Below are 72,089 nucleotides of genomic sequence, written 5' to 3'. Positions count from 1 at the left end.
CAGCATTTTTTAGAGTGTACCTTCAATTCAAGGATTTATCCACTAATGAAGTCATTTAAGAGTGTGCTATTGAAGTGTATATGTTGATTCAGACATTCAGATGCTGTGTAAACCTTTTTTTTTTTTTGATTGTCCATCCCAGAACTAGTAAAAACCTTTACTGACGTAACTTTACGGCTACTGTAAAAAAGCTTAATGCTATAACTGCTTACTACAATAATCTCTTAGGACAAAGTACATACTTTTTAAGCTGTATGGTTTATAGCAATATTTTTCACAAAAAATAAATAAATCTAAATTCTTGATAATCATTGTAATCTTAAGAAACATACATTCAAATACCTAAATATCAGATAGCGAATGTAAGACCTCCAAAGTAAACAAATGTTTCAATCTAATTTAATTTACCGAAAAGCTTCCCTTATTTACCCCTTCCGTCTGTGTTCATTACCCAGATTCATGTTTAATACTCTAAGGACTACTACAGCTTTTAATCACAGGTTTACTGAGCCTGGCAGACCTTTCCTAATCTACCAGAGTAGGTTTTCACTGCTCAAAAACATCAATACTGTCTTTTTGGTGTGGGTGTTCATGACATTAGTTGCGTTTCAATGAGCCATTTCCCCTGAGCATCACCCCTAAACAAATTCTGGGCCAGTTTTCCCCAAATAAATTCCATACATTTACATAAAAATAAAAAAAATACTTCCACAATGTCCCCAGATCAGTTCTACAGAGGCACTCCCATTAAATCTTTTTGATTTCATGTCAGTTTTATTTATAATCATGACATACAGAAGCTATATATTTAAAAGCCAATGAGTGTTCAGCAAAGAGCTTAATTTGCATTCATAAAAAAATACAGACAGATGATTTCAGCATAACTATAGTGATGATTTGTGCTCAATTTGAGGTATATTGTGGTTGCCACCCAGAGCAAAGACAGTATTCAAATAGTTTCAATGGATCTTGAGGACTGACCTTCATCTGAATCAAAGCGCATTCAACCCTGCCAGTTATCATTGACCTCCTGACATTGATCAATATCTGTGCAAGAAAGTTGTATTTAATTCTCCAAGTGCAGATGTGCAATGAAATTGATTTCTTTCTTTATCAAGTACAAACACATAAGATGTTTCTCTCATCGCCTTGAACAATGTGCCAAACAATTATTTATATAGGCTATGTCTCTATGAAGCATTTCTCAGAACGTTCACAGAACCTTCAGAACAGATTTTGTTATTGTGTGTCTTTTTTGTTGCGTGAAGACAAGGATAATGAAATGATCTAAAATAATATTAAAAATAAATAAATAAAAAGCATTCACCTGGGCTCTGCTGAAACGACACTCAGGTCTCATTTATTTCCAAACAGATTTCTTTTATTCTTTAAAATGTGGGAATAACAACTTGCACCATCAAAGATCGATGTGACAATAATGTATCCGGTTTTATAAGAATCTACAAAAAAAGTAGAAGGACAAACATTTAGCCTTTTCAAATGCTGGTAGGTATCATTTAACAGGATTAGCAATGAACTTGAAATGTGTTGAGAGAGATTCAAACAAAGATCATAATGTTTTTTTTACAATATTTAATTTAGTCCGTCTTGCCTGATTTGATTTCTCTGTGATTCCTATACTAAATATTTTTTTATTAACCTTTATACTATCATTTGACTTTAACTTTTATCAAAAGTTTGATGTTGGTAAGAAATTGTAATGTTTTTCTCATTATAACTAATGTAAAAAAAGAACTCTCTTTTTCTTTCTAACGCCGCATTCATTTGATCAGAAATACAGTAAAAAATAATGTGAATTAAAGCTGCGAGCAGCGATGGCGGGCCCAAGCCGGTGGCACCGCCACCCCGGTGGCATCAGCTTAACTGTGCACAGCAGGCAATAGGCATTTAATATGGGAAAAAATAAATAATGGGACTATGTCAAAGTCATTTGAATTCACCTCATTAACTGCAGCAACTGGTGCTGCTATGACCAGGAACCACAACACTCACATCTCTGAGATCAATTACATTTTATTCATTAATTTTATGTTAGATGATGTCAAATGTCAATTTCAAAATGAGTGCAGAATACTGTCCAAATGCTGAAGTTGTATTATCCTTACACTTCTCTTAAAAATAAATTAAGCCAAATCACAGAGACCGCAACAATGATTTTAATATCAGTGTCAGGTAAGAGTAATATGCGTGCATATCATTTATAGAAGTTTATTATAAACAGCCACTTTTATAAGATCATGTGAAATTATTTTTTTAATCCATTTGAATTATATCAATAAATTATTAGTGTAAAGAGGTGACATACGTGATCTTTGCAAACACAGCACATGACCTTCTTTAAAGCCCATGTTATAGAAAACAATTAAAAGTATTAGGATATAATAGGTAGGGTTGGGCATCGTTTTGATTTGAACGATTCTGATTCCGATTCCGATTCTTACTTTCGATTCCGGTTCTTTTCGATTCTCGATTCCGATTCTTTGAGGGGTGGAGTCAAAACATGTCACATCCATATTCAATGCTATTTTCAATACAACGGGGGGAAAACGCTGCATATACTGTTAATTAGATATTTTTTATATAATTTTTTTTTGTCTGTCTTTTGAAAGTCTAGGCAATCAAAAATTTCTTCTGAAGAGATCACTTTATATGATAAAGCTTTTAAGCTTTTTCTCATATATAAACATTGATCAATGACTATTCAAATTATCTCACAAATATTTGTTAACTCAATGTATTTTTTACATCGGGGTAATTGTGTTGCAATAGTTTACACACAGCACAAGTAAGCTTGATTTTGAATGTTAAATTGAATAAACAAAGATACATATTACACAAAATAGCACAAATAAATACAATAGAATAAAAGATATAAATGAAATGGACAGCTTTATTTTTTCAGGTAGGTCTAACATTCAGGTAAGAAACTGAATAAAAAAACGCAAAGTGGCTAAATAAATTTAAAATAACATTGGATAATGTTTTTTGCAAAAAATTTAATAGTTTCATATAAAACCATTAAAGTTACACAAGTTGATCAGTCAAGAGCAGTGTGATCGTTTGTCTTTTTGTAGTTTGACTTTGAATAACAAATGACTGCGGTCCCTTTAAGAACTGGCGCACTCATGGATCCTGAACACTGTTCCTGTTACTCATTCTTCATTACTACCTGAATTGTTTAAGACTGTGTTTACATACTCTTCAAAATGTGCACTGAGAATTTGTTTGAGTGTATTTGACCAATAATAAGCAGGAAAAAGAAGCACATATTTGCACTTGTATGTCAGAGGGGGCTTTATTACGGTGTGTGTGTGTGTGCGCGCTTCAGATGTGAGCCTGAAATCTGCGGGGATTCGTAGAATTATGTGCAATCCCGCGCGAAATTCAGACCGATCACACACACTAACACTAACACGCTGTCGTAAGGAAAAGTCCAGCAGAACGCGCGTCCGTCGTGTTCAGAGGTTAACCGGCTGAATGAGAATATGCGGCTGCGCGTCAACTCGCTGTCGGTCAGAGAGGAGAGGAGAGGAGAGGAGAGGAGAGGAGAGCAGCTGGAATCGATTGTGTAGGCTGAGCAGGCTATCGTATCTTTACAGATATTTCAGTATCGATATTTTTGACAACACTAGTTGCACTGTGCCGACCCAGGCTTTTAAAAGTGAAATAAATCCACACTTCAGAGCCGCTTACCGGGCTTCCATGACTAAAAGAACAAGCGGGCGCGCAAGCTCCGGAAATCACGTGGCCATGGAAACCAAAACTTGCGCGCTTGGAACCGAAGATCGGAACCGAAAATAAATTTTCTAAACGATTCCAATGGAATCGTTATTTTTTAAACGGTTCCAAGTTAGAACCGGTTCTCGATGCCCAACCCTAATAATAGGTCACTTTCAATTATGTGCAAATGCATTTTTTGCAGCTCAAAATATTGTAAGTTCAGAAGACCAGTGTTATATATATATATATATATATATATATATATATATATATATATATATATATATATATATATATATATATATATATATATAATACATTTTTTAAACTTATTTTTCACAATAAAGTGATAGAAATTGCTGATATAGCCTATGATATGAAAGGGTTAAATTATGAAAAAAAAACAAAAAACAAGGCGACACACACAGAGTGAGAGAGACCCCCTCCACACACACACACACACACACATAGAGTGATCCTGAGAGAGGGAGAGTGAGGGGGGAGGGGAATGACAGACACAAAATCTAAACAGTGAGCGAACATTGTTTTTATTTCACTGTCTGAAAACACTGTGTTGCAATAACAACAATAGTTTAATCTTCAAAACAGTGTTCCCTTGGACATATCCAACCTGGTTACTAAATAAGGCTACACTTCCACCTTCTGGTTATTCTATATGCCGGTAGCTCATTGGTTCTCATTTTTGTCCTTAAACAAAAGGCATTAATCTTCTCATTTTTTAAGTTACACACACTACTTTTTTTTTTTTTTTTTTAAAGACAATTAAATGGGTTTTTTCTTTTGTTAGTAATGTTTTTTTATATTTATATTTTTTATTAATAATTATTTGTATTAACACAATTATTTAACTAATTATATAAAACAATATTGTCAATGCCCTACAAATAAACTGGTTTTATACATTCATTTTTTTATTCAAACCCAGAATAAATTTTTTTATCCTTGAATGCAGGCCAGAGCACAGCATTGAGAGGTAATCTTTTTAGACAGAAGAGTGGCTCACACACACACACACACACACACACACACACACACACACACACACACACACACACACACACACACTGTAGAAATCAGTGACACGTGTCCCCATGAGTCTGTGTGCATTCAGGTTGAAGTCCCCACCAGGCTAGAAAAAAGAACACACACACACGCACGCACGCACGCACACACGAACACTTTCAAAGCTTTCAGCATTTTCAAAGTAACTCATTCTGTGTGATTTATAAGCTTTTGTACCCATTGGGAAGTCCCAATGAGTCTGTGTGCATTCAGGTTTAAGTCCCCACCAGGTTAGAAAACCATTCACACACCCAGAGAGGCAAGGTTTTTTGCTTGAAAACTTATACAATATTGCCCTCTACTGGTCATTTAAGGGAGAGCATAAGTGTTGAAAAAACAGAAAAAAAAAACAGAAAAACAGCCAGTGTGATATATAGAATAACCAGCAGGTGGGAGTATAGCCTTATTTATGAACCAGGCACGTGTGTCCCTATTTTGTGTTTTTTAGGCTTTTGCTACGGGAAAACCGTTTGAGATATCCAATAACCGTTCGCATTTTAGCATCTTCTGTATATTTACTTCATGTTGTCCGAGTTTGGAGGAGATTGAATGAATCGCTTTTGAGGAGAAGGTAAAAACTCAGAGCTCGCTTTCCACTTTGTGTTATCTTCCAACCAAATTATCTGACTTCATGTTGGTCAGAGCTAATGACAGTAAATTAGAAAGTTGTCCGGCTCGAAAAGTACTATATATATACCGAGTTTGGTGAATGTAGATAAAACTAACCCTCCTCTTTGGACAAAAGTGACACTTCCTGCTGCCAGTTGGTGGCGCTATAACTTTGACTCACAAAAGTCATATCCATGTGATCGGCCTCTTACAACGAACACACAGCTGAAGTTTCATCAAAATGAATTAATGTATGCAGAAGTTATTACACACTTCCTGTTTCCCTTTTCTCGCCATAAATTCGTCTCTTCGCCACGGCCAAACCGTTTGAGATATCAAAAAGTTGCTCGCAATTTAGCATCCTCAGTGTCTTGACTTCCTGCTGACCGAGTTTGGTGCTGATCGGGTGAATCGTCTAGGAGGAGTATCGCAAATTCCACAGCATGCGTTTTCCGAACAACCCATAATAGCTCACTTCCTGTTGTGCTGACGCATGACTTAGAGCACGAAAGTTGTTCGGACCGATGAGCTCTATATGTGTACCGAGTTTCATATATGTACGTGCAAGTGTGTTTGATTTATAGACCCCGTTTTCAGACCCCACTTTAGGGGGCGCTGTCGAGCCCCCCTGCCACGCCCGGGTCCCAGCCTCAGCCCGGCCCTGATGGCCGCGCATTCTGATGCGTGTGCAAAGTTTCAAGAGTTTTCGAGCATGGGAAGGGCCCCAAAAATGCCCAAATAGTCGCGTAAAAAAATAATAAATAATAATAATAACAAAAAATTAAAGCTGCGAGCAGCGATGACGGGCCCAAGCCGGTGGCACCGCCACCCCGGTGGCATCAGCTTAACTGTGCACAGCAGGCCAATAGGCATTTAATATGGGAAAAAATAAATAAAGGGACTTTGTCAAAGTCATTTGAATTCACCTCATTAACTGCAGCAACTGGTGCTGCTATGACCAGGAATCACAACACTCACATGTCTGAGATCAATTACATTTTATTCTTTAATTTAATGTCAGGTGATGTCAAATGTCAATTTCAAAATGAGTGCAGAATACTGTCCAAATGCTGAAGTTGTATTATCCTTACACTTCTCTTAAAAATAAATTAAGCCAAATCACAGAGACCGCAACAATGATTTTAATATCAGTGTCAGGGAAGAGTAATATGCGTGCATATAATTTATGGAAGTTTATTATAAACAGCCACTTTTATAAAATCATGTGAAATTTAATTTTTTAATTCATTTGAATTCTATTAATAAATAATTAGTTTAAAGAGGTGTCATACATGATCTTTGCAAACACAGCACATGACCTTCTTTAAAGCCCATGTTATAGAAAACAATTAAAAGTATTGGGATATCACTTTCAATTATGAGCAAATGTATTTTTTGCAGCTCAAAATTTTGTAAGTTCAGAAGACCAGTATTTAATTAAAGATATAATATATGTTTTTGTTTTACTTATTTTTCACAATAAAGTGATAGATATTGCTGATAGCCTTTGATATGAAAGGGTTAAATTATGAAAAACAAGAAACAAGGCGACATACACAGAGTGAGAGAGACCCCCTCCACACACACACACACACACACACACACACACACACACACACACACACACACACACACACACACACAGAGTGATCCTGAGAGAGGGAGAGGGGGGGTAATTTTTTTATATTTATATTTTTTTAATTATAATTATTTGTATTAACACAATTATTTAACTAATTATATAAAACAATATTGTCAATGCCCTACAAATAAACTGGTTTTATACATTTATTTTTTTATTCAAACCCAGAATAATATGTTTAATCCTTTAATGCAGGCCAAAGCATTGAGAGGTAATCTTTTTAGACAGAAAAGTCTCTCTCTCTCTCTCTCTCTCTCTCTCTCTCTCTCTCTCTCTCTCTCTCTCTCTCTCTCTCACACACACACACACACACACACACACACACACACACACACACACACACACACACACACACACACACACACACACACACTTTCACTCATGTCTGGTTGACTATCTTTTTGGGGACTCAACATAGACATAATGGTTTTATGCTGTACAAACCATATATTCTGTCCTCCTACACTGCCCATGCCCATCACACAACTTTCTGCATTTTCACCTTTTCAAAAGAACTCATTCTGTCTGATTTATAAGCTTTTCTACCCATTGGGAAGTCCCCATGAGTCTGTGTGCATTCAGGTTGAAGTCCCCACCAGGCTAGAACAACACACACACACACACACACACACACACACACACACACACACACACACACACACACACACACACACACACACACACACACACACACACACACACACACACACACACTTATCTGGTTCACTATCTTTTTGGGGACTCATAGACGTAATGGTTTTTATGCTGTACAAACCATATATTCTGTCCTCCTACACTGCTCCTACCCCTAAACCTACCCATCACACAACTTTCTGCATTTTCACATTTTCAAAAGAACTCATTCTGTCTGATTTATAAGCTTTTGTACCCATTGGGACGTCCCCATGAGTCTGTGTGCATTCAGGTTGAAGTCCCCACCAGGCTAGAAAACCATTCACACACACAAACACACACAGAGGCAGGGTTTTTTGCTTGAAAACTTATACAATATTGCCCTCTTCTGGACATTTAAGGGAGAGCATGTGTTGAAAAAAAAAAAAAAAAAAAACACAGTGTGATATAAAGAATAACCAGCAGGTGGGAGTATAGCCTTATTTATGAACCAGGCACTTGTGTGCTTATTTTGTGTTTTTTAGGCTTTTGCTACGGGACCACCGTTTGAGATATCCAATAACCGTTCGCATTTTAGCATCTTCTGTATATTTACTTCATGTTGTCCGAGTTTGGAGGAGATTGAATGAATCGCTTTTGAGGAGAGGGTAAAAATTCAGAGATCATTTTGCCACTTCTTGTTATCTTCCAACCAAATTATCTGACTTCCTGTTGGTCAGAGCTAATGACTGTAAATTAGAAAGTTGTCCGGCTCGAAATGTACAATATATATACCGAGTTTGGTGAATGCAGATAAAACTAACCCCCCACTTTGGACAAAAGTGACACTTCCTGCTGCCAGTTGGTGGCGCTATAACTTTGACTCACAAAAGTCATATCCATGTGATCGGCCTCTTACAACGAACACACAGCTGAAGTTTCATCAAAATGAATTAATGTATGCAAAAGTTATTACACACTTCCTGTTTCCCTTTTCTCGCCATAAATTCGTCTCTTCGCCACGGCCAAACCGTTTGAGATATCAAAAAGTTGCTCGCAATTTAGCATCCTCAGTGTCTTGACTTCATGCTGACCGAGTTTGGTGCTGATCGGGTGAATCGTCTAGGAGGAGTATCGCAAATTCCAGAGCATGCGTTTTCCGAACAACCCATTATAGCTCACTTCCTGTTGGGCGAAGCTTATGACTATGAGTGCGGAAGTTGTTCGGCCCGATGAGATCTATAAGTGTACTGAGTTTCATACATGTACGTGCAAGTGTGTTTAATATATAGACCCTGTTTTTCAAGGGGGCGCTGTTGAGCACCCCTGCCACGCCCGGGTCAAAGGCCTCTGCCAGACCCTGTTGGCCGCGCATTCCGATGTGTGTGCAAAGTTTCAAGAGTTTTCGAGCACGTTAAGTGCCCCAAAAATGCCCAAAAGGCGAAAAGATAATAATAATAATTAAAGCTGCGAGCAGCGATGACGGGCCCAAGCCGGTGGCACCGCCACCCCGGTGGCATCAGCTTAACTGTGCACAGCAGGCAATAGGCATTTAATATGGGAAAAAATAAATAAAAGGACTATGTCAAAGTCATTTGAATTCACCTCATTTACTGCAGCAACTGGTGCTGCTATGACCAGGAACCACAACACTCACATCTATGAGATCAATTACATTTTATTCTTTAATTTTATGTCAGATGATGCCAAATGTAAATTTAAAAATGAGTGCAGAATACTTTCCAAATGCTGAAGTTGTATTATCCTTACACTTCTCTTAAAAATAAATTGAGCCAAATCACAGAGACCGCAACAATGATTTTAATATCATATAATATCATTTAATATCATTGATATTTTAATATCAGTGTCAGGTAAGAGTAATATGCGTGCATATAATTTATGGAAGTTTATTATAAACAGCCACTTTTATAAAATCATGTGAAATTTAATTTTTTTATCCATTTGAATTCTATCAATAAATAATTAGTTTAAAGAGGTGTCATACGTGATCTTTGCAAACACAGCACATGACCTTCTTTAAAGCCCATGTAATAGAAAACAATTAAAAGTATTAGGATATCACTTTCAATTATGTGCAAATGTATTTTTTGCAGCTCAAAATTTTGTAAGTTCAGAAGACCAGTATTTAATTGAAGATATAATATATGTTTTAGTTTTTTACTTATTTTTCACAATAAAGTGATAGATATTTGTGATAGCCTATGATATGAAAGGGTTAAATTATGAAAACACAAGAGACAAGGTGACACACACACACAGAGTGAGAGAGACTCCCCCCCCCCTCCCCCCCCCCCCCCACACACACACTCACTCACAGAGTGACCTGCCCCTAAACCTACCCATCACATAACTTTCTGCATTTTTACATTTTCAAAAGAACTCCTTCTGTCTGATTTATAAGCTTCTGTACCCATTGGGAAGTCCCCATGAGTCTGTGTGCATTCAGGTTGAAGTCCCCACCAGGCTAGAACAACACACACACACACACACACACACACACACACACACACACACACACACACACACACAGTAGTAAGCTGAAGGTAGAAATCAGGCCCCCCCTCCACCCTCTCCACACACACACACACACACACACACACAAACACACACACACACACACACACACACAGACACACTGTAGTAAGCTGAAGGTAGAAATCAGCCCCCCTCCCTCTCTCCACACACACACACACACACACACACACACACACACACACACACACACACGTCTAGTTCACAATCTTTTTGGGGACTCATAGATGTAATGTTTTTATGCTGTACAAACCATATATTCTGTCCTCCTACACTGCTCCTGCCTCTAAACCTGCCCATCACACAAAACTTTAAGCATTTTTACATGTTCCAAAGAACTCATTCTGTCTGATTTATAAGCTTTTGTACCCATTGGGAAGTCCCCATGAGTCTGTGTGCATTCAGGTTTAAGTCTCCAGCAGGCTAGAAAACCATTCACACACACACACACACACACAGAGGCAAGGTTTTTTGCTTGAAAACTTATACAATATTGCCCTCTACTGGTCATTTAAGGGAGAGCATAAGTGTTGAAAAAACAGAAAAAAAAAACAGAAAAACAGCCAGTGTGATATATAGAATAACCAGCAGGTGGGAGTATAGCCTTATTTATGAACCAGGCACGTGTGTCCCTATTTTGTGTTTTTTAGGCTTTTGCTACGGGAACACCGTTTGAGATATCCAATAACCGTTCGCATTTTAGCATCTTCTGTATATTTACTTCATGTTGTCCGAGTTTGGAGGAGATTGAATGAATCGCTTTTGAGGAGAAGGTAAAAACTCAGAGCTCGCTTTCCACTTTGTGTTATCTTCCAACCAAATTATCTGACTTCCTGTTGGTCAGAGCTAATGACAGTAAATTAGAAAGTTGTCCGGCTCGAAAAGTACTATATATATACCGAGTTTGGTGAATGTAGATAAAACTAACCCCCCACTTTGGACAAAAGTGACACTTCCTGCTGCCAGTTGGTGGCGCTATAACTTTGACTCACAAAAGTCATATCCATGTGATCGGCCACTTACAACGAACACACAGCTGAAGTTTCATCAAAATGAATTAATGTATGCAAAAGTTATAACACACTTCCTGTTTCCCTTTTCTCGCCATAAATTCGTCTCTTCGCCACGGCCTAACCGTTTGAGATATCAAAAAGTTGCTCGCAATTTAGCATCCTCAGTGTCTTGACTTCATGCTGACCGAGTTTGGTGCTGATCGGGTGAATTGTCTAGGAGGAGTATCGCAAATTCCAGAGCGTGCGTTTTCCGAACAACCCATAATAGCTCACTTCCTGTTGGGCTGACACATAACTTAGAGCACGAAAGTTGTTTGGCCCGATGAGCTCTATATGTGTACCGAGTTTCATATATGTACGTGAAAGTGTGTTTGATTTATAGACCACGTTTTCAGACCCCACTTTAGGGGGCGCTGTCGAGCCCCCCTGCCACGCCCGGGTCCCAGCCTTAGCCCGGCCCTGATGGCCGCGCATTCTGATGCGTGTGCAAAGTTTCAAGAGTTTTCGAGCATGGGAAGGGCCCCAAAAATGCCCAAATAGTCGCGTAAAAAAATAATAATAACAAATTAAAGCTGCGAGCAGCGATGACGGGCCCAAGCCGGGGGCACCGCCACCCCGGTGGCATCAGCTTAACTGTGCACAGCAGGCCAATAGGCATTTAATATGGGAAAAAATAAATAAAGGGACTATGTCAAAGTCATTTGAATTCACCTCATTAACTGCAGCAACTGGTGCTGCTATGACCAGGAACCATAAGTCACATCTATGAGATCAATTACATTTTATTCATTAATTTTATGTCAGATGATGTCAAATGTCAATTTCAAAATGAGTGCAGAATACTTTCCAAATGCTGAAGTTGTAATATCCTTACACTTCTCTTTATGTGTTTTTGACCTACCGTAGCTTGTGATTGTTCACCAATTTTATGCAGCAAAAAGCATGCTTGTTTTTATTTCAATATGTGTGGCATTCAATATTTTTTTTTAAATAAAAAATAATAAAAAATAAAGCCAAATCACAGAAACCGCAAAAATTATTTTAATATCAGTGTCAGGTAAGAGGAATATGCCTGCATACATTTTATGGAAGTGTGTTATAAACAGCCACTTTTAAATTTTTAAATGTAATTAAATTTAAAATAACGATATCAAAGTCATCTGAATATGCCATATTTACTGGTCAAAGTCGACCTCTCTAAAACATGCAGCATGTTTTTATACCGCTGAGAATGTGCACGACAGGCAATATGCATTTAAACAGGAGAATATTTGAAAATTGCTCTAATATGCCACATGTATCACAGCAGCTGGTACCCCTATGACCACAAGCCACACCTATTATGAAATTTAAATATAGATTTTTTTTTTTTTATGTATTAGGATATAATGGGTCACTTTCAATTATGTGCAAATGTATATTTTGCAGCTCAAAATGTTGTAAGTTCAGAAGGCCAGTATTTAATTAAAGATATAGTATATTTTTTGTTTTTTTTTAAACTTATTTTTCACACTAAAGTGATAGTTATTTGTGATATGAAGGTTTAAATTATGACAATCAAGAGACAAGGTGATACACACAAAGAGTGAGACCCCTCCACACACACACACACACACACACACACACACACACACACACACACACACAAACAACCCAAACAGAGTGAAACTCAAAGAGGGAGAGTGAGGGGGAGGGGAACGACAGACAGAGAGGCAGAGTCTAATTCCGAAAGAAACAAGATTTGAAACAAACAAAAAAATAATAATCTAAACAGTGGGAGAAAGTTTTTTTTTTTTTCTTCACTGTCTGGAAACACTGTTTTGCAATAACAATAGTTTTATCTTCAAAACGGTGTTCTCAAGGACATATCCAACCTGGTTCATAACTAAGGCTATACTCCCACCTTCTTGTTATTCTATATCATTTGCTCTCATTTTCGTCCAAAAATAAAAGGCATTAATCTGCTTATTTTTAGTTTACACAAACGTCATTGTTTGAAAAGGAAACTCAAATGTGTTTTTTCTATTGTTACAAATTAACTGGTTCTATAATTTTATTGTAACCCAGAATAATATATATTTTTATCCTTTAATGCTTGCCAAAGCACACAGCAATGAGCTAATCTTTTCACAATCAAAATGAAGCTGGCACCATCCCCCTCCAAACACACACACACACACACACACACACACACACACACACACTGAGAGAGAGAGAGAGAGAGAGAGAGAGAGAGAGAGAGAGAAGAGAGAGAGAGAGAGAGAGAGAGAGAGAGAGAGAGAGAGAGAGAGAGAGAGAGAGAGAGGCAAAGTGAGATTTAGATTAAACATATTTTCAGCAAAACAATCATAGTAAAGTCTAAACTGGTGGGGAAAAGTTTCAAGCCACACCTATGATGTAATTTAATTATAGATGAATTCTAATGTAATAGGATATAATAGGTCATTTTCAAATATGTGCAAAGTTATCTTTTGCAGGGCAATATTTTGTAAGTCCAGGAAACCTGTATTTAATTCAAAAGTATTTTTTTTATTTTTTTAACTTATTTTTTACATTTGTATTAGCCTATGTTTTGTAACGGTTCAATTACTATCATCGAGAGAAAGTGACTGACACACACACACACACACACACACACACACACACACACACACACACTAAGCTGCAGGTATAAGCTGCAGCCCATCCCCCCTCCACACACACACACACACACACACACACACACACACACACACACACACTCATGTCTGGTTCACTATCTTGCTGGGGACTCATAGACGTAATGGTTTTTATGCTGTACAAACCATATATTCTGTCCTCCTACACTGCTCCTACCCCTAAACCTACCCATCACACAAAACTTTCTGCATTTTTACATTTTCAAAAGAACTCATTCTGTTTGATTTATAAGCTTTTGTACCCATTGGGACCTCAGTTTAGGTCCCTACAGTGACACGAGTCCTCATGAGTCTGTGTGCATTCAGGTTGAAGTCCCGAACAGGCTAGAAAAACACACACACACACAGGCAAGGTTTTTTTGCTTGAAAACTTATACAATATTGCCCTCTACTGGTCATTTAAGGGAGAGTGTCAAAAACACATAAAAAGATTATAAGACTTTGACACATTGCCATGACAACAGTATTTCAAGAATCAGGAATCCATTCATATATCTATATCTGCTATGTTTTGACATTATACTGATGAAGTTTGAAGTAATCGGGTGAAAATAAGATGGGGATTTAAAGCAAATTTGAAAGTGACACCACTTCCTGCTGCCAGTTGGTGGCGCTATAACTTTGACTCACAAAAGTCATATCCATGTGATCGGCCTCTTACAACGAACACACAGCTGAAGTTTCATCAAAATGAATTAATGTATGCAGAAGTTATAACACACTTCCTGTTTGCCTTTTCTCGCCATAAATTCGTCTCTTCGCCACGGCCAAACCGTTTGAGATATCAAAAAGTTGCTCACAATTTAGCATCCTCAGTGTCTTGACTTCATGATGACCGAGTTTGGTGCTGATCGGATCAATCGTCTAGGAGGAGTATCGCAAATTCCACAGCATGCGTTTTCAAACAAGCCATAATAGCTCACTTCCTGTTTGGCTGACGTACAACTATGAGCACTATCGTTGTTTGGCCCAATGAGCTCTATATGTGTACCGAGTTTCATATATATACGTGCAAGCGTTTTTTATTAATGGACCAAGTTAAATCTCGCATTCAAGGGGGCGCTGTCGAGCCCCCCTGCCACGCCCGGGTCCCAGCCTCAGCCCGGCCCTGATGGCCGCGCATTCTGATGCGTGTGCAAAGTTTCAAGAGTTTTCGAGCATGGGAAAGGCCCCAAAAATGCCCAAATAGTCGGTAAAAAAAATAATAATAAATAATAATAATAATAATAATAATCCTTAGAAGAACAATAGGCTCTGCGCCCTTTCAGGGCTTGGGCCCTAATAATAATTAAAGCTGCGAGCAGCGATGACGGGCCCAAGCCGGGGGCACCGCCACCCCGGTGGCATCAGCTTAACTGTGCACAGCAGGCAATAGGCATTTAATATGGGAAAAAATAAATAAAGGGACTATGTCAAAGTCATTTGAATTCACCTCATTAACTGCAGCAACTGGTGCTGGCTATGACCAGGAACCACAACACTCACATCTCTGAGATCAATTACATTTATTCTTTAATTTTATGTCAGGTGATGTCAAATGTCAATTTCAAATGAGTGCAGAACACTGTCCAAATGCTGAAGTTGTATTATCCTTACACTTCTCTTAAAAATAAATTAAGCCAAATCACAGAGACCGCAACAATGATTTTAATATCAGTGTCAGGAAGAGTAATATGCGTGCATATAATTTATGGAAGTTTATTATAAACAGCCACTTTTATACGATCATGTGAAATTATATTTTTTTATCCATTTGAATTTTATCAATAAATAATTAGTTTAAAGAGGTGTCATACGTGATCTTTGCAAACACAGCACATGACCTTCTTTAAAGCCCATGTTATAGAAAACAATTAAAAGTATTAGGATATCACTTTCAATTATGTGCAAATGTATTTTTTGCAGCTCAAAATATTGAAAGTTCAGAAGACCAGTGTTATATATATATATATATATATATATTATAATACATTTTTTTAACTTATTTTTCACAATAAAGTGATAGATATTGCTGATAGCCTATGATATGAAAGGGTTAAATTATGAAAAACAAGAAACAAGGCGACATACACAGAGTGAGAGAGACCCCTCCACACACACACACACACACACACACACACACACACACACACACACACACACACACACACACACACACAGAGTGATCCTGAGAGAGGGAGAGTGAGGGGGAAGGGGAATGACAGACACAAAATCTAAACAGTGAGAGATCATTGTTTTTATTTCACTGTCTGAAAACACTGTTTTGCAATAACAACAATAGTTTTATCTTCAAAACAGTGTTCCTAGGACATATCCAACCTGGTTACTGAATAAGGCTACACTTCCAGCTTCTGGTTATTCTATATACCGGTAGCTCATTGGTTCTCATTTTTGTCCTTAAACAAAAGGCATTAATCTTCTCATTTTTTTAAGTTACACACACTACTTTTTTTTCCTTTTCTTTTAAAGACAATTAAATGTGTTTTTTCTTTTGTTAGTAATGTTTTTTTAAATATTATATATTTTTATTAATAATTATTTGTATTAACACAATTATTTAACTAATTATATAAAACAATATTGCCAATGCCCTACAAATAAACTGGTTTTATACATTAATTTTTTTATTCAAACCCAGAATAATAAGTTTAATCCTTTAATGCAGGCCAAAGCACAGCATTGAGAGGTAATCTTTTTAGACAGAAGAGTGGCTCTCTCTCACACACACACACACACACACACACACACACACACACACACACACACACACACACACACACACACACACACACACACACACTAGAATCAGTGACACGTGTCCCAATGAGTCTGTGTGCATTCAGGTTGAAGTCCCCACCAGGCTAGAAAAAAGAACACGCACACACACACACACAGTAGTAATGCTGAAGTATGCTGCAGGCAACTCTTATCAGTTAAGCCCATCCACCATCCCCCATCCACAACAACCCCCCCCCCCCCCCCCCACACACACACACACACACACACACTGTAGAAATCAATGACACATGTCCCCATGAGTCTGTGTGCATTCCGGTTGAAGTCCCCACCAGGCTAGAAAAAAGAACACACACACACACACACACACACACACACACACACACACACACACACACACACACACTCATGTCTGGTTCACTATCTATTTGGGGACTCACCATAGACATAATGGTTTTTATGCTGTACAAACCATATTCTGTCCTCCTACCCCAAAACCTACCCATCACACAAAACTTTCTGCATTTTCACCGTTTCAAAAGAACTCATTCTGTTTGATTTATAAGCTTTTGTACCCATTGGGAAGTCCCCATGAGTCTGTGTGCATTCAGGTTTAAGTCCCCACCAGCCTAGAAAACCATTCTCACACACACACAGAGGCAAGTTTTTTGCTTGAAAACTTATACAATATTGCCCTCTACTGGTCATTTAAGTGAGAGCATAAGTGTTGAAAAAAAAAAAAAAAAACAGCCAGTGTGATATATAGAATAACCAGCAGGTGGGAGTATAGCCTTATTTATGAACCAGGCACTTGTGTGCTTATTTTGTCTTTTTTAGGCTTTTGCTACGGGAAGACCGTTTGAGATATTCAATAACCGTTCGCATTTTAGCATCTTCTGTATATTTACTTCATGTTGTCCGAGTTTGGAGGAGATTGAATGAATCGCTTTTGAGGAGAAGGTAAAAACTCAGAGCTTGTTTTTATGATTTTTCAAGATTGAAACCAAATTATCTGACTTTCTGTTGGTCACAGTTAATGACTGTAAATTAGAAAGTTGTCCGGCTCGAAAAGTACAATATACATACAGAGTTTGGTGAATGTAGATAAAACTAACCCCCCACTTTGGACAAAAGTGACACTTCCTGCTGCCAGTTGGTGGCGCTATAACTTTGACTCACAAAAGTCATATCCATGTGATCGGCCACTTACAACGAACACACAGCTGAAGTTTCATCAAAATGAATTAATGTATGCAAAAGTTATAACACACTTCCTGTTTCCCTTTTCTCGCCATAAATTCGTCTCTTCGCCACGGCCAAACCGTTTGAGATATCAAAAAGTTGCTCGCAATTTAGCATCCTCAGTGTCTTGACTACATGCTGACTGAGTTTGGTGCTGATCAGGTTAATCGTCTAGGAGGAGTATCGCAAATTCCAGAGCGTGCGTTTTCCGAACAACCCATAATAGCTCACTTCCTGTTGGGCTGACGCATAACTTAGAGCACGAAAGTTGTTCGGCCCGATGAGCTCTATATGTGTACCGAGTTTCATATATGTACGTGCAAGTGTGTTTGATTTATAGACCACGTTTTCAGAGCCCACTTTAGGGGGCGCTGTCGAGCCCCCCTGCCACGCCCGGGTCCCAGCCTCAGCCCGGCCCTGATGGCCGCGCATTCTGATGCGTGTGCAAAGTTTCAAGAGTTTTCGAGCATGGGAAAGGCCCCAAAAATGCCCAAATAGTCGGTAAAAAAAATAATAATATATAATAATTAAAGCTGCGAGCAGCGATGACGGGCCCAAGCCGGGGCACCGCCACCCCGGTGGCATCAGCTTAACTGTGCACAGCAGGCCAATAGGCATTTAATATGGGAAAAAATAAATAATGGGACTATGTCAAAGTCATTTGAATTCACCTCATTAACTGCAGCAACTGGTGCTGCTATGACCAGGAACCACAACACTCACATCTATGAGATCAATTACATTTTATTCATTAATTTTATGTCAGATGATGTCAAATGTTAATTTCAAAATGAGTGCAGAATACTGTCCAAATGCTGAAGTTGTATTATCCTTACACTTCTCTTTATGTGTTTTTGACCTACCGTAAATTGTGATTGTTCACCAGTCTTATGCTACAAAAAGCATGCTTGTTTTTATTTCAATATGTGTGGCATTCAATATTTTTTTTAAATATAAATAAATAAATTAATTAATTAAGCCAAATCACAGAGACCGCAACTATGATTTTAATATCAGTGTCAGGGAAGAGTAATATGCGTGCATATAATTTAAGGAAGTTTATTATAAACAGCCACTTTTATAAGATCATGTGAAATTTAATTTTTTTTATCCATTTGAATTCTATCAATAAATAATTAGTTTAAAGAGGTGTCATACATGATCTTTGCAAACACAGCACATGACCTTCTTTAAAGCCCATGTTACAGAAAACAATTAAAAGTATTAGGATATCACTTTCAATTATGTGCAAATGTATTTTTTGCAGCTCAAAATATTGTAAGTTCAGAAGACCAGTATTATATATATATAACAAAAATTTTTTTACTTATTTTTCACAATAAAGTGATAGATATTGCTGATAGCAATTATGATATGAAAGGGTTAAATTATGAAAAAAACAAGAGACAAGGCGACACACACAGAGTGAGAGAGACCCCATCCACACACACACACACACACACACACACACACAGAGTGAGAGAGACCCCCTCCACACACACACACACACACACACACACACACACACACACACACACAGAGTGATCCTGAGAGAGGGAGAGTGAGGGGGAGGGGAATGACAGACACAAAATCTAAACAGTGAGAGAACATTGTTTTTATTTCACTGTCTGAAAACACTGTTTTAATATATCAACAATATAGTTTTATCTTCAAAACAGTGTTCTCTAGGACATATCCCACCTGGTTACTGAATAAGGCTACACTCCCACCTTCTGGTTATTCTATATTTAGTTATTCTATATTTATATTTAAACAAAAGGCATTAATCTTCTCATTTTTTAAGTTACACACACTACTTTTTTTCTTTTTTTTTAAAGACAATTAAATGTGTTTTTTTTTCTTTTGTTAGTAGTGTTTTTTTATATTTATATATTTTTTATTAATAATTATTTGTATTAACACAATTATTTAACTAATTATATAAAACAATATTGTCAATGCCCTACAAATAAACTGGTTTTATACATTATTTTTTTTATTCAAACCCAGAATAAAATGTTTTATGCTGTAATGCAGGCCAAAGCACAGCATTGAGAGGTAATCTTTTTAGACAGAAGAGTGGCTCTCTCACACACACACACACACACACACACACACACTGTAGAAATCAGTGACACGTGTCCCCATGAGTCTGTGTGCATTCAGGTTGAAGTCCCCACCAGGCTAGAAAAAAGAACACACACACACACGCACACACACACACAGTAGTAATGCTGAAGTATGCTGCAGGCAACTCTTATCAGTTAAGCCCATCCACCATCCCCCATCCGCAACACACACACCCACCCACAAACACACACACATACACACACACTCATGTCTGGTTCACTATCTTTCTGGGGACTCATAGACGTAATGGCTTTATGCTGTACAAACCATATATTCTGTCCTCCTACACTGCTCCTGCCCCTAAACCTACCCATCACACAAAACTTTCTTCAAAAGAACTCATTCTGTCTGATTTATGAGCTTTTGTACCCATTGGGAAGTCCCCATGAGTCTGTGTGCATTCAGGTTTAAGTCCCCACCAGGCTAGAAAACCATTCACACACACACACAGAGGCAAGGTTTTTTGCTTGAAAACTTATACAATATTGCCCTCTACTGGTCATTTAAGGGAGTGCATAAGTGTTGAAAAAACAGGGGGAAAAAAAACAGAAAAACAGCCAGTGTGATATAGAGAATAACCAGCAGGTGGGAGTATAGCCTTATTTATGAACCAGGCACTTGTGTTCTTATTTTGTGTTTTTTAGGCTTTTGCTACGGGAAAACCGTTTGAGATATCCAATAACCGTTCGCATTTTAGCATCTTCTGTATATTTACTTCATGTTGTCTGAGTTTGGAGGAGATTGAATGAATCGCTTTTGAGGAGAAGGTAAAAACTCAGAGCTCGCTTTCCACTTCTTGTTATCTTCCAACCAAATTATCTGACTTCCTGTTGGTCAGAGCTAATGACTGTAAACTAGAAAGTTGTCCGGCTCGAAATGTACAATATATATACCGAGTTTGGTGAATGTAGATAAAACTAACCCCCACTTTGGACAAAAGTGACACACTTCCTGCTGCCAGTTGGTGGCGCTATAACTTTGACTCACAAAAGTCATATCCATGTGATCGGCCTCTTACAACGAACACACAGCTGAAGTTTCATCAAAATGAATTAATGTATGCAAAAGTTATAACACACTTCCTGTTTCCCTTTTCTCGCCATAAATTCATCTCTTCGCCACGGCCAAACCGTTTGAGATATCAAAAAGTTGCTTGCAATTTAGCATCCTCAGTGTCTTGACTTCATGCTGACTGAGTTTGGTGCTGATCGGGTGAATCGTCTAGGAGGAGTATCGCAAATTCCAGAGCATGCGTTTTCCGAACAACCCATAATAGCTCACTTCCTGTTGGGCAAAGCTTATGACTATGAGTGCGGAAGTTGTTCGGCCCGATGAGATCTATATGTGTACCGAGTTTCATACATGTACGTGCAAGTGTGTTTAATATATAGACCCAGTTTTTCAAGGGGGCGCTGTTGAGCCCCCCTGCCACGCCCGGGTCAAAGGCCTCAGCCAGACCCTGTTGGCCGCGCATTCCGATGCGTGTGCAAAGTTTCAAGAGTTTTCGAGCACGTTAAGTGCCCCAAAAATGCCCAAAAGGCGAAAAGATAATAATAATAATAATAATAATAATAATAATTAAAGCTGCGAGCAGCGATGACGGGCCCAAGCCGGGGGCACCGCCACCCCGGTGGCATCAGCTTACCTGTGCACAGCAGGCCAATAGGCATTTAATATGGGAAAAAATAAATAAAGGGACTATGTCAAAGTCATTTGAATTCACCTCATTAACTGCAGCAACTGGTGCTGCTATGACCAGGAACCACAACAGTCACATCTCTGAGATCAATTACATTTTATTCATTAATTTTATGTCAGATGATGTCAAATGTCAATTTCAAAATGAGTGCAGAATACTGTCCAAATGCTGAAGTTGTATTATCCTTACACTTCTCTTTATGTGTTTTTGACCTACTGTAGCTTGTGATTGTTCACCAGTCTTATGCTACAAAAAGCATGCTTGTTTTTATTTCAATATGTGTGGCATTCAATATTTTTTTTAAATATAAATAAATTAATTAATTAATTAAGCCAAATCACAGAGACCGCAACTATGATTTTAATATCAGTGTCAGGTAAGAGTAATATGCGTGCATATAATTTAAGGAAGTTTATTATAAACAGCCACTTTTATAAATTCATGTGAAATTTAATTTTTTTATCCATTTGAATTCTATCAATAAATAATTAGTTTAAAGAGGTATCATACGTGATCTTTGCAAACACAGCACATGACCTTCTTTAAAGCCCATGTTATAGAAAACAATTAAAAGTATTAGGATATAACTTTCAATTATGTGCAAATGTATTTTTTGCAGCTCAAAATATTGTAAGTTCACAAGACCAGTATTATATATATATAATACATTTTTTTAAACTTATTTTTCACAATAAAGTGATAGATATTGCTGATAGCAATTATGATATGAAAGGGTTAAATTATGAAAAAACAAGAGACAAGGTGACACAGACAGAGTGAGAGAGACCCCCTCCACACACACACACACACACACACACACACACACAGTGAGAGAGACCCCCTCCACACACACACACACACACACACACACACACACACACACACACACACACACACACACACACACACACACACACACACAGTGAGAGATACCCCCTCCACGCACACACACACACACACACACACACACACACACACACACACACACACACACACACACACACACACACACACACAGAGTGATCCTGAGAGAGGGAGAGTGAGGGGGAGGGGAATGACAGACACAAAATCTAAACAGTGAGAGAACATTGTTTTTATTTCACTGTCTGAAAACACTGTTTTAATATATCAACAATATAGTTTTATCTTCAAAACAGTGTTCTCTAGGACATATCCAACCTGGTTACTAAATAAGGCTACACTCCCACCTTCTGGTTATTCTATATTTAGTTATTCTATATTTATATTTAAACAAAAGGCATTAATCTTCTCATTTTTTAAGTTACACACACTACTTTTTTTCTTTTTTTTTAAAGACAATTAAATATGTTTTTTTTCTTTTGTTAGTAGTGTTTTTTTATATTTATATTTTTTTATTAATAATTATTTGTATTAACACAATTATTTAACTAATTATATAAAACAATATTGTCAATGCCCTACAAATAAACTGGTTTTATACATTATTTTTTTTATTCAAACCCAGAATAAAATGTTTTATGCTTTAATGCAGGCCAAAGCACAGCATTGAGAGGTAATCTTTTTAGACAGAAGAGTGGCTCACACACACACACACACACACACACACACACACACACACACACACACACACACACTGTAGAAATCAGTGACACGTGTCCCCATGAGTCTGTGTGCATTCAGGTTGAAGTCCCCACCAGGCTAGAAAAAAGAACACACACACACACGCACACACACACACACACACACACACACACACACACACACACACACACACACACACACACACACACACACACACACAGTAGTAATGCTGAAGTATGCTGCAGGCAACTCTTATCAGTTAAGCCCATCCACCATCCCCCATCCGCAACACACACACCCACCCACAAACACACACACACACACACACACACACACACACACACACACACACACACACACATACACTCATGTCTGGTTCACTATCTGTTTGGGGACTCACCATAGACATAATGGTTTTTATGCTGTACAAACCATATTCTGTCCTCCTACACTGCTCCTACCCCAAAACCTACCCATCACACAAAACTTTCTGCATTTTTACATTTTCAAAAGAACTCATTCTGTCTGATTTATAAGCTTTTGTACCCATTGGGAAGTCCCCATGAGTCTGTGTGCATTCAGGTTTAAGACCCACCAGGCTAGAAAACCATTCTCACACACACACAGAGGCAAGGTTTTTTGCTTGAAAACTTATACAATATTGCCCTCTACTGGTCATTTAAGTGAGAGCATAAGTGTTGAACAAAAAAAAAACAAAAAAAAAAACTGTGTGCTATATAGAATAACCAGCAGGTGGGAGTATAGCCTTATTAATGAACCAGGCACTTGTGTGCTTATTTTATCTTTTTTAGGCTTTTGCTACGGGAACACCGTTTGAGATATCCAATAACCGTTCGCATTTTAGCATCTTCTGTATATTTACTTTATGTTGTCCGAGTTTGGAGGAGATTGAATGAATCGCTTTTGAGGAGAGGGTAAAAACTCAGAGCTCGCTTTCGACTTCTTGTTATCTTCCAACCAAATTATCTGACTTCCTGTCGGTTACAGCTAATGACTGTAAATTAGAAAGTTGTCCGGCTCGAAATGTACAATATATATACCGAGTTTGGTGAATGTAGATAAAACTAACCCCCCACTTTGGACAAAAGATGGCGCTACTGAGCCCCTCTACCACGCCCGTTTCTGAATCTTTGCTTGCATCTTCTGGACAGCATGTCTGATGTGTGTGTTGAGTTTCATGCAATTTCAAGCATGTGAAGAGTCTCAAAAACACCAAAAAAGATTATTAGACTTTGACACGTTGCCATGACAACAGTTTTTCTAGAATCAGGAATCCATTCATATGTCTATATCTGCCATGTTTTGACATAATACTGATGAAGTTTGAAGTAAATCGGGTGAAAATAAGATGGGGATTTAAAGCAATTTTGAAAGTGACACACTTCCTGCTGCCAGTTGGTGGCGCTATAACTTTGACTCACAAAAGTCATATCCATGTGATTGTCCTCTTACAACGAACACACAGCTGAAGTTTCATCAAAATGAATTAATGTATGCAAAAGTTATAACACACTTCCTGTTTCCCTTTTCTCGCCATAAATTTGTCTCTTCGCCACGGCCAAACCGTTTGAGATATCAAAAAGTTGCTCGCAATTTAGCATCCTCAGTGTCTTGACTTCATGCTGACCGAGTTTGGTGCTGATCGGGTCAATCTTCTAGGAGGAGTACCGCAAATTCCACAGCATGCGTTTTCCGAACAACCCATAATAGCTCACTTCCTGTTGGGCTGACGCATAACTTAGAGCACGAAAGTTGTTCGGCCTGATGAGCTCTATATGTGTACCGAGTTTCATATATGTACGTGCAAGTGTGTTTGATTTATAGACCCCGTTTTCAGACCCCACTTTAGGGGGCGCTGTCGAGCCCCCCTGCCACGCCCGGGTCCCAGCCTCAGCCTGGCCCTGATGGCCGCGCATTCTGATGCGTGTGCAAAGTTTCAAGAGTTTTCGAGCATGGGAAAGGCCCCAAAAATGCCCAAATAGTCGGTAAAAAAAATAATAATAAATAATAATAATCCTTAGAAGAACAATAGGGCTCTGCGCCCTTTCAGGGCTTGGGCCCTAATAATAATAATCCTTAGAAGAACAATAGGGCTCTGCGCCCTTTCAGGGCTTGGGCCCTAATAATAATAAAAACCCTTAGAAGAACAATAGGGCTCTGCGCCCTTTCAGGGCTTGGGCCCTAATAATAATAATAATCCTTAGAAGAACAATAGGGCTCTGCGCCCTTTCAGGGCTTGGGCCCTAATAATCCTTAGAAGAACAATAGGGCTCTGCGCCCTTTCAGGGCTTGGGCCCTAAATATTCTTACAATTTTAAATAATTATTTATACACTGATCAGGCATAACAGTACATATCAGTGACAGGTGAAGTTAATAATCATCTCTTCATCACAGCACCTGTTAGTGGGTGAGATATATTGTGAAAAATTTTTCCTCAAAGTTGATGTGTTAGAAGCAGGAAAAATGGGCAAGCGTAAGGATTTCAGTGAGTTTGACAAGGGCCAAATTGTGGCTATGACTTGGCCAGACCATCTACAAAATTGCAGCTCTTATGGGGTTTTCCCGGTCTGCAGTAGTCAATATCTATCAAAAGTGGTCCAGGGAAGGAACAGTGGTGAACTGGCGACAGGGTCATGGGTGGCCAAGGCTCATTGATGCATGGTGGGAGCGAAGGCTGTGTGGTCTGATCAAAGCTGAGCTACTGTAGCTCAAATTTAATTTGTTAATACTGTTAATGCTGGTTCTGATAGAAAGGTGTCAGAATACACAGTGCATCACAATTTGTTGCATATGGGGCTGCATAGCCACAGACCATTCAGGGTGCCCATGCTGACCCCTGTCCACCACTGAAAGCGGCAAAAGTGGGCATGTGAGCATCAGAACTGGACCACAGAGCAATGGAAGAAGGTGGCCTGGTCTGATGAATCATGTTTTCTTTTACATCATGTGGATGGCTGGATGCATGTATGTCGCTTACCTGAGGAACACATGGCACCAGGATGCACTAAAGAAGGCAAACCGGTGGAGGCAGTGTGAAGCTTTGTACATGTTCCCTTTCATGGAAACAGTATTCCCTGGCAGCTGTGGCCTCTTTCAGCAGGATGGTTTGAGAAGCACAACAACGAGTTTGAGGTGTTGACTTGGCTTCCAAATTCCTCAGATCTCAATCCAATTGAGCATCTATAGGGTGCTGAATAAACAAGTCCGATCCATGGAGGCCCCACCTCACAACTTACAGGACTTAAATGATCTGCTGTTAACATCTTGGTGACAGATACCACAGCACACCTTCAGGGGTCTAATGGAGTCCATGCCACGATGAGGCAGTCCCATGCCTTGCGATTCACTTATAATGTTAATTATCACATCTGGTGTAGGCAAGTGTCAGACATAAGCGACTGAACACCAGTTTAAGTCGAAACCGTGATACTTTTATTCTTTGATGAATAGAAAGTTGAAAAAGAAAGTTGATCATTTTTATATTGTAAATGGATTTACCATCACTTTTAATGAATCTAATGCATCCATACTGAATAAAAGTTTTAATTTCTTAAAGAAAATCTTACAGACCCCATATTTATTTATTTGTTGTTTATTTGAATAGAAACAGATACAAAATCGACATAGATTATTACATAAAGAACAATCTGATGCATGTATCACAGTGTTTATGGCCAGGGCTAATGCGCAACACCTGTCCCTAGTAAGGCTTTTAACAGTTAAGATAATGAAAAAATAATTTTAAAAATAAGAAAAAAATTAAAGCGAATACAATAAAATGTCCAGAAACCAGTTAGTTCTAAATGTATCAGATAAACACATGTCCTTAAACTCACACAGGGTCACACTTCACATACTCCCCTCATAAGCCATGATCACACTGCTGCTGCTGCAGAACCATGTTTTTGTAACTTTTTTAAAGGCGGACAGTTTAGTTACATTTTTTATATTTGTTGGAAGCCAATTCCACAGATTGGCTCCTTTCACAGAAAAAAACATTTTGGGCAAAAGATGCTTTACGAAAGGGAACTTTACAGTATCCACATGTAGCAGCTCTTGTTGATCTAGAAAATTCCAGTCCATATTTCCATTCCATATTTTTGAATGGTAGTGTATTTTTCTATTAAGAAACAATATTTCAGGGAGTGATGTTCTTCATTAAATGTAAACTGATTTAGACTGATGACTATACTGCACACTCACTGGAAAATCAGTCATTTACTTTCATTTCCCTCAGTGCTCATTCATCTGCTGCTGGACCTGCTCCCAGAAAGCCTGTCTGAAGAGATGTGCTGATTTCGGCTGTTTACTTAATCTTGAATGTGGATAATTAAAAAAATTAGGTGGGGAAAAAAATCCTGCCTGTCCTGTTTTTGTTTCTAAGCAGCACCATCAATTTGACAGCATGACGTGCTTGAACCATGGCTCTCTCTCTCTCTCTCTCTCTCTCTCTCTCTCTCTCTCTCTCTCTCTCTCTCTCTCTCTCTCTCTCTCTCTCTCTCTCTCTCTCTCTCTTCTCTCTCTCTCTCTCTTTCTCCTCACACCTTCTCAGTGCCACTGTTTAACTACATTCCTCCCACCTCCACAGTCCAAACATGTCCAGTCACACCAGTCTGTTAGCGGCCGACTATTCATCACAGCCCCTCTAAATAAACAGCTGAGGTGTTTGAGAGATGACTACTCATTACCGGAGAACAGTAACTCCAATTACTAACATTCAATGAATGTGTTTTCCTTTATTTTTCCTGATGGATATATTCACAAAACGCAATCTCTTCATGTAATCCCATCATCAATCCCATCATCTGCAAAATGAATCACTCTTATGCTTTTACTGCTGTAATGGTTTATTTAATTCCTTCAACACAAGGTTGTCGCTTAAGCAACAGATTTGTGAATTGTGAGCTGAATGTAATGCTGTTAATAACTTCTTATAGACTACTACTACTACTACTACTACTACTACAACAAAAAAACAAACAAAACAAAAAAAACCTTCCATGAATGAAATAGAGATTAGAATATAGCACAATGCTTGTGCAGTGGTATAAATGCTATATTATAATTTCAACAAACATTACAAACAAAACGTCCTGTTTAGAACAATATTTTGCATTAAAACGTTGCAGCTTCCTAACCAGCCTCACCTTAAGGGTCAGCACTAGGTGGTGGAACAGTTTAAAGCCACTATTTATCCTTGGTGTTAAATTACACACAATGCCTGTTAGTGTTCACACAAATATCAGACTGGCATCAGCTCTCTCTCCCTCCCACAGATCTCTGCCTGCTCTCCCTTTGAAGTAGGGATGATTGACAGCCAGGGTTGCCCCTTGCCCAATAAAGACTGGGTCACCAGTAGTGGAGGGCCGCAGATGGCATATCTCTCATAATCCGGTGTGTGGATCTTTCTCTGTACTCGCAGCCACCATGGCAGCGCAGCTGAACACAGGACATAAAGCTGTCATAGCAGAGCGTTGTCATAAATTTGCAGATTTACCCATTACAGAAGGAGGGCGTGAAATAATTTAAATGCTTCAGAATGTAGGCAATGTTCGAAATAAAGCTGTATCTCTGTGAGGGGAGTTTTCACCACCCTTAGTCAATACAACAGCTGTTTTTAATCATAAACATATATATATAACTTTCTATTCATCAAAGGATCCTAAAATATTTATCAACTTTCAAGTCAGGTATCAAATCAACCTAGATTGATTTCTGAAGGATCATGTGACACTGAAGACTGGAGTAATGGCTGCTGAAAACTCAGTTTATATCTTTTTTTTTTTTTTTGGTTTGTTTTTGTTTATGACTGATAGAAAATAAATCATAAAAACAGCAGTCTATAGCAAAATATTCTTTTTTATTTATTTTTTACAATGGATAATAATAATAATAACAACTCAATTTGGCACTATAGAAACTCTGTACTTACATGTTTATGACATAAAACTCAACACTGTCCTGATACTGAAGCAACGCGTCATCAGGTATTTTTACACTGTATACACTAATGCAAAAAAAAAAAAAAACAACAACACAAAAGTGACACCAGTTAGTGAAATGTTCTTTGTGCCGCTCCCCGAGGAAAACAAAACTGTGTTAAAGTGCTGATGCCTTGAGGATAAAGAAACAGAAATAGATCCTCATAGAAAAATTAAAAAAAACACAATGGGACTGGACTGTCAAATTGGTGCCTTGATAGTTTGGCCACAGCCTTCAAAAACATCAAAGCTTCATATCCAAATGACTACAAGCGGTGGTTTAGAATATATGATTGGGAACATGGCAAAGAAGAAAAATGGTTTGTGTTAAACACAAAGTCACACAACTGATGGTTTCAAGAGGCTTGTGTCCTGCAGGTCATTTCTGAGCCTTTATGGAATGTGTAGCCAAAACTCTTCTGCAATAAAAATATGTAACTGAATACACTACCTAATCCGGCCAGGATAATCAAAAGCATACATCAGTTGATTTCTCAGTAACTTCCCATTCATGTCACAGCATTATCTTATGGGACGGAGTCTGGGAGCAAGAAAAGACGGGACATATTTAAGGGCACCCCTTCAAAATTGTGTTATATCACAGTTGTGCTTCACTGTGAGAAATATGTAAAAATTCAGAGATAAAGGTTTAACATCTATCTCATGATGGACTCGTGTATTTTGTGGTTGTGCGGTTAGATGCTTTTATATAGATTACAGATGTTAGATTGATTATGGGTGGTCTTGTGGGAGGTGAGTGCAGGGTAATTTAATGTGAGAGTCCTAAAAAAAGCTTCACTTAGGGTAATATTTTTTTATTTATACTGCTGTTTGTTATACAGACAGTACTGCCAGTACAGCATGACAACAGTTAATGTATAGCATAAAATAATGTCAGAATAACAACAGTGAATTTCTCAAGGTCTATTTCCAAATGGCACAATTCCTGCATAGCTTGGGTTTAAGACAGTCACAATAGAACCCCTAAAATAGTTTTAGGGGTTTCAGAAAAAAAAACACATGAATTAAGAAGCAAAAAAAAAGCAACGACGATATATCATATAACATAATGATATAACATAACGAAATATCAAAATGTAAAATTGTAATTTTAATGTAAATAAAATATTGACTATAGCCTTAATGTATTGCAGTGCCGAATACTGTAATTATGTTTTTTATGTCAGAATTTACAGTATACAGCATACACTGTAAAAAAAAGTTGACAACACTTTTTACATTGCTTTAACTCATCAAGTTAAGCAATTTTCAACTTTTTACAAGATTCAACTAAAACAGTTTAATGTAATTTAAGTTAAAATGACTTAAACATCCAAGTTGATTGCACTTAAATATTTAAGGCAGCAAAAAAAAGAAAAAGAAAAAAAGAAAAAAAAGAAACAAACAAACAAAAAAGAAACAAAAAGGCTTACACAAACTATAAAATCTTTGTTTTGGCAAATAAAAATTATATATTAATAATGTAGCAATGTCATATTAAGATATGTGGCCTATAACTTTATAATCTGAATGTATTTCAGTGTGGTTATATTGTTTTTTGCCATTCAATAACAAAAATATGTCAATTTTATTTATGGTAGGCTATACAAAAATCACTGGCAGAGAAAATATAAGCCTGATCTGAGCAATTGTAGCCTACATTGACTCAACCTTGACAACTAGCCCCGAGCTCTCTCCACTGTATTCACAAACATGAGCAGCACTAAAATCTGGACAGCTGATGCTCCATTTGTATCAAATCACTTTGTTGCAGTTGATTCTTTATAAAAATCGATTTACCACGCCCTTTTGAAGCACAACGTGTCCGCGGAGCCAATCAGAACCCCCTGACTGACCCGTCCCGACCAGAAACCACCATGCTGTCTGGAGATCTGGCATAAGGTCCCCAGGGTTCATCTGTGCGCACGAGACCCCATAAAACAACCTGTACTGTAGCTGGGGTTTTCTCTCAACGGGGAAAGGAATGAAAGCATGAATGGATGACTCATTCAAAAACGCGAGAATTATTTTGACAAACAGTCGGTACAACTTCTGACACACTGAAATTAGCATGATTTCAGAGAGGAGTTGTGGGAATGGAGTGACTACAAGTTGAGAGAATGGCGTATCACCACTTTAGACCGGCCAGTTCCACTGACTTCACTATTAGTTCGATGCTTGGACAGCAGCCACAGTTTTTTCCTGTTGGATACGGGAAACAGCAGTTTGAGAACGTTCTCCATAACTCTATTCGTCTGGCACTCAAAGAAGCCGCTTCTCCCGCGCACCTCTCTGTGGAGACGCGAGACCTCGGACTGACACCCGAGGATGACCCAGTGGTTCACCTGGAAGGCAAGGAACTGTGGGGACAGTTTCACAAAAGCGGCACGGAGATGGTCATAACAAAGTCTGGAAGGTAAAAAAATACTTTAAAAATAGGCTATTAGACTCCTATTGGATTGTTTTTTGTTTTTTTGTTGAAAATGCATCTTGACGATCTCAGCTATTGATGTGTAAACAATTTATTTCTTGTGGTGTCCTGAACTGGACACATGTCCAGCTAACAAGGGATGTTTTCAGAACTTTGACGAACGTTCTGTCAAGGTTCTCTCAAAGTTATGAACAAACATTCTCACGAGCATTCTATTAACGACGTTAATAGAATGTTCGTTCAAAGTTATCTGGCCTTCAATAATGTTCTCAAACCGTTAGGCTACTTTAAAACAAAACAAAAAAAATGTCCCCTGAATGTTTTAGTTGGACGTTCATAGTGCTTTTTGTTAATATAACTTGTTTCAGAATTTTCAAAGATGATTCGAAAGTAGCCTATACCTCATAATGTTAGCAAAATGATAAAATGGAATGTTTCTTTAACGTTCGCTTAAAGAACAAATGTTTTAAAACATAAAAAATTAAACGTTCAGAGAATATTCAGAAATAATGTTTTACATATTTGAAAATTAGATATCAAAACGTTATTAAAACATGAGTGTAAACGCCAAATGAAACATGTCTTTTGCTTCTTTGAGGCGCATGTTTCCAGCTTTTAAAGTGCGCTGCAGCGGCTTTGACAGGAAGGCGAGGTACATCCTGCTGATGGATATAGTCGCGGCTGATGACTTCAGATACAAGTTTCACAACTCCCGCTGGATGGTGGCTGGAAAGGCCGATCCAGAAATGCCCAAACGAATGTACATCCACCCAGACAGTCCTGCTACCGGGGAGCAATGGATGTCCAAAGCTGTGACCTTTCATAAACTCAAACTGACGAACAATATATCTGACAAACATGGATTTGTGAGTATTTCGTATAGCACGCTCTTTATGAATTTGGACTTTTATTGTAGCTAGCCTACATTTAACCTTAAATTCATTTTCTCTGATACCAAGCAAGTAAAAGCGAAATGCGCTATGAACATTCAACAAATTGCGTGTATCAAAATAAGCTTAAAGTTATTTTTGTTAATTCTGTGTAAAAAATATTAGGTGGAATCCGAACATATAGCCTATGTTTTAAAAATGTCTGTTTAAACATAATGGGGATATGGGATATGGATAAAAATGATATGATTTTATTTTGCAGACAATTTTAAACTCCATGCACAAATATCAGCCGAGGTTTCATATTGTTCGAGCCAACGACATCCTCAAACTTCCCTACAGCACATTCAAAACATACGTGTTTCCTGAGACTGAATTTATCGCTGTGACAGCATACCAAAACGAAAAGGTGACAAGATTTGATTCAATGTTTTATCCGAGAAACATTATTATCCTAATAAAGTTGTAGCCTTAACAATTAATTAAGAAATCTGATATCTTCATTAACACATAACCTTACCTTTACAGATAACTCAGTTGAAAATCGATAATAATCCATTTGCCAAGGGATTTCGCGATACCGGAAATGGGAGACGAGAGAAAAGGTATTTTTTCTATAAATTGTAAATAAAAAATTGTATAAAAATTCCACTTATATTCACAATAATGTTTATATTTTGCATTTCAATTATTTTCAGAACAAATTATATTATCAGCCTATTTTTGAAGTAAAAACTTCATCTGAATAATCCATATTAATTTCGAAACAATGTATTTGGTCTGCCCCTTTTTGCTCTAATGACAGCAAAACTGGAGCTGTATGAACACAATTTTGTGTAAAACTTTATGATTATGTTTTCCAGCATGATTAGAGAATAATTCACAAAGTATTTTTTACATTTGAAACAAAAAAGTTCACATTACTTAGTGCTTCTTCTTATGTGTGTCTTTGTTTTTAATATATCAGAAACTTTCTCTTTATTTCAAGGTGTTAGTTACATTTCAAATCTCAGTTTTCAATGTGGACATTTATGAACAGAGAACTCTCTAAAAAAAGAATCTTTTTCATATTTTTTTAAATGATTATTTTTCAATACTTAGGAAACAGATGTGTCATCAGAGGTGCGATGTGGAAGGGAAACAAGTCAATTTGTTCACAGACGACTCCTCTTTTGACCAAAGTTCATCAAATTATTTAATTCAAGAAACTAATGTTGTAACATCAACTTCAACAGGTATTCGTTTGGAATTTTATTTACACTTATATATATATATATATATATATATATATATATATATATATATATATATATATATATATATATATATATATATATATATATATATATAAATATATATAAATGGGGGGGGGGGGGTAATTATTTTAACAAAATAAGAGGCATACAAAATGCTTTATATTGTTATATTGTTTTTTTTTATACTGTCCTGAATAAGATATACACAAAATAAGTTTACAAATATCCCACAAGACAAATAAATAGCTGAGTTTATAAAAATTACTGTTCAAAAGTTTACATACCCTTGATTCTTTACTGTGTGTCATTACCTGGATGATCCACAGCTGTTTTTTGATTTGTTTTGTGATGGTTGATCTTGAGTCCCTTGTTTGTCCTGAGCAGTTAAACTGCACAACGTTCTTCAGAAAAATCCTTCAGGTCCTACACATTCTTACATGCATATTTTGCATATTTGAACCCTTTCCAGCAGTGACTTCATGATTCCGATTTCAAGCTTTTCACGGTGAGGACATCTGAGTGACTCAAACACAACTATTACAAAAGCCGCAAACATCATCCTGTTCAAAAGTTGTCACCTTTGCATTCATATTTTATTAAAAGATTTAACATTATGCAGGATCTGTAAACTTTTGACCACTATATATATATATATATATATATATATATATATATATATATATATATATATATATATATATATATATATATATATATATATATATATAGTAAACACCTTTATGAGATATGTCTTCCACAGATATGAATGAGAGCGACATTGATGGATATGGGGATGAGAAGGAAAGCAATGAAGATGAGAATCAGTCAATTTCTCAAGATGAGCAAAATTCCAGAGAAATCTCTACAACAGTGCAAGAGTCCAAGGATGATTCAAAAGAGAAGATACGAGGAGATTGGAACATAGAGGTCAACAACAAGGAAAAGCATGGTGAGGGGGAGGGTACTGAACATTTACCCTTTGATAAAAAACATGCTGCAAAATCCAAGTTTGCAGTTGATGCGACTGATATTTCTCAGAAGGGTTTGCTTGCTCTGCCTTATTACATCCCCGCTCCAGGCCTAATTAATTCACTGCGTGTGCCGGCACAGGTCTTGTCAAATTTATGTCAGTTTAATTATGTTGGAACACTTCCACTTTTGGCATCTGAAGCAACTGGTCCTTGGTTATCAAGAAGGTCAAATGAAGGGGAGGGTCAAAGTTATGGCTCTTCAGTCTCAACCTCACAACAAAGAATTACTGGCATGCCAGATTTACCAATTAACTTTCACCAGCACAGAACGACTTCTCAGGTAAGTCCATAATTCATAATGTAAGCCTAATATTGTGTTGAATATCACCAGAAATAAACAATAATTTTCAACAATTTTAAAGTAATTAAAAAAATATAAAAAGACCCAAGCTATGCTAAATAAAATATGTTGTGTTGTTTTACACCATTTACCTTGAATGATAATTATAACTTAAAAATATACAGTATACCGTATAAAATATATATTTGATCTGATTTTTACAGGGTGTGCTTGTCTCGGCGCATGGAAGTGTATTGTCTTATCCACAGAGTTACATGGCCACATCTGCTGCAAACTCTTCTGCGATATCACACCAGGTTCAATGCCCCCCTTTTCTCAACGGTAGCTACCGATCCCGATTCAGACCCTACCCTGTACCAATGTGGATACATGGCCGAAAAATGCCACAAACCTCTGTATTTATACCATACAGTGAAACTGATACAACTGAGCATACTGGTATTACAACTCCTGGATCAAATGAGTTTAGATCAAAACCTAATGAGGATCAAAACACAACATGTCAGGATCTCTAGAGCTGTCTGTATAACAACAACAACAAATTCAGCAAGTTGCAATTATGTGCATTATTAGTGTATGGTATGTATCAAGTGAAGGTCTGGAATAAAAATAATATATACTATTTATTCTTTAGTGTTTATCTGCTGTGTAAATGTGTGAAAATGCATAAAATACATTAAGTTGCAGAGCAACCATTAAATACGTTTCATACCAATTTTTCTGTGTTTTACCGTTTATTTACTTTACTTATATTATTATTGTTTTTAATTGCACTATAGCAAGCCTAATACTTTAGTTTTTAAGCACTTAGATTATTACATTTATTTATTTCAACAACTGTAGCACTTAAGCATATTTTTACTTTATGCAATGTGTCTTTTTTTTCTTAGCAATATATTTGTTTATTTGTTTATTTAAGACTGATGGCCTTGCAATTTGTTTTTATATAAAATGTATATAAATACTCAATAATATAGTTTTACTTAATAATCTTCAAGCGGAAACAAAAGCACATATATCTTAATTTCACCACAAGAGGTCACCCGTGACCCGTGTATATACGATGATACGAGATCTGCTGGGCTACTGAATAAAAAAGGTTCACTCAGCGCAGGGTGGAAGCAGGGGGTATTTTTATACTTATCAAATTTAGTGATACATATTAAGATTACATTTCTAAATATATTATTCTTTCTAAATAAGATGTGACCCATTGAAGTCATGCAATGGTTATTGCTCGGATGAGCACAATAAATTAAAACATTTCTATTAATCCATACAATATATCCAGTGAAGTAATGTTAATATATCTGTTAACGTTAACAAGTCTAACATTGTCTAATTTCAAAGGAATTGTTTCTCATTAGCACATTTGCCACACAAAATGTTTAACTTTACGCCGACATAGGCCTATACATTTTTAATAACTAGCAGCAAAATACAATTTATTTATAGTATATCGATGTATTTCTTAATATGGCCTACATTTTTTTTTCCATTAATGCCATAACCAGAACAACTCAGGCATTCATTCATTCATTAAAAAAAAAAAACACACAAAAAACAGAGTAACTAACGTAAAACAATATATAAAAAGTTCAGGAGGGCAATAACAAAATTATAACATACAAATTGACATAAATTGACATAAATAATACTGAACAATAGCGTGAAATGACGTATGCCACACAAAATTGCGTCATCACAATGCGCCGCCTATTTTGTCTACAGTACACAGCTCAGTTTTAGCTTGTTTCCTATTAGCAGTTTAATATGGTACATGCTCGGTCACAATACGCTACATAATTCAGTCGACTATTATTTAATAATATCGCCAGTAATATGTCGACTGGCAAAATCACTGCTAGGTAGCTGCTCTCGTTTATTATCTGAAAGAACAGTTAGCCGTTCAGCTCAACTGCTGTTCAGAAATCATGCCGCAGATTTCAGTCAACTACATTTTATTATGCGGACAGTTCTTGTTGCTCTTTACAGTACTGCTTTTACAGTGTCTGGACGGGATTCACTCGCAAAACTCAACCGAGCCACCCGGAAACAGAGTAACGACCAGCAAAGAAGTGTTCAACGAACAACCAGAAGACGAAAGTGTGACGGAGAGTGTTATAACGTTAGCTACTGAAACATCAAATCACACGGAACAGTACGAGTACAGCCCTCCATCACCTGTCGTCCTCTGTCGATACCTGTAAGTACACATCATCTTTCTGAAGCACGCGGCCTGTTTTATGTAAACAACGACTTGCAGTTCAGTGGGAGCTGGTATAGTAACGTTAAGTGCTGTGCTATTATCTCATTTAGACCAGAGGAATTCATAGTCTGCCAAGATCCAGTCGATCACGGAGGAAATTTTTCTGCCTTTCAGGAGCTGGGCTATGGATGTGTAAAGGCACGTACATTTTTATTGGAAAGATATGTTGATCTGCAGTTCAGAGCCTTGAAAATATCTTGCTTTTTAATATATATATATATATAATAGTGTTTGTGTGTATGTATGTATGTATGTATGTATGTTTAGCAAAGATAAAAACATACAATTTACATTTTACAGTTTGGCGGTCAAGTGTACAAAGATGTGAACCATACCATGGTGTTATGCACAGCACTGGATGACATAGAGTGCGCTGGACCACGGGAGTTTCTCAGAGGCAATGAGCCATGCATTAAGTAAGTGAAAGCCAATATAGCAGGGCTCCAGTGGAAAGTGAAAATAGCAGTTTCTTTTTGCCAGAATAAAAGGTGTTACATGCTATTCATACTTTGCAGATAGTGACAGATATTACAGTATTTGCTAGGGGTGTTCGATTCCAGGTTTTTTGGAGTCGACTCCGATTCCCGACTCCCACTGTGGGAGTCTATGGAATCAACTCCTCGACTCCATTTACTTTACATCAAAACAGGGTTAAAAAATCAGACAAAATTGCAGTTGTTACACACTTAAATTATTTCCCCCCGACACAAAGTCTTAAAATCCTTTTATCAAAACCGCACACTTTTAGCATGACTGTCCAACTTGTATAACTTGAGTGGCTATCAACGTTTCTATGCATCTGTTGCCAATACATAATTTTACATAGGAAAAGTCACGAAAAAAAGCTGTTGTCAAGTGGTGGCGCGAAACCTTATGATCATTGTCTTTAAAGGTAAGTTAAAGATTCTATACATAAAATAATGCACACTTATTGATGCGTTTCTTCATGATGTGATTTAAAAAAACAATGATTTATGGTTAGTTTAATGAACACAATTACGGGAAAACCAAATCTCTATTTAATGCATTAATACCATAGATTAAACTAAACCTAGCATGGAGGAAGCCTATAATTATAAAAAAAAAGTTGCTGTGATTGTTTTCTATTTCTAAAGTAAGCGCTCAAATAAATTTGTGTGAGAGTTTCTGTTTTGACGCGATGTACGTTAGAGTATTACCTCGCGGCTCGCTTCATTTCATTCACTCTTTGCATATAGTTCACTCAACTACCATGCACTTTAGTTTAGAGATTCAGTAAACAATAAAGTAAATGAGCGATTTTGGACACAGCAATAGAGTCGACACAGAAAGTCGATTCCTGTACTGGAGTCGATGAATCCACTCTTTTGGAGTCAACTCCCCATCACTAGTATTTGCAGCTCAGTGTATTGTAGTACATTATAAAATAGCAATAAATGCAGTAATAACGACAACATATTTTGTTTTTATATTTAAAAATAAATTAGATGCTGCCTTATGCCTTTTACCTGTCATTAACCTTAAATCATGGGCAGAGTTATAGTAAATGGCCTATTTGCACTTTAAGGTGGGGTAAGTGTTATTTCAAAACTGAAATGTGACTCAAGCTGAGTACCATAATAAACTAATAAGCAATCAGCAGTAAGGGGCGTGTCTACTAATGATGGGGAGAATTAGGCCCTATGTTTGAATAGGCCTATTATAATATTATTTTTACATTTCATCTGATTATGATAAGTGCAACGATGTGAGTGAGTCAGAAATGATTTTGGTGGTTATATTTAGTTTAATATTACGTTTTGTTTTGTAGAAAGCATTCTTTCGTTTTAAATTGTATCTTAATTTTAATAAAGGTTTCTTTGGCCAATTGCCTGGGTTTAATAAATAATAAGCAAACAGCAGACTATAATCGTGACGAAGTCGCCGGAGTGATCGCTTTCATTGCTCATGAACTGGAGCGCGTCTCATAAATAAACTGAAACGCAGAAGGCTACTTGCCTCAGAGACATGAGAAATATGCGGATAGAAAGCTTAAAATGTCCACTTTTAAACGAAACGATTCAAAACGAAAATATTTAATTAAGCAAAGTGCAGTGTTCACGTGAATAGCTCATGCGTTTCTGTTCAGAATACTGCGCTCCATCACTGCATGAGCTGTGAGTTTAACGCGCGTTAAACTCACAGCTCATGCAGTGATGGAGCGATTTTAACATCACTTTAATATATTTTTCTTTCATTTTTTTTATTATAACAATTTTATTCTAACACCTTTATTTTATAGTATTTAAAATACAGGCCTATGGTTAGGTTTCATACACATTTTCAACCGTTTAAGGTTGAGCTATTTTTTTCCGTTGAGCTATTTTTTCCCCCAAAGGTTTCTCTCTCCTTTTATTTTTAGCGTTAGTCGGCTATTTTAAATGTTTTCCAGGTTCCCATGTTTGATTAATGTTTGTATTATTAATAGGCTATTATATTTATAATTTAGCCTAATAGCCAATAATATTTTTAGAGCGGTTTAAAACATTTAGCCAAGCCAACGTGCTTCTCTTTGCGCATGTATAATGAAAACGCAACCAACGTCTTATCCATAATTCCATGTTTTGCTTTAACACATATAGGCTACTGTAGTTATGCATCAAAAACACTAAAAAGGTGAGTGTATGGTAACTACTATTTATAATGTATTTGGCAACGCAATGTCCTGTGCGTTTATCAGTCGCCATTTTTATGATACTGTTGATTATCGTCTAATAACACTGACTGTTATCGATATAGAGATATTTGCGAGACATCGTCGATATATGATAATATCGTCATATCGCCCAGCCCTAGTGTGGAACAAAAGAAGGCTTAGATCAGGCAAGAAGTATCAGCTTTCCAGCACTGGAGAGAACTCAGGGAGTGAAGGCTGAGGTTGCTTTAATTTATGCTGGCTAATTTAACTGATTTATGCTGGCTTTTGCTTGAATATGCTTGTGTGCCATGTTGTTTGTCCATTTGTGATCGTACTATTGGCATTCACTTCAGCGAAGATGATTACGCATTCATTTCCACACTGTATAAGCCTGGAGCGTCTAAACCTCTTCACTGTCTGTTTCAAGCGTCAGCTCACAAAATCTGTCCAACAAGTAAGATAACATACTCCTAATACATTGCTGTGCAAAAGTCTTAGGCACATTAGTATTTTCACCCCCCAAAAATGTTTTTAAGCCAGTTATATATTTTGCAATAGTGGGTCAGTAGGTAATATCAGTTTACATTTTCAGACATTTATTTTGCCATTAATTGTAATAATCCATTCCAGTGGAGTCTGAAAACAGCTGTTTGATCCACACGGAGATCTAATCTCACCATCATCGAGTCCATCTTTGATTACATGAAGAAACTGAGACAAAATCCACAAGAACTGCGACAACATCTCTAAGATGTTTGGAGAAACCCTCCTGCAAAGCTACAGTTCTGTGAACAGTTTTAGACACTTGTGTAAAAAAAGGCTGTGAAGTGAGAATGCTTTCAAAAATAATGTCATAAATAGATTTTGTTTATCAATTAACTAAATCAAATCAGTGTTTAGTGTGACCACCCTTTGCATTTTAAACAGCTTTTGTCCTGGTACACTTTCTCATAGTTTTTCTGGGAGCTTTGCAGGAGGGTTTCTTCAAGCGTCTTGGAGTCGTTGTCGCAGTTCTTGTGGATTTTGTCTCAGTTTCTTCATTTCTTCATCATTTCTTCGATGATGGTGAGATTAGATCTCTGTGTGGATCAAACGGCTGTTGTCAAACTCCTTCTGCATACAAAAATATCACTGGAATGAATTAACACTCTCAATGTGTGGAGCGGAGCAAAATAGGCGTGTTTGTTTTGCATTTTTCTATTGAGAAAGAGCAACAAATTTCTATCTGGATATGTTAGATCAGGCACGGTCCTGTGTCTCATCTGGTTGCACAAAATATTTTATAAAATCATTGTAATAATATTACATTATTGTAATATTTGTAACATTGTAATATTACATATTACATTATAAACTAAAAAAACAGAAATATCTATACTGGATATAGTTGTAAAATATTTAATCAGCTAGTCTTTTGTTGAGTAAAACTTGCTTGCTAGCCATATAAATGTTTTTGTATGCAAGTTTTTTTTTTTGTGTCACTTTATTTTAATGAATCACCAAAATGTTCTGATTGATTCATTAGCAAACTGGTCTGATTCAAAAAAATGTTTTTAAAATTGTTATCCAGTAATCACAAATGACCAGTAAGGTTATGGGAAATTAATTTGTCTCAGCGTTCATATCACATATTTATTTATTTAAAATAAATATCACTAACATGAAATGATAGCAAGTTACAGTTTAGCTTTCATGTTTGACCTCTGCTTCACAGGAGTGCATTGCATAATTTTTTATTTAATTACCACAAGGGGGCAGTAAGGTACTGTGGATTCCTTTCACTGCGCATCAATATGTGCACAATATATCTCAAAACTGACCATCAGTGAACAGAGCTATCAATTCACAAGCTTCACTAAACATAAACCGTTAACTCTGGACAGTCTGTTCAGTACATGCATAGCTGTGTTGGTGCAAATCTTTTCTTTTTTTAAGTTATACAGTCATTGATATTAATAGATTGTTTTTCTTCTTTGTAATTTAAGATACACAGGACACTACTTCATCACCACCCTACTGTACTCATTTTTCCTGGGATGTTTTGGCGTTGATCGGTTCTGTCTCGGACACACTGGGACTGCGGTGGGAAAGCTGCTTACCCTGGGCGGCCTTGGCATTTGGTGGTTTGTGGACCTGATTCTCCTGATAACAGGGGGACTGACTCCCAGCGACAGCAGCAACTGGTGCACTTTCTACTGACATAAAGTGGCTGTAGCTTTTCACCTTTCTCGCAAGTTGTATTTAATACACTGAATGCATGTGGGCTTACATGGGCCTTATTTGCCTTTCTTATTTTTTTCAATACTGTTCTTGCTTCTTTTGTAAAATGTTTGTGAAGCAGTAATGTAAATAAATGTCATCTTCCGAGAGCAAAACTCTTGGTTTGTATATCAATATTTATGATGATCGACGTGAAATCTTTATTAAACAACAAAGTTGTCAAGGGAATTTTTTTTTTCTTCATTACACACCACACTCTATTTTTTGTTGTATGATCTGTCTGAACATGCTGTCGGTTAATAAATGATGTTTAAAATCACAGAGTTTATTGCAGACCAAAACAGCTGCAGAAATGTTACAGACATTTTAGACTGAATACCTACAAAGAGCTGTCAATGGACAGATGTTATGAAACAGCTTGCAATTAAAAATACATACAATAATAGACTCAATTAAACATGCAACCCTTGGCAGAATTCCCATGGCTTTTATCACACACTTTTCAAAACACTATTGCTTTTAATTGTTTTTTTTGGCTTGCGTGTTCGTTGTTCATTATGTATGAGATTTATTTACAGCTGAACGGTTGATCTACTGAAAAAAGGGGCACTTTGGGATATATTGCCACACATACAAGATTTTTGCTTTAAACGTGCTCACAATTTTTAGCTAAACATGGATAACAGACTTGTTTGGATGGTGTGTGGCAGCGAAAATGATTCCTTAGTTGAAAGCAGCAGGTAGTAAGTACATGAGAAGTACATGATTGAATTCAGCCTGACAGATCATCAGCCTCAATGTTTTCATACATTTCAAGTCTCTTATTTAAAACACTGCAGGAGTACAGGCGATTATTTATTAAGTGCTTTCAACAATACACACTACAGTTCAAACATTTGAGGTCTAAGATTTAGTAAAGACAATGTTCCAAATATTTCTATTACAAATAAATGCTGTTTTTTTTAAACTTTCTACTCAAAGAATCAGGAAAAAATTATCACGTTTTCCACAAAAATATTAGGTACAACTGTTTTCAACATTGATGATAATAAAAAATGTCTCTCAAACACCAAAAAAGCATATTATAATTATTTTTTGAAGCATTGTGTATCTCTGAAAACTTGATTATTCATGCTGAAATGCTCTGAAAAAAATTAAGAGACCAATTAACATTGATTTCTTAATGTTAAATGGTCACAATGTTTTCCAGAGCTAAGCTGCTGTCGAATCACAACAAGGGAACCGCTCACACAATCAGAACTCGTAACGTATTTCTGAAGGAAATCATCAGGCCTTTTTCAGTACAGAAAAAACAGCGGAGTACAGATAAGTCAATTGTGTGAAAAATACTGTTTTTTTTACACGCAAAACATGAACTCAGGTTATATTGCACACACAATCAAAGCTTCAAAAACACATGAAAAACAGGACCTTTATAGAGAGGTGAGGGGAAGGAAAAGATGTGGTAGAAAAAAAAGTGTACAATGAATAGGGATAACCGCACTCTGGAGAGGATTGTGAAACAAAACCCATTCAGAAAAGGGGGAGATTCACAAAGAGTGAGCTGCAGCTGGAGTCAGTGCTTCAAGAACCACTACACAAAGACGTATACAAGACACGGGTTTCAGCTGTCGCATTTACTGGGTATTGTGAAGAGGAAGATGTGATATGCCAGACACAACAATGCAGAAGAGCTGAAGGCCACTATCATAGCAACCTGGGCTCTCATAACACCTGAGCCGTGCCACAGACTGATCGACTCCATGCCACGCCGCATTGCTGCAGTAATTCAGGCAAAAGGAGCCCAACAAAAGTATTGAGTGCTGTACATACTTTTCATGTTCATACTTTTCAGTTGGCCAAGATTTCTAAAAATCCTTTCTTTGTATTGGCCTTAAGTAATATTCAGAATTTAGGATTTTCCTTAGTTGTCAGCTGTAATCATCAAAATTAAAAGAAATAAAGTTTTGAAATATATCAGTCTTTGTGTAATGAATGAATATACAAGTTTCACTTTTTCAATGTAATTAGTGAAATAAATTACCTTTTTGATTATATAATAATTATATGATCAGCACCTGTATTATAATATCCTTTTTCAAGTAAAGCATGTTTGTGGAAAATGCATTAAGATAAAAACTAGCAAAAGAAACCTTTCTCAGTCCACTTCGTCAGGAACCACTGTTAGTGTAATTTCCTCATTAGCACGTCGCACTACCAAAGAAAGAATTTCGTCGGACTGCACGGCCTGACTCACATCCTCTGTAGAATGCACTGGTTGTCCATTAATGCTGATGATCACATCTTTGTTGACCAAGCCAGCACTACAAAACAAAATTACAATATGTAAAACATTTCTGACATTATTGTACCAAACAGTAATTGCAGCATCTAATGGAACAGGCTTTGGATCTAAACTGTCCCAACTGGTTGGGAAAAATAAGAAAGTAATAGATAATCCAGTTTTTTATATTTTTTTTAATGATTTGTTAGTTCAAGTGGACAGTGCAGTTGAAGAGAACATAGCTGATGCAAATCTATCCACTTAAAGTGATAGCTCTTGGTTACCATTGACTTCCATTATATTTTTTGTCCACACAATGTAAGTCAATAAGAATTCAACAAAAACAAAAAATGGGAACTAAAACAATTGTTTTACTAACATTCATCAAAATGGATTTTGTTTCACTAGTGTTGTAGTACTTGAGACCAGTCTTGGTTTTGACACCATTTTTTGAAAGTCTTGGTCTTGTCTCCATCTTGACCACATTTGTACTCTGTCTTGTCTCGGTCTCAGAGTTAGAAGACTCTAACTCTAAGAGGATTTTGTTTCAAGCCTGGTTAAGACCACAATTGCTGGGGCATTATCTGATTTATTTATTAACATCATTAATGTAATTGGATACAAAACTAACTGATTAATTTGCAACCAACAACTTATTTCTAATTTTATTTATTTTGTGGCGGTTAAAAAATTATTTAGGGATTGTCTCAAAAATGTCAACATAATTAAAGGTCCCATTCTTCGCGTGTTTATGTTTACAGCTTCGATTATGTTTACAGTGTGCAATATAACATGAGTTCATGTTTCGCGTGTAAAAAACATAGTATTTTTCACACAATTGACTTATCAGTACAGCGCTGTTTCCTCTGTCTTAGAAACGGCCTGATGATTTCCTTGTTCTATGAAGTCCCTCCTTTAGAAACACGTAACGAGTTCTGATTGGGCCGGCGCTTCCCGTGTTGTGATTGGACAGCAATACCATAAAAAGAGCGCTGAATGCGCGCTCTTCTCCACATGGGAGAGCAACAAGACCACGCCCCCTTTTTTGCGTGATCTTGTGGGTGGAGGGTTAGTCAACAAACGGTTCTAGTGACGTCATTACATCCCTGCACTTCCTGCTGTAGTCCAAACCGGCCGTTCGCTGTAGGCTTTGAAAGGGAACTTCTGTTAAATAAAATATCTCGCTTGGCATTGAACTTTGAGCTTTATAATTTTACAGGTATTATTTATGCTCTAACAGCAACATTACACACTAACTAAAGTTTGAAAGTTGGAATCGTGAAGAACGGGACCTTTAATACAAAATTCAAGCTATTGTTGCAAAAATATACTTGTGTGAGATCTGGATTAAGCAATATCACAAGAGAAAGATGGCTGTTTTTACAAATTTGAGCATGACTGCAACCATGACATTGCTTAACAACATATAGTAATTGTTTTTGAATTATTTTATTGTTAATGATTTAATGTGATTGGTTACAACTATATATACTGTCTTCTAAATATATTAATTGATTAAAATAAGTATATTTATAAAATAAGTATAAGTATATATATGTATAAAATAAATTTCTCAGGCGGTAATGTATATCTCTATGAATCTCTATACCTTGCCTTGGTTTTGGTCTTGTTTTGGTCTCAACACACATTGGTCTTGGTCTTGGATTAGGTGGTCATGATTACAATACTATGTTTCACAGAAGAAAGTAAGTCATACAGGTTTGGAATTACATAAATGATGACCATTTTTTAATAGATCATCCTTTTAAGTTTCTATAGCCGGACACTTATCACAAGGGGGAATATTATCACGGGGCAGAGGTGCTATGGGAAAAAAATGTATTTATAGGATAAATATGTAATAGCCCATGTGGTATGTGATAAGGATATAAATCTTGATCTGACTGAAGGTTGTTATGGTATGAAATGGGCCTCTAGGCCTAGATGAGTGAAGAAAGAGCTACGTTTGGAGTTAATCAGAAGGAATAAGATGAGGTGGTGTAGGCAAAATCCTTTACCTGAAGGCAGCTGTCCCCAGAATAACCTCATACACATATACTCCTGAGTTCACATCTGGGAAGTTGCTTTCCTTCTCCTTAAGCTCCCTAATCAAACTGATTTAATAATGTCAAAAACAGTCTCAAGATCACTTTATATCTTCATCAAAGCATGCTTGGAAAAAAAAACGAAATAAAAAATAAATCAAACTTACCCAGCTGAAAGTTGAAGCATTCGTACTCCCATATATTTCTTTTTCGTCAGCATTTTTCCTGAAGTGTAAGAAACCAGCTGCTTAATTCAATCAAGATAAAAGTAACTAAACAGCTAAAAACAGCTAAACAGAAGTTGTTTGCAAACCTTTTCTTTGTCTGTCATAGGAGTCTGCAAGGAACTGCCGTATACGGTCTGAGGGAATGGCAAATGATATTCCAGGTGTAACCTTCAAAGTGTTTATGCCAATTACATCCCCATCCTTGAAACCGCAAACAGGGAGCATAATATTTAAATGCACTGTAATAAATGAACAGCTACCTTGAGACACACAAGGGACCGTGTTCAGTGGGTTTACTGATTTAATTGAACAGTAATAGGGGATACTGAAGTGACTGTTTAAACAACTTAACCAAAAGATGTTTTCATTAAGTATATGAAGTATATACCTAAAGGATTATTAAGAACACCATACTAATACTGTGTTTGACCTCCTTTCACCTTCAGAACTGCCTTAATTATCATGGTATTGATTCAACAAGGTGCTGAAAGCATTCTTTAGAAATGTTGGTCCATATTGATAGGATAGTATCCAGGGACGTGCACAGGGGGGTTGCTCAGGTTGCCCGGGCAACTGCCCATATGCCCTTCTCGACTCACGTTGCCCTTCCGAGGTGGAAAAAAATAAATAAAAAAATCGTACAATGGAGGCAGAATTTCATGTAGGCCTAGATACAAAAAAAAAAAAAAAATCGCAAAGCCTCGTTCACTTCCATATTCGGGTACACGTCCGAAAGTGAAAGTCAAGCAATTGCTTGGGGCACCGAGCTGGCCTGGGGCCTCAAGACAGCGACAGGTTAAGAATAAAATGCAACGACAAACTGCTTGAGCGCCCCTTTGATAGTCAATGCAGTAAAGTGCATTGACACTGTTATCGGAATCCCCCTCAAGGGGGCCCTCTCAGTCGTCGCTGACAACAGCCACCCAACCACCCAATCTCTGCTGCCGGCAAAATACAAAACCTCCTCATGAAGCGGAATTATGCTTTAGGAAGCCAGAAAAGAAAAAAGAGAAAAAACAAGATAGTGGTAAGTGATAAATTACACTATATAAAATAGCTTTATTTGTACAAAAATTGTGTAATTTTGCAGCAGGTAGGCTAGCAAAAATATGTTTATGTTAGCTAACGTTACCTGCCTGGCAAATGCTGCTTGTAACGAACAGTTAGTGCAACTTTTTTTTCTCGAACGGATGGAATATGGTTACTTACTGTAATATGCTTTTTTTAACGGGATATGGGAGAAGCAGATCTGTTCCAGAATAACTGTTTATCGTATTTAATGACATAAAATTGCTATAGCTTTGTAATAGGTTTTGATGAAAGTGGGATAGCATGCGCATGCTATACTAACTATTTTTATGCTATTCATAAATAACCTGGAATAGTTAATATAGCATTAACTATTATTATAAACATTATTTAACCAGAAAGAGGCAGAGGAACATGATTTTTTTCATAGCTTATCTTAATGTGCTAGTGTCGGGATATTTGGTAGGAACAGTTTATGCAAATATGATATTTTTTTTTATAAGTTACCAATGGATCTTGAACAGTTACTTTATTCGGTGTGGCAATTTTTACACTGTTGCATTTTGAAGTACAGTATCAGGACAACCCACATGTTTTACTGTTACTGTTTATTAACTATTTGACAGGTATTATAGTCATCTGTTGCAACTTCATAATAACCATCCAGATAATGTTTATAGACAGTTTACAAACCAACTAGTAACCCTTAACAAAGTGTTAGGAATATTTGGTCTGTCTATCTATGTAATGTTTATAGATGTTTTAAAAATGGTTTCTTAAAGTTTTACAAACATTTTTTAATCATTACCCGTTTATCTGTAGAAAGTTAGCCATGTCCATTTTGCTTGGGGCCCCCAAAATCCTTCTAACCGCCATGGCTGAGCCTGCATGAGCGGCACTAGAAGGAGATTGTCCCCGTTGTTGCGTGAGACTTAACGTTGTCGGAAAGGTATAACAAACGGACGATCATAAACTGTTGATGGCAGTTAAATTAATATTGTCTTTTTTTATTAGACTATTGATATTGACTGGTTTGAGTTCTTTATTGGTATAGGCAAGGGAAATGGCCTCAAACGCACCAAAATGCAGGAAATCACATCTACGAAATAGAAAAAATTCTTGGGGGAGAAACCCCCAGACCCCACTGCAAAAAAATAGCCCCAACTATAATATTTTTCCTGAGCAGAAAATAAATACCACTAGGGGGCATTGAAATAATAATGATAATGGCAATAACAATAATATGTAATTGGGCAGATCATGAGGGGTGGGGGTGGGGTGGGTGGTTTCGGTTGGGGGGGGGGGGGGGGGTCCCTTTTTTAGGTCAGAGCAACTGCCCCTCAAAAATCCTGTGCACGTCCCTGATAGTATCGTGCAGTTGATGAAGATTTGTGGGATGCACATCCAGGGCACGAAGCTCCTGTACCACCACATCCCAAAGATGCTCTATTGGGTTGAGATCAAGCGGCAACCGCACGCGATCTCTCTTGAAGCCAATACGGAAGTAATGTAAACTGCAATTCCAAACTGGTCACTAGGGACAGGCTCCAGAAAGGAGCAGAATCTCATTGAGCCCCATGTTAAAATTCCCATCTTTACAGCAGAAAAAAAAAACATTTTTACAGACTGGTACAAATTGTGGTTTTGGCCTATACGGCTAATTTTGAACTTCATGACAACTGTGAGGGGGGTGAATTTTTTTTTATAACTCATTCGTTTACGTTATATAAAGACTTTAAATTCTGCATAATTAAGGGCGTGGTTACTTTGACTGACAGGTGGATAGCCCTTTATCCACCGTCTATAGTCATTGCGTCACCTAAGCTCCACCCACATCCCGCCTTTTTGCCCATTTTCTGTTATCCGGGAGTGACATGTGATGACTTTGCAAGATGGCAACGCCCAGCTCATCTCTAAGCTTCAGAACGGCTAATCACAGTCTGCACAGTGATAACAAGGCATGATGGATCCATGTTTTCATTCTGTTTAAACCAAATTCTGACTCTACCATCTGAATGTCTCAACAGAAATCAAAACTCATTAGACCAGGCAACATTTTTCCAGTCTTCAACTGTCCAATTTCAAAAAAAAAATCTTTTCCCTCCCTTTTCTGGTTTCTGCCACTCTAAGTATACAAATTTTTGTATTTAGGGCACTTTTGCGTTTCTTGGCTTCTTCATGACAGATCACTTCCTGTACTCCTCAGTTGTAAGTCGCTTTGGATAAAAGCGTCTGCTAAATGCATAAATGTACATGTAAATTGTAGCCTCTTTTTCCTATTTACTTTTGTAGCCCATGCAACAAAAGGTTGTGCGTGTTGTGGCTTCACAAATGATTTGCTTCATATCTCGGTTGTAACGAGTTGTTATTTCAGTCAAAGTTGCTCTTCTATCAGCTTGAATCAGTCGGCCCATTCTCCTCTGACCTCTAGCATCAACAAGGCATTTTCACCCACATGACTGCCGCATACTGGATGTTTTTCCCTTTTCACACCATTCTTTGTAAACCCTAGAAATGGTTGAGCGTCCCAGTAACTGAGCAGATTGTGAAATAGTCAGACCAGCCTGTCTGGCACCAACAACCATGCCACACTCAAAATTGCTTAAATCACCTTTCTTTCCCATTCTGACATTCAGTTTGGAGTTCAGGAGATTGTCTTGACCAGGACCACGCCCCTGAATGCATTGAAGCAACTGCCATTTGATTGGTTAATTAGATAATTTAATTAATGAGAAATTGAACAAGTGGTCCTAATAATCCTTTAGGTGAGTGTATACAGCTCTGGAAAAAAAATAAGAAACCACACACAAACACACACGCTTATATATATATAAGCAAAATCAGCTTGAAATACAGGTTTTTGCTTATACTGTTCATTGTTTGAGGAGTCCAGTGTTATGGTGCATCTGTGAAATGCTTTTTACATACTTTCAAGCTCCCATTGTGCATTATAAATGGAAATATTTTTTTTTTACTGCAAAGCCAGATGCATGCTTGAGCCTGAGGCTTCTTCAAGGACACATGTTGTGTTTTCCTTTTTCAACGATCAATAGAATAATATAAACCACCGCAGGTAATTTGCCCAGGGTATACTAAATTTCCAGATGGAAGCAGACATAGAAATAGTAGATTCTGCACAGTAATGAACCATGAATACCATCAGTGAATGATGAACAAATAAAAACAAGCGTTATAACCTTGAGGGAAGTTTTACTGAAACAAATAAAGACAAGATCTGCAGCAGCTGAGAGAGAGAGAGAGAGAGATAATTATATTCAAAATATATTTAATGCCAAATAAGAGGCAGGACAAACTTCTTACCAAGTTTACAAGGGGGCCTCCTGAGTTGCCATACTGTGGAAGAAGAAAAAAATGCAATCATTTACATGGACACACAGTTAAACTGTCTATCCTGACAATGATGTCTACCGTACATGAAGAATGGTTACATTTATAATGGCATCTGTTTGGATATACTGCATATCAGAGTTCTGCAGGCCAAGTTCATGACCTCCTCGGTGGGTAGTGCTGACGATACCGGTGGTCACTGTGTTTTGAAGAGAAAAGGGGCTTCCCACTGCCACTACAAACTCTCCTGGCCTCAAGTCTGATGAAGGACCAAGTAAAAGCACAGGCAGGGGAGTCTGTATAAAAGACAGACATAGACATACTGTATTGCATTAATTCCTCTAAAACATATCTTGTTTGTTATGCTTGTTTTAGTAAAAGCAGATGCATGCTGCTCCATCATCTTTTGTTTTGACCCCGAAACACAGTGCACAAATTATATCTTAAGTTGGTTGTTGTAAAAAAAGAAAAGAAAATTAGATTTATTCAAGCCAGTGTTGTTACTGTTAACTGAAAATATTTTTTTACATGTTGCATATTAAAATTAAGCTGCAGTGAAGTTGCCTTAGGCAACTAACTGATATAAAGTTTAAGTACTAAAATTAAAACTGAAATAAAAATAAAAGTTACATTTAAATCAAAATCTAAGTTAAATTAAAGTTGATAACACTAAAGACCCTCAAAACAACATTTATTATTTTAATTTAGTAATGGAATGGAATTTCTTTATTGTACATTAGTTAATGCACTGTGAACTAACATTAACAAACCATGAACAGTTGAATTTTTATAAACTAGCCTAGGTCTAAAATGTATGTTATTTATTTCCAACCTTAGTGGGTCATATGACTGGCATACAAAAAAAAAGTGGGTCGCAGTAGGCAAAAGGTTGAGAAACCCTGCTCTAGTACAAGCAGTTCAACGCAGATTATCTTCTGTGCTCGCAGGACAACCCTCTGGAGTGCTTTCCTATCACAAGCTGTACAGCTAAGAAACCCCATAGAGCATGCAGCATGTTAAAATGCTCTCTATAGTACACAGATAAAAGGGGATCAGCATCTGTTGGGGCAAATCGGCTTTCCTTAACACCCTTGGAAAAAAAAAACAGGGCCGTTGCTGTGCTTATTCAATTATGCATATCCAAGCTTCTGTGATCTCCCAAAAGTTGATAATTAGCTCCTTTTTTTTGTCTGTATTGAAGGTCAGGTTGTTCTCTGAGCACCAGGGGAGTATTCCAGAAAGCAAGGTTAATATACTGTCAAACATACCCTGGACACACAGTTGATTAACCCAAAACGTGCTTGCTCGAGGTATGCTGGTTCCAAAAATGTGTCTGGGAGTAAGTTTAAACAACCCAGAATATGTTCACAGTTAAAACACAAGAGAGTTGAATCTACTGATCATGGAAACGGACGCTAAGAAAAAGCGTGCCATACTACTTCTTTTGTTTAATGTCTATTAATGATGCATATTTGGTGGTGCAATCATTTTTCCTATCTTTTCATTTAAAAATGGTTTGATGTTAATTAAATAATAAAAAAGAAAGACTGATACAACTAAATGTTATCTTCGCTTGCTTATTTTTGTAAAACCTTTTTTTTTGCTGAGTCATTTTGCTTCCACATTGCTTGAAAGGCAAGGTATCATGTATGTTTTTTTTAATTATTATTATAGGAATACAGGTCCTTCTCAAAAAATTAGCATATTGTGATAAAGTTCATTATTTTCCATAATGTAATGATAAAAATTAAACTTTCATATATTTTAGATTCATTGCACACCAACTGACATATTTCAGGTCTTTTATTGTTTTAATACTGATGATTTTGGCATGCAGCTCATGAAAACCCAAAATTCCTATCTCAAAAAAATAGTATATTTCATCTGACCAATAAAAGTAAAGTGTTTTTAATACAAAAAAAGTCAACCTTCAAATAATTATGTTCAGTTATGTACTCAATACTTGGTCGGGAATCCTTTTGCAGAAATGACTGCTTCAATGCGGCGTGGCATGGAGGCCATCAGCCTGTGGCACTGCTGAGGTGTTATGGAGGCCCAGGATGCTTCGATAGCGGCCTTAAGCTCATCCAGAGTGTAGGGTCTTGCGTCTCTCAACTTTCTCTTCACAATATCCCACAGATTCTCTATGGGGTTCAGGTCAGGAGAGTTGGCAGGCTAATTGAGCACAGTAATACCATGGTCTGTAAACCATTTACCAGTGGTTTTGGCACTGTGAGCAGGTGCCAGGTCGTGCTGAAAAACCAAATCTTCATCTCCACACTGGACTTCAGGCATTTTGGCATTTCCTTCTCCCCAGTCTTCCTCCAAATTCTGGCACCTTGATTTCTGAAGGACATGCAAAATTTGCTTTCATCCAAAAAAAGTACTTTGGACCACTGAGCAACAGTCCAGTGCTGCTTCTCTGTAGTCCAGGTCAGACGCTTCTGCCGCTGTTTCTGGTTCAAAAGTGGCTTGACCTGGGGAATGCGGCACCTGTAGGCCCATATCCTGCACACGCCTGTGCACGGTGGCTCTGGATGTTTCTACTTCAGACTCAGTCCACTGCTTCCACAGGTCCCCCAAGGTCTGGAATCGGTCCTTCTCCACAATCTTCCTTAGGGTCCGGTCACCTCTTCTCGTTGTGTAGCGTTTTTTGCCACACTTTTTCCTTCCCACAGACTTCCCACTGAGGTGCCTTGATACAGCACTCTGGGAACAGCCTATTCGTTCAGATGTTTCTTTCTGTGTCTTACCTTCTCGCTTGAGGGTGTCAGTGATGGGCTTCTGGACAGCAGTCAGGTCGGCAGTCTTTACATGATTGCGGTTTTAAGTGATGAACCAGGCTCGGAGTTTTTAAAAGCCTCAGGGATCTTTTGCAAGTATTTAGAGTTAATAAGTTGATTCAGATTATTAGGTTAATAGCTTGTTTAGAGAACCTTTTCATGTTATGTACATTTTTTGAGAATTTTGGGTTTTCATGAGCTGTATGCCTAAATCATCAGTATTAAAACAATAAAAGACCTGAAATATTTCAGTTGGTGTGCAATGAATCTAAAATATATGAAAGTTTAATTTTTATCATTACATTATGGAAAATAATGAACTTTATCCCAAAATGCTATTTTTTTTAGAAGGACCTGTATATATTATAGCATAGAAAACATCCTGTATTGCAGATTAACAATGTGTGCGATGAGAATTCTATATATTATATATATCTATACTGTAAAAAAATTATATGTTCAATAAGTTATGAGAACATGTGTTTTAACATGGTTTTAATTCATTAAAATAAGTTAAATAAATCTTCAACTTTTTTTAATAAGCTATACAAGATGCAACTTTTTTTTAAAAGTCCGTTTAACATAATTTAAGTTGAAACTAACTTAAACATCCAAGTCAATTGTACTTTTTTACAGTGTAGTAGACATGACAGATTGCGCACAATATATATATAGTCACACCTGTAGGAGCCTCATTAATAGGGCCCCTCTCAATGTGTTAAACCCCTCTAAAGTAAACTTAAGCAGGTTATTTTCAGAGAGTAAGCTACTTATATGCTATTATAAGCTATTATAGCTATGGCTACTTATATACCCTGAAAGTTACAGCCGTTTCTTAAGCTAAAAGTTGAGGTTATCTGCTTACTTAACGGGCATGTCACATAACCAGCTTTTAGAAATACCACTCTGCTTTTGTTCTGCGTTATCACCTTTTTAGAAAAGTCAAATAAGTTTTTGTGAAATGTTTAAAGCCAGCAGCCAGTCTGGGCCTGAGCCTGTCTCTGCCTGCCTGTACTTTGTAGGGTGCATTTTTATGACTTCAGGCTGATGCACCAGGCTTGATTACCAGTGCTTCTAGAGCAGGATGGCTTTACACTCTGTCTCAACCTTGACTCCGCAGGCTACTGCTGGGGGCCTGAGCGCTGCAAAATAACAGATTGCCATCTGCCTCCCCAGCACTTTTTCTCCTTCTTTTTGAAACCACAGGCAGCCGTACACAGTCTGGGACTGAATTAAAGTGATTACCAATCATTGTGCTACATGCTGTTGCTATGGTCTGGGTTATAGCGAGACATTATCGGTGTTGGCAGAAGATGCTCTTTGCCACTGCCCGCTGATCAAAGACTCTCTTTATAGACGGTCCTAAAGTAACCATTTTTACTGCTTTTTTTTTTTTTTTGTCAGGAGATTTTTCAGGGCTGTGTGCTGGTCCTGTTTACAAAGGCAGGTTGCCAGAGCCAAATAGACATGTTATCTTGCATGGTCACAAGCGCACACCGAAAATAGGCGCAAAGTTGGAATTTGTAAGACCGAGACCAATTTTCTTCTGAGAAAATCAGAAAACAAATAAACCATGTCAAGAAGCAGAATAAATTTTTTTAGTGTTTTTTTCCCCTTGCTGACTCCAGGAACATCTGCTGGACTGCCTCCCCAAGATTAATTTACTTACAGCAGCTGTGATGCTAGTCGCTGATGATAAACCAGTGAACCTGAGCCATAAAATGCAAATACAGCATTTTTACCAAGCAACCAAAGGGAAATGGAAGTGGAAAATTTTGACCACTTAATACCTCTGGAGGTTGGTTTTTGTCATTGGTTAATCATATATCCATGTCACCTGAACAGATTTAGCCTAACATCTCGGCCAACTTACCTCTGAGTCGATCTTAATTAGAGCGATGTCTAATTTTGTATCCACATCTTTGATTGAGGCATCATAGAGCATTCCATTTTTCAGCTCCACTTTGATACGTTGCTTATTGGACAGTACATGCGCATTGGTGACGATCCACCCATCCTCTGACACTATAAACCCTGAACCACTGGACACAGGGACCTCTTGGTTGGAAAATGGTAGTCTGGAAGGAAACAATGAATCCATTGGTGTATGAATTCACAAAAACATCAGTTGCCTATTATATACAGACACAGATCTAAGATATTTAAGATAAGTTTTAAATTACTATACTAGTTTAAAAAAGAAGAAGGAGAAATGAATGCTTTTATTCAGTAAGGATGCTTTATAATTGATCAACAGTGACAGTAAAGTTTATAATGTTACAATTTTTTTTTTTAAATAAATGCTGTTCTTCTGAACTTTCTACTAATCAAAGAATCCTGAAAATGTATCATGGTTTCCATGAAAAATATTAAGTAGCACATCAGTATATTACAATGATTTCTAAAGGATTGTGACCCTGAAGCCTGGAATAATGATGTTGAAAATTCAGCTTTGATCACAGGAATACATTTTATTTTCATTTAAAGGAATATACTTTTTTTCATTTAAATAGAAAAAAAGTTATTTTAAATTATAATAATATTTCCCATTATAACATTTTTACTGTCTTTTGATCAAATGAATGCAGCTTTGGTGAGTAGGGGTGAGACAAATTATTGATCGGGCAATATAATCGGGAAATGGCTGATTGATACATAAACAGTATCAGTCAACACTAAAGACTTGAACATGTTGTGTCTCTGTAAAAAATGGTTTTGTATTTATTTTTATAGGCTGTATGTTTTGTGCCTTTTATGGTTGTTTTAGCTGTATGTTTGGTGAAATTGCAAGTAATGATTTGTTTTGTGTTGTTATTGACTATGTATATTTGTGTGATATTTTATTGCTCTTTTCAACATCTTGGCCAGGGGACTACAGATGAAAAATAGCCTTTTGGCTACTTCTGGCTTTTTTACTCATGTTTGTTCATGTGTTTTTATGAAATTGCATTGTCCCCTTACAAATAAATGAATCTAAATCTAAAACTGGGCAATATATATCGTTGTCCTTCTTGCAATACAAGAATTGGTACGCTGGCACCAAATATTGATATTTTGATTAATAAATAAGCCGATCTAAATAGTTTTCCCTGCTCCCAGCATGGCTACATCATGGCTCCTAGAGATGGAGCTCGACACATGAATGAGGGAAACATGAACATAAGCCTAACTAGCCTAAGAAAAATATGTTTTTTTTTAACGGGATGGCGGACAGTAGTATGAGTAAAATAAGAGATGCCCCATCCAAGTTTAAAGGGATAGTCTGCTGAACACAAATGAAGAGATTTGGAAGAATGTTTGTAACCAAACAGACCATGGCAGCCATTGACTAGTCTGAAAAAAAACAAAATACTTTGGTAGTCAATGGCTGCCGAAATCTGCTTGGCTACAAACATTCTTAAAAAATATCTTCCTTTGTGTACAGCAGAAGAAAAAATTTCATACAGGTTTGGGACAAATTGAGGGTGACTAAATGAAGACAGAATTGTCTTTTTTGGGTGAACTATCCCCCCTAAGTCCAAAAAACCTGCACTTAACCTTTTCACAGGCATTTTGTTAGTTATACAGATATCGTGATGTTTCATAATAGGATTGTCAAACAATAGATTATCGCAGAATCGCTGTATCGTGATATAATCAGTATTGTGAGCCATGTATCCATTATGTATCGTGAGGTACCCTGTGATTCCCACCCCTATTGGTGAGCACAAGACATTAAAAAATCTTACTGACACCAAACCTTAGAAATGCAGTGTGTTATACACTACTTTTAAACTGTTATGAAATGTAACACAGCAACTGTTTAAATGTTTGATTGTTGTGAAACATAATATTTTCTACATAATTATAGACTGATGTTCAACTTATGCAAATTACATTTATTTTGTAACATACAACTATAGCGGAATGTTGATACAAACAGCTGAGTTTACATACTTAATCTACTCTCATTTTTGAACCCCTGTCTAAACAAGCAAGCAAAAACAATTATATTCTCATAATTTAATCACATATGAAGAGTTCTATTCTGAGGCAGCTAAGAATACCAAGCATTACAACCAGCATGTCAGTCTCTGCTCAGCATCTAAACAACCATCACCATCTGTCCTTACCGACTAAACAGTTCTAGATGGACCACTGCAGGGGCAATCTTATCCACCACATCTGCTATGAAGTTAAATTTGTAGCGCATGCTGTTTGGATTTCGAGAGCCTACCAGAGCAAAAAGAACAGGCAAGAAATGACACAAATTACATTAGAAAGTATATTACCTGAGATGGAAAACTCGGCAGTTTAATAATAAAAAAAAAACATATATATATAAAAAAAAAAAAAAAAAAACAGAGACCAAGCCAAAACATATAAATGGAAAAATAGCTTATCTTATCGAGACAACCTAGAATAAAAACTAAAATGCATTACAAATGTCACAATGAACCTATTGTTTTGTCACACATCAACAATAGTAACATGTGGGCACAAGCTTTGAGTAAAGCAAACATCCCTGTGGAGCTCTTTTCTTCACCCTGCTACCTGAAGGCACTGGGGGAGAACTTGTCACAAAGTCTCTGCATAAATTGATGTTACATGCTTAAGTCTGTGGCAGCTGACAGCAGCCGTGCTCCTCTGAGAGAATGTCAGCGTCCAGACATTACATGAACAGGTTTCCCTAGGGTAAACCAAAACAGGTAAACACAAAAAGAAACAAAAAATCTATAGTGGGAAATGAGAAATCATGACCCTAAACACTAAACGTTTAAATAAACATAGACATTATTGTTTCAAATCTTCATCTTCTGTCACAGAAACAGCTGATACTTCATACATGCAAACATTTTTTGTGGATGTGGATACAAAGCACAGGATGAAGTTATGTAACCCACATAACATGTTACCACTAGACGAAATTTGTGTTCCTTTTGACTATTTTTGCATAACGAGTCCACTTTCAGAGCTGAATTGCTTGTGACACTGTTTTTTTTGGCCCTTTGGGGACCTCTGCATTTGGCAAGGCATAGCTGACAGAACATGCCACATGGTTTTCATAGATAAATCATATATCCCAAGGCATATCTGTCAAAACAAAATAAATTTGAACCTCTTGGCCTGAAGCCAGAGATCATTTGTATGCATAAAAGCAGGAGGATCACCTGAAACATGAACCTTACCTGAGATTTATTTTTTAAATGAGTCTGTTTTTAGTATATACTTTTTCACGTACATAATTTCTTATCATCCTGAAGCATTAGTTAGCTTCTTGTCTTTGAAAAAAAAAGTTTGTTCTATTGTCAACTCACACATTGACAATGATCATCACTGCTAGCACCACATTTGATTTATAGAAAACAATAAAAATGGTTTCTCAGTGCAGGGATATTTGTATCAACATGTTAAGGAGACCATCTGACACAAACGTTTGTCTGTCAAATCATATCTCAAGCTGTGATAATGAGGGAAGGACACTTGCATTATGCTACAAATTTGGAATTGGTAGAAATCACCCTGCAGTCATGGAATGATGAAAATAAAGGTTTTTAAAATATCAATAATAATCTCTGTAGCCTACTAGTACTGTATGGTACAGGTTTTGGTAGTAATATCATTACAATGTTTCAGTTCATTTAAAATCAACATGCTATAATAATATTAATGTTTAAAAGTTTCTCAATGCCTTAAAGGTCCCATTCTTCGCGTGTTTTCGAAGCTTACAGTGTGCAATATAACATGAGTTCATGTTTCGCGTGTAAAAAAACACAGTATTTTTCACACAATTTACTTATCTGTATACCGGTGTTTCCTCTGTCCTAAAAACGGCCTGATGATTTCCTTGTTCTATGAAGTCCCCCCTTCAAAAATACGTAACGAGCTGCGATTGGACAGCAGCCTAGCGCACGTACCGGAAAGGTCCTTGCCTCTTATCATAACGCGCGCTCAATGTTATTGCAAAAATGTCTATATTACATCTTTTGTGGGGCGCCAGTGGCTCAGTGGTTCATGTAGGTTGTCTACAAACTGAAAGGTTGGTGGTTCGATCCCCGGTTCCACCTGACCAAGTGTCGAGGTGTCCTTGAGCAAGACACCTAACCCCAGCTGCTCCCAACGAGCTGGATGGCGCCTTGCATGGCTGACACCGCCATCGGTGTATGAATGGGTGAATGTGAGGCAAGATGTAAAGCGCTTTGGCTGGCCATAGGGTCTGTTAAAAGCGCTATATAAATACAGTCCATTTACCATTTACCATTACCTTATCAATTTGAGCCGGAATCAGACCCGGAGAATATCGAAGAGGATCGATTACAACCTGCTCAGGAAAGACTTTTGCTGGATGTTTCAGAATGGTAAGCTGTCTATTCAGTAGTTTAAACTGATCATTACAAACACCAACAATCGATGGTGTCTGAATGAATTACTACACTTTTATATGCTAAGTTTTTCGGATTAGTTTCAATTACCATCTAACGTTAGTTAACAAAGCTAAACAGCGTTGCACTTTGTGTCATGAGTTACATAAACTGTTAAACGGACCAACTTAAATAATAAAATACACTTATCGGTTGTGGTCAATAAACAACGCTTTCTCCAGACAAAGAGGGAACTGCGTCGTCTTTTAAGAATAATCTTTCTGCGAATCCGGCATTAAACTGATTGAGATTGAGGAAGCAGTCCTCAGCAAAATGTGCTGCACATAGTTTTAAATTGTGATTATAATTTTCTGGAACCGAGTTAAACATAAACTGTAGCCATTGATCTCTACGTACAGCGTCCGTGGGAAGGCCAAACAAAGGTGATTTGACTCCGGGATGAAAATAACAGCATTTCAATTGCATGGCGACAAACACACTCTACAAAAAAACGCTTCCTATTCTTGACCTGCGAGAGCAAAAGGACAACGCCCCCGAATTTGCGTGTTCTTGTGGGCGGAGGGTTCGTCAACAAAGGTTTTAGTTGCATCATTAAACCTGGAAGTGCAGGGGTGTAGTCCAAACCGGCCGTTCGCTGTAGGCTTTGAAAGGGAACTTCTGTTAAATAAAATATCTCGCTTGGCATTGAACTTTGAGCTTTATAATTTTACAGGTATTATTTATGCTCTAACAGTAAACATTACACTAACTAACTGAAAGATGGAATCGCGAAGAACGGGACCTTTAAGCCCTATTCGCACAGAATTAGTATTAACTGGGGACCTCATGTAATTTAGAAAGTACCCCCCCACATCTGATTTTCATGTGGCGCATTCACACGGGATAAGCGAAGCCTGTGATTTTACTTGAATTTACTGACTTCTGGAGATAAGTCAGTAAATTTGAGTAAAATCACAGATATGACGTCAAAAACTGTGGCTATACAAATTGTAATCATTTAGCAAAAAAAACATGGTTATTTTTCTGTGTCATTTACAGTTCACCAGGTTAAAATAGCTCACATTTATTTGTAATACATTAACCTCGAATTATGTGAACCCCCTTGCTTGGATAGGCGATTGCTTAGAAATGTATTTTCATTAAAGGTCTAACATTAGCTGTATTATATCATAAACAGAAGAATGTTCCTTACCGCATGGCACATGCTGCTATACATGTCATCCACCGCCATCTAAACAATATTTTTCTTTTCACTCTTCTGATGCTTTTCAGCTTTCTCTTTCGGCAAAATGTGTATGGTGGAGAGCGATATGACCCAGCACCCAAAATACTATCAAAACACTCCAATGCAGCCTCCATTATGTGAAAGATAATAAAAAGGCGCACAGGAAACAAAAACCTTGAAAAAAAAATTAAATATACGATCACGCCAAATCCAGGCCAAATCAGAGAGATGCCGATTCGCGCGGGACTAGTATTATCACAGGACCTCACTGCTCAGTGAAATATGGTAGGTCATTTGCATGGGAACTTGTACATTTTTACTTTACAAATTACAGACATGACCGATTCGCACGGGATTAAGATCACAGACAACCTCTGCAATTATTACAAATCACACGAGGTCCCCAGATAATACTATAGTCCCGTGCGAATAGGGCTTTAGATTGTAAAAACAAGTGTCAAAGTAAGAGCTGACAGTCAACCACTGCTTCTGCAATATGTAAAACTGCTGAATGCCACCAATGACATGTGCTAAAAATGAATGCTATCAAAGTTCCTTTGACATTGAAATATAATTGAAATACTGCACCTCTTTTATTGCAGAGGTTTGTGGCTGAAGTCATAAATCTATTATCACATAAATGCCTCTTCTTACTTGTTATGAGGGGATTTGGTTTAATTTTGCATGAAGCTGTAAAGTCAAGCTGTACTCACTCATATCTGATAAATGCCCCTTGAATGACTTTTTGATTTTTTTTTTTACCTACTCAGTACTGAAATGTAACGGTTACCCATATACACATACAAAACCCTATCATTGAAATGCAATAAACATGAACTTAAAATGAAACTAAATATAAGAAACTAAAAACTATCTTTTTAGAAATAAAATCTAAACAAATTTGATCTGTGCCTGCATTCTGGAATTAGCCTGGGAAAACCCAGACAACTTCAGGCAAATTTAGATTTGCTCTGCAAGTAGTCTGGCAAAGAGCCCATTCAAGCCCATTTCTAATCCATCAAAATCGCGGCACCAATCAGAAACGTTGAGGTGGGCTTTACATGATGACGACAGCGCAGCAACGGTGAAGCAGATTTTGTACATTACTAAGATGGATGCCGCCGTGGTACATCACTTGTTTGAATCAGCTATCGCATCTGTTTTAAGCGATTTAAACTTTTCCTTTTCATTAAAACCCAAGCAAAGAACAACACCAGATGTGGATTACACTGGCTACTTTGATGAGGAGGATGGGGAGTGAGGTCATGTGCTAAGACCACACAGCAGGGGCTAATTGCATAAACTTAGCCACTATGTTAAGACTGGGTCTTAAGCACTAATTAGTCCAACTAGCAATAGTCAAAATGTCTTACTTTTCTAATTCAAATTGAACCGATCTACCATTTTATGTAACTAATTAGTCTTACAGAAAAAAATTAGATGACTTAATTTTAAGTGGTTTATGCAACCGGCCCCGGCTCTGGATCTGGCCTTTCTGTGCTTATCCTCAGACTAGATCTGGTAGTCATGTAAAAATTGTAAATAAATAACTAGCGTAACTATGCTCAAGTCTGAAATGTTCTAACACATCTGAAATTACTATATTTGAATTTTGTGAGACACCATTTTCCAAAGACTCCTCAATATTATTTTATTTTCAAAATATTGCAAATCATGTTGTAATTGCAATACAAATGCCTTACAACGGGGCAAATGCGATCAGAGCTTGATGTTTCCTGTCAATCCGAGATGATTCAGTCGGTCTGAGATGCTATTAGGTTTTTCCAAATTTTGCAAAAATGTTGATGGAGTGGTGGTGGCCTAGCCTAGAAATCTAGACGCACCCTAGCGGCAGCAAATTTAATCTGCCCGCAAGTGTCGTCTAGGAACTCTCAATACCCTTCTGAGCTGTATTCCTCACAATCTGGATGGGCCAATCACATCGTGTATAGAGTCAGCGGGCGGGGCCATAATGACGACGGCCGAGTTGCGTTTGCGTGCTTCTAGTAAACACAGAATTTGGCGAACGGCGGCGGTCTTTCGAATCAGCGTTGACTGTGATTCTGGAAGACTTGGAGTTAAACTTTTCTCTGAGAAAAGAACAAAGAACGGCACTGAAGTCATTCTTAAAAAGGGAAGATGTGTTCGGAGTTTAGCCGACCGGATACGGTGAATGTTTAATCTATCAACAAGCTCTGTTTCACCTTTGTTGCTCTGGTTGGTGTAGCGCTATCCTATCGCGTGCAGAGGGAGTTTGAAAGACAACCGTTTATCCCGCCCCTCGGATTGAGCCCTGTCTATGGTGAGTTTCCAGACCAAACATCTTGATGTGGGTCTGGCTTGTCAGGCTAGTGGTGGCCACCAGCTATCATCATATTTATTTTACAACAATGGCAAAAGTTGTCAGAAGCCATTGCAACATCTTCCTCGAAATCACAAACAGAATTGCTGTCTCAGATGTTTCTCCGTCGCTCTCATAGGTTGCTCTGTATATGTCATCGTCCGCTGGTGACGCCCCTTTCGAAATGATTTGTCTGTGAAGCTTTGCCAGACCATAACTCAGTTACTACTGAGAATGGTCTGGTTTTAACCAGGCTAAGGTATACCTCTTTCCCCAAGGCGATTTGTAGTTTTAAAATAGGCCTACATATTTTATGACCCTCTGTAGTCAATAATTCTATCCCTTAATACTCATCTTTGATCATCAAATTACATATTTAAATGTTTTTGTCCTCCTGTGCAAAAAAATTCTTAATGCCTGAAATAAAACTTCAATGTAACTACACCATGCTTCATTTAGTATACACATGAATATGTGAATTATTCCTGCCTCCGCTCACTCACACCAGCTCAGAACTCTACTCGGTCAATTTTTACTCAAGTTACTGTAGTAAATGCTGCATAAAGATATCACTCTCCGCCAAGAGTGCCAATAATCTGCCAAGTTATTGTCTTCCGTGTAGGTCTCGGATGTGAACTCAGGCGATAGCGGCACTCCCCCTCTTCCGGGTCATGTATTCGAACGGTGGAGCTGCGTCATATTCTCGAGCATGTGTCGAGTTCACGTCAATAACTTGGTGGATAAAGTCGTTATTTTGAATTTTGTGCGCACAATAATTATTTTTGACGCATTGTAAAATCATTGTACAGCCACTGTAGTGAGATGGGCTTTGTATCGATGTTTTTTGAGCATTTTATGGGTCTTGTGAGTGGGAATGTACTGAATGCCAATGGAGGCCTATCTGAAGCCTTTCTCAGCCATCAGCTTTCAACAAAAATATCTTCATTTGTGTTCTGAAGATGAACGAAGGTCTTACGGGTGTCCAACGACATGAGGGTGAGTAATTAATGAAATAATTTTCATTATTGGGTGACTAACCCTTTAATTGTGTTGTTTGCTGACAGCTGGTTAGAATGACATGATGATTGGATAGATTATTTGAATGTGTTCCTCCCGAACTTGGTTAATAAAACATCACATACATCATCAAAACGTCACAATATACATCACATAACCCGCTATATTGCTAAATATTTCCTACACAATTTTTTATATCAACAGAAAAATATACCAGTATTGCTTTGCAGCATAGTAGCCTAATGCTGATTTGCTAAAGGCCACCCACACACTGACTTTATTGGTTACATGTAGCTGTGACGTCAGAAACACCAGCGAGTTCAAAACACGTTTTTAAGACTATTTTTAATTCACTGCACTTTTAAAGGAACTGTATGTAAGAAATGTATTTCAATTAATCATAAAATTGGCCCTGATATGTCACTAGACATTAAGAAATCATGTTAATTTCATATACTTATATCACTGACAACAGTAGTCCGGCCAGGATATTGTCATTTAAAAGTTGTTGTTGCAGCCCTCAACTGATGTTGATGTTGACATGATGTGTTTTGGCCTGAAGCTCCGCCCTCCACCTATCTACCAATCACAAAGTCAGTTTGGGCATCCGGGTTGCCAGATCTGCTCTAGTTTCCACAGCTGCAGCTACAAATGTTCCTGATGGACCAGTTTTGACCCCAATCTTACATACATTTCCTTTAAGAAGAAAATACTTATCAATGGTGTTGAGTTGTTTTTTTCATATTAAAAACACCACAAAGACATAAATAACATTAAAAAAACTGATTTCACCACAGGGGGTCTTTAATAATATTTGACAGTAAGCTAACAGTAATTTTATTTATTCTAAAAAATAAATAGATTTACAATATTTTAGTTTTCTTAGTGTAGTTTTGACAACAAGTTCAGTATAGCCAGGGTTATATATTTTAATGTAGGTAACTTCTAGAGAGGGGGGAACAACTACACAGTTTACACTGATTAAGGTTAGGTTAATTTTAGGTTATTATGAACATCTAAAACCATATTTTCCCCTCACCAGTCTCACAGGGGCCTCTCTGGATGAAAATGACAGCAGGTGTGTCGCTCATCTTTGCCCGTCTGTTCTCAGCTTTCAGTCGACAGATACTGGGATAAGTTCTCCCATCGCTGCCGCAAACTGGCTCATGAGAGTCGCAAACGCATCGCTCAGAGGTACGATGTTCACAGGTCATCCCCTCACCGCAAAATCCATTTCCGCGCTCCCCACAGTACTCCCCCTCTCCCGCCGCACACATCGTACAGCATCCACAGCTGTCCTTCACCACGCCGAAGTAACAAGCCTCAAGAGCAGATGAGCAGCGGGACAGGTCGCACGCATCCGGGCATATTGACTGTCTTTTCCTCAGAACACGCGCCTGTGACACAGAGGCCATGAGAACGCAGGCCAACAGTTTCCACATGATGAACAATAATCTCGCCAATCGATGTAAGTGGAGAAGGAATTTCAGTTTCAAGTAAAGTTCGCTTTGACAAAACCAACAGATGTTCTCTTGCTGAACTCCACAATAAAAATGTTCAAGTTTAAACTCACAAATATTTGCATATTGCTTTAAAGTCATACATGTAATGACGCTCAAGTTGCGGCTCGTCGTACGTTGACTACAACTCTTTATGAAGGGACAACATGCTGGGACGCAGCTCTCCTGAGTTTGGGTTTGGGGTCTTCAAGATAGGAATTAAGGGAGGAGCTCAGTTATTTTGGCCTACCTCTCTCTGTGCCTGAGACTGACTGTCAGGGCAAAATCTCATAGCAGATCAGCAAGTGATGATGTTATTAATAAATCTAACCTAATAGCATTTTGTTCTTGAGAAAAACGTCCTTTATATTATATTAAACTATATTACATTATGTTATACATGTTGAAAACAGTTATGAAAGACAACGCACTTAATATTTTTGTGGACCGCTGCATTGTGGAGTCTCCTTTTTTTCAGAAGACAGCTAGCAAAATCTATATTGTCATGAATAAGTTGTATAATACAGTCGCATGCAAATGTTTCAGGCCTTATTACACCATTCAGTTCTACCTGGAAAGTTTTTTTCTTCTTGAACAACCTTTGGCAGCATTCCTGAAGAAAAGTTTGGCATGTTCACCTAACTCCTGCTGACATCTAAACAATGGCACAGTAAATGAGTGCAGAGAGATGTGTCCTACAGCAGCAACAAAATCCTGCCTCTGATCTTGTGTTTACAGCAGCATTTCACTTTGCCTCTCTCTTGCTCTGCCGGCAGGCTGTGTGAGTTGTGCTGACTCCAGATTTGATGTGGATGTTTTATACTTCAAAAGAGTTTCACACTTGAATACTGACAGTCTCCAGAGAAAAAGCAGTAACCTGTCCATTAACACCTCACAGATACAGGTATGATCTTACACTGTAAGACCAAATGTATTGTCACATAGCCTAAACATGTTCTTCCCAGGGTAACATCTAAACTACCTGATTTTAAGTCATGAGTTTTATTTAATATGACTAAGTCGACCTGATTACATTACATTATTCCAGGAAAAAGTAAGTAAAAATGGCACATGTTCCCTTTTCATAGTTTATCTGCAGCAAAGACTGTATAGAAACTGAACAAACAACCATTTGTGTAACCAAATTATTGGATTTGGGGCATTGCTTTTTATTAAACGTCTTGCTTATGTGCTCTGAAATTAGATATGTGCAGTGCAGTGTTTTACCTCTTGCATTAGTGATACTGTACGTGACAGAAGGACCTTTATGCGGCCTTTTCACTTTAATGACTATTATAGTTTAATTGGTGCCTTTTTTAAGTGGTATGTGAGTTGCTTTTTTCATTGTCAATAATGTTGATGGACTGACTTCAGACAATAATCATAATTATGCCAGCCAGTCTTTTGCTCTCCGCTACATTTTAGATTAAATACTCATAATTCATAAGCCGGTTAGAAAGACTGGGTCAATTTTCTAACAAATTTTCTAAAACTGCAATGGGCCAGTTTTAGAAGTCAAAAACTGACTGAAGGATGCTTTTTCTGGTTCCGATTTCTGCATTGCTTTAGTGTGGTTTTCATAGAACAATTAATATGCCTAGATGTTCTGTGAACTGGATACTGTAAGTTAGCTGGGTGTCTGGGGTGTTGGTGTGCTAAAGGGCTATTGAAAATATTAATAGTCAAAAATGGTCAAAAATACAGTTATATCAGTAAAATAAAGAGTACTCTACTGGAAAACCAGCCTTAGATCTTTGGCTAATCTTCCTAGTCTGGTCATACTGGTCTATTTTTAGACTGAATTTGGGTACTTTTCCACTGATCGGGCTGGGAGATGACAAACAACTAGAAAGCAGTCAAGATGAGGTTTTTTTCAGCAGGGCAATCATGCTATTTTTTCACTGTATTGTTATTTAATAGAATTATGGAGAACAAAAATGCATGGGAAGCAAATCAAAATCTTTGTTCATAATTGGCTTTATCAATGCACAGAGCAATAAACCAGCCCACAACACTGGTGTCTCTTTGTGTTGCCATTGCACCAATAGGGGGCAGTGGTGATCTGTACTCTATTTTGAGATGAGCACAATAATAGAGAGACGCCCTGCTCAGAGTTTCATATCTGCATAGACCTAAAGTATGTTAATAGCATTGACTGGTGCTCTGCGTTTGATTTTACCTTGTTCTTTATCACCTTGATTCAGTGCTCCTCGGAGGACCAACCTGACGCCTTAAGCGTCAACATGACCATACAGTTGACCCGATGCCTTAACTGCCATACTTGTCCCCTAGGTATTCACATGATGCTTGTTACATGAAATCGTAGGAAATAAGGAAATAAGTGTTCTCCCTAACTGAGCCTTCTCAGATAGATAGATAGATAGATAGATAGATAGATAGATAGATAGATAGATAGATAGATAGATAGATAGATAGATAAGTATATGATACTTTCGTGCACCCATAGCATCAGCTGTCAAAGAGACATGATGAGAAACAAGCTGAGTCATGTACTTTACTAATAGTGCTGATTCAGTCTATGTGCCATACATTCTGATGGTCAAAAAGAAAAAGAGCTTTATTTCTAAAGGGCACTCCCAGATTATTTGGGAAATTAGCCTAATAGAAATTCGTAGTGTTCGGATAAAATAGCATGCACTTTCCAAGTGGATCTGAATGTTATTTTATTCTCATTTATAGGGCCTTTAAGGTTGTTGGAGAGATCATTGATGGTATGAGATCTTATTGCATGTTTGGTTTTAATGGCTTCATCTTTTCCCTAGCTGGTTAGCAGTTAACAGTGATCTTAACATGTAGTTGCTTGACAACATTCAAAATGCTCTTGAAAGGACAAGGGTGTCCCAATTTCCCTGTGCAATATCAATGGAACCTATGAATTAGCCACAAAGGTCTCTGTAAAAAAAAAATAAAGAAAACACTAAACAACATCAGCCTCAGTGATTTAACCAAGGATGACATTCAGCTTTAAGGAGATTAATTAAAGCTCTATAAAATGTTTTTTTTAATGCTTTGTGAAGAAGTAGAGCTCTGTCTAATTGCTTTGTTATTTCCTTGTGTACATGATGAATATGGATGAGGATGTAAGCAGGACTTAAGACTAAGGCCACAAGTTGTAACATATATGAGCCATCTGCAAGGGGAACACAAATCAGGCATGACAGAGAGTTTTAAAGATTTGTCAGCATATGTCCTTGTGTGTGTGTGATGGATATGAAAGATATTCATCTGTTGTCTGCCCTTTTTTTCAATACAGGCGTTTCCCAGACGTTTGGATCTGTCAAATGTTTATAATTTGAAAACTGGCCATTTAAAGGGTCTCTTAGTCAATAATATCCATGTCTTGATTTTTTTATTGGCCTTTATTGAATTATTATTATTATTTTTTTAATAAAAATGATTACATTATTCAAATTTCTATGTGTTCCTTTTAAATAAAAATGAAATTATCATAAATATCATTAATGATCATTAAAAAAAAATAAAAAAAATAAAGTAATATTATCCCAAGCATGACAGGTATGTGGGGACAGCGTTTTGCTGGCTCTTGTTAGATAAAGAAATGTCCACCCAACTCTCATTTGAAACAAATCACTATTCCTATAAAGACTAAAGTCTTTTCATTGATGAATTTCATTGCTCTTAGTAACAGCTTCCAACACATTCATAATTCAGCTCTAACAATTCTGACCTTGTAAAATACTTTATGATTCACCTTCCTTGCAGTGATGAAACAAGACCTAGAACAGGAAGTGTATCATACTAATGGATGAGCACCTCACAGGAATTATATTTGGTTTCACCGTGGCTGTGCTAATATGCGAACGGCGACAGTCGCTTGTGCATATTCTTCAGACTGATTGCTGGCATGTCAGTGAAAACAGAGGTGGGGGAGCAAAGATGACACTTTCATATAGCGCTGACAGATGGGAAGTGATTTGGAGTTGGTGGCTCACTCAGGATAGGTTAATTAGACTGATAAGCAAAAATGTGTTCGGTTTGGCACGGTGACTCTGATCGTTTAATACAACCATCTTACAGTTGTCTTTCTCTGTGCCTAGGAATTTTTGCTGATTTTTTTTCACTCTCAATTTCTTATGGCATTCAATCAAAGTGTGGGCCTAGTGAATTGGACCATCCAGGCAAGTAATTGGTGATTTTTACAGGCAGAATATGGATTCTTATTGAAGGCTGTTTCTTTAACTACTGGCACTTTCATGTCCCAGGGGTTTATTAAAATGAACAGATTTCATTCCCAGACTTTGTCTTAAAATACGAAAATCTTTCATGAAAATATGAATTATTACATGTTTAAAGCTATGATCAATGAGTGAATAAATCATAAACCATTTTAATATTACTATTCAAAAAGACTTTTTAATGTTTTAAGGCAGCATTTATTTGATTAAATTAAATTTGATTTAACACATTTAAATATTTATTTATTTATTATCAATGTTGAAAACATGTTGTGCTGCTTAAATTTTATTTCAGTATTTGATGTAAAAAAAAGTTCAAAAGAATAGCATTTATTTTGAATTATAATTTTTCTGTAACATTATAAATGTCTTGACTGTCATTTTGATCAATTGAAAGGTGCACTATGCAACTTTTCCGTCCTCTAGAGCGAACCTATTCAAAACAAAGGTGTAGTTTGATGATGCCAAGTTTTAGTGCAGAATCTTGGGACATGTGGTTTTCATCTCACAGCCGTGGAAAAGAATTAGGATAGGACTCTGGCAGAAATCATGTTGATGGATGCAGTTATTAACGTTACTGTAGTATGAAGAGCAGAACAGAGTGTTGTGGAGCTGAGCAAGACCGCTGGAGCGATTGTTACGCAAACACACACCTCGCAAGCAGCGGGACTTTTATTATGATGGGTCACTCACCGGACACAGCGGGCGCTGTTGCTATTTTCGCTTTTCTGGTCACAAGTAGGAGGTAACAGCTCTGTTTATCATATTAGATACATTTGAGTGTGTTGAATATTATGTTATGATGTTACTCTGTGCATTCGCTCAGTGGCTGCTGTGACACTTGTTCACACTGCTAAGAGATAAGCATTTCTGCCAAATAAATCCAGAAACCGAGGGTAACGCAGATATGGCGCAATTGACAGGCGACTCCCTCAGACGTCCCGGGTCATTGGTTAAAATAGCAATTTTCTCACAATTTACAAATAGTTGGAAACATTTGGAATATTGTAAGTACTCAACTGAACAAAATATACAACACTGGCCTAGTGCTTTTTGGATATTTTACAGCAAAAATACTACATAGTGCACCTTTAATTAGTAAGAACCATTACTAAGGACTATTGCTTTTCTTCTTTAACTTGTATATTGATCTCATTTTTATTTTACAGTGATAAAGACATAATTAATTGGATCTTAATGGCTTTAGTGACTGTCAGTGTCATCTAATGTTGTTTTTCGATACGATGTGTCTTTGATGTTGCAATAAAATAGTATAGTGCACAGAATACTGGTTATTGTCTGGTGTGTTTAGGCTTCAATAGATCATGAAGTAAAGGGTGCAAATGTCCA

The 72,089-nt window shown here is 37.3% G+C and overlaps 3 protein-coding genes across 3 annotated transcripts; 2 read left to right on the top strand and 1 right to left on the bottom strand.

Moving 5' to 3' along the window:
- The first annotated feature begins 31,428 nt into the window (after nt 1-31,428).
- Nucleotides 31,429-35,732, top strand: tbx3b (T-box transcription factor 3b). The gene is made up of 7 exons (XM_067440192.1): nt 31,429-31,724; nt 32,338-32,605; nt 32,892-33,038; nt 33,158-33,234; nt 33,731-33,864; nt 34,646-35,196; nt 35,421-35,732. The coding sequence occupies exons 1-7, from the start codon at nt 31,429-31,431 to the stop codon at nt 35,730-35,732; spliced, it is 1,785 nt and encodes a 594-aa protein (XP_067296293.1).
- A 1,174-nt stretch (nt 35,733-36,906) lies between these two features.
- Nucleotides 36,907-42,590, top strand: tm2d2 (TM2 domain containing 2). The gene is made up of 4 exons (XM_067440191.1): nt 36,907-37,423; nt 37,537-37,624; nt 37,787-37,902; nt 42,128-42,590. The coding sequence occupies exons 1-4, from the start codon at nt 37,152-37,154 to the stop codon at nt 42,339-42,341; spliced, it is 690 nt and encodes a 229-aa protein (XP_067296292.1). The 5' UTR covers nt 36,907-37,151; the 3' UTR covers nt 42,342-42,590.
- A 1,930-nt stretch (nt 42,591-44,520) lies between these two features.
- On the bottom strand, nt 44,521-66,710 carry htra4 (HtrA serine peptidase 4). The gene is made up of 9 exons (XM_067440190.1): nt 66,063-66,710; nt 58,191-58,290; nt 55,952-56,156; nt 51,397-51,591; nt 51,269-51,301; nt 47,005-47,119; nt 46,859-46,916; nt 46,665-46,760; nt 44,521-44,686 (listed from the first exon to the last, which is right to left on the bottom strand). Exons 1-9 carry the CDS (start codon nt 66,622-66,624, stop codon nt 44,521-44,523), a joined length of 1,530 nt encoding a protein of 509 aa, XP_067296291.1. The 5' UTR covers nt 66,625-66,710.
- Nucleotides 66,711-72,089: the final 5,379 nt, after the last annotated feature.

Source organism: Pseudorasbora parva, chromosome 3 (assembly GCF_024679245.1).
Source record: "Pseudorasbora parva isolate DD20220531a chromosome 3, ASM2467924v1, whole genome shotgun sequence".
Lineage (NCBI taxonomy): Eukaryota > Metazoa > Chordata > Actinopteri > Cypriniformes > Gobionidae > Pseudorasbora > Pseudorasbora parva.
The sequence above is the reverse complement of the archived record's forward strand: the minus strand, read 5'-3'. Positions and strand labels throughout refer to the sequence as shown.

What these genes read in the sequence shown, in the direction of transcription:
- tbx3b (XM_067440192.1), top strand. Translation starts at nt 31,429, where the DNA reads ATGGCGTATCACCACTTTAGACCGGCCAGTTCCACTGACTTCACTATT. An exon ending in TATCTGACAAACATGGATTT is followed by an intron (nt 32,606 to 32,891) that starts GTGAGTATTTCG and finishes TTTATTTTGCAG; the next exon opens with ACAATTTTAAACTCCATGCA. An exon ending in CAGCATACCAAAACGAAAAG is followed by an intron (nt 33,039 to 33,157) that starts GTGACAAGATTT and finishes TTACCTTTACAG; the next exon opens with ATAACTCAGTTGAAAATCGA.
- tm2d2 (XM_067440191.1), top strand. Translation starts at nt 37,152, where the DNA reads ATGCCGCAGATTTCAGTCAACTACATTTTATTATGCGGACAGTTCTTG. An exon ending in GTCGTCCTCTGTCGATACCT is followed by an intron (nt 37,424 to 37,536) that starts GTAAGTACACAT and finishes TATCTCATTTAG; the next exon opens with ACCAGAGGAATTCATAGTCT. An exon ending in TGGGCTATGGATGTGTAAAG is followed by an intron (nt 37,625 to 37,786) that starts GCACGTACATTT and finishes TACATTTTACAG; the next exon opens with TTTGGCGGTCAAGTGTACAA.
- htra4 (XM_067440190.1), bottom strand. Translation starts at nt 66,624, where the DNA reads ATGACTTTAAAGCAATATGCAAATATTTGTGAGTTTAAACTTGAACAT. An exon ending in GAGGCCCCCTTGTAAACTTG is followed by an intron (nt 47,120 to 51,268) that starts GTAAGAAGTTTG and finishes TGCGGTTTCAAG; the next exon opens with GATGGGGATGTAATTGGCAT. An exon ending in CTGGGGACAGCTGCCTTCAG is followed by an intron (nt 44,687 to 46,664) that starts GTAAAGGATTTT and finishes TTTGTTTTGTAG; the next exon opens with TGCTGGCTTGGTCAACAAAG.